General features: G+C 36.7%; 1 protein-coding gene, 1 long non-coding RNA gene and 1 other non-coding gene across 4 annotated transcripts; 2 read left to right on the top strand and 1 right to left on the bottom strand.

Moving 5' to 3' along the window:
- Positions 1-30,699: 30,699 nt before the first annotated feature.
- On the top strand, positions 30,700-30,805 carry LOC118491031. The gene has a single exon (XR_004890256.1). It is a non-coding gene; the product is annotated as a small nucleolar RNA R71 (small nucleolar RNA).
- A 16,486-nt stretch (positions 30,806-47,291) lies between these two features.
- On the bottom strand, positions 47,292-48,272 carry LOC110931199. Its single transcript, XM_022174604.1, has one exon. The coding sequence runs from the start codon at positions 48,270-48,272 to the stop codon at positions 47,292-47,294; it is 981 nt and encodes a 326-aa protein (XP_022030296.1).
- A 7,327-nt stretch (positions 48,273-55,599) lies between these two features.
- LOC110927529 lies at positions 55,600-57,517 on the top strand. 2 transcript variants are annotated; one of them, XR_004888224.1, is made up of 4 exons: positions 55,600-55,720; positions 55,848-55,960; positions 56,463-56,523; positions 56,615-57,517. It is a non-coding gene; the product is annotated as an uncharacterized LOC110927529 (long non-coding RNA). The 2 variants fall into 2 exon arrangements; XR_004888225.1 differs by having other exon boundaries at positions 55,601-55,625; positions 55,801-55,960.
- Positions 57,518-72,089: the final 14,572 nt, after the last annotated feature.

Below are 72,089 nucleotides of genomic sequence, written 5' to 3'. Positions count from 1 at the left end.
TTTAAGAAAAAATTCATGCTTAATAAAAAACCTTGTTGGTTGAAGGAGTTTGAAACTTTTAGATTAGGAGCTTGAAGCTTTTGTTGAACTCTCATACAGCGTCTAGAAGGAGCTACAAGCTTTTAGGGAAAAAATGAACTATTTTAACCTCTAAAGATAATGAACTTTTTAATGCACAACTTTTTAATTTTTTTTCTAAAGATAAAAAAAATCAAATTCTTAGTTATCTTTTAAACAAATTCTATTCTTTGATTATATATACACGATCTTCGTATACTCTTGTTCCCATACGTTCTTCTTTGATCGTCCCCTTCATCACCAATTTTCTGGTACATTATCTCTTCCCTTACACGTGAAAATTTTGACTTTATCCGTTACTGGAACTTGTTGTGTGTATAAAGAATATCTTGGTTGATAATATACAATGTTTATTTGATTAGTTTCTATCCACACCGTTTCATATATATTGCATAAAGTGAATTTCAATTAATTGTTTGATTTGCATTTAATTCATCTTTAGTTTATTAGTAATAATATAATGAAACACAAATTGACCTATCTAGATTAGATTGTTTGAAATTAATTTAACTACTATATTAAATTGTAAACAATATTCAAGTTGCTAGATGGACTCTAAAAAGGATAAAGAGAAAAGAGAAAGTTGGACAAAAGAAATGGTATTAGAATTATGTCGGTTCTTAAACAAATATATCACGAAACATGGTCGAACTTCCCCATTCAAATGGGTTTCTCTTCAGCCAGAGTTTGAAAAGATTATAAATCATAAATTCGTTAGTGATAAAGCTATGAAGAACAAGTATGGCAGTATGAGAAAAGAGTACAACATTTGGAAGTCACTTAAGAACGGAGAGACTGGTCTAGGTTGGAATGAAAGTACCAAGCAACTTAATTGTCCAGATGAATGGTGGAAAAGAAAAATTCAGGTGACATAATATAACTCATTTAAAATTTAAATACTTCATAATTAATAAATAATGATAACTAAAGATTCACCATTTTGTTGTGTAGGAAAACTCAAAAGTTCTAGCAATTCAAAATAATCAACCATCTATATAACTACAAGAGGAGTGAGATCAGTTATTTGGAGATGCAGTTGCTAGTGGGGAAAATTGTGTGGCACCCTCTATGGATCCAACTACATTCAATGAGGTGCATGTTGAGAATTTTGAGGATGACAACATTGAGCGAGGTGATAATTTCTTCGGTGATACACTTCTAATCTAGAAAACTTGAAAACTCAAGAAAATAATTTCTTTGGTGAATGGTTGAATGAAGTAAGAGAACATGTTGGATCGACACCAAGCCCAAGTGAGGTTGCAAAAAATTTTGAGAAGTCTACTAAACTAAACACTAAGTCTAAACCAGTTAAAATGAAACGTAAAGGGAGAGACTCATTGGGAGCTTCAATGTTTAATAAGAATATTTAACTCAAAGTAATATGAATCAACAACGTGCTCTAGAAATATTAGAATCAGATTCTTCCAAACTCAGTCAAAGTACTAAGTTTAGTATTGAAGCTGCTATGGGTGTGCTTAACCGGATGATAGATGCATGATTAATGAGAGAAGATGAGGAGTTGTGGTTCTTTGCAATGGATTTATTTGAAGACCCTGTGAAAAGAGAAATGTTTATAAATGTGCGACATGATCATAGTAGGTTAGCGTGGCTGCAACGAAAGCAAAGGCTCACCGACTAAAGTTTTATTTGAGGACATGTTACGAAGGCATTATTGTTTCTATTTGTTTGAACTTTTATTGCTTTTGGATTGATTTATTGTTTTTTACAATGTTTAGTGACATGACTATATTGGAAGTTATTTGATTTCTTTTTATTTTAATTTTTTTTTATTCAAGAATATTATTTACGTCTTTATATGTTAAGCTATTTATCCGTTTATATTTTAGCTATTTACGTGTTTATATGTTAAGCTGATATTGAGTTTATTACTAGGGTTATTGTGAATAATGAAACAAACAAGAAGAAGCACAAATTTCATTGTTATAATTTTTTGTTGGATTCAACCTATACATGTGATCTAGCTGCATACTATTATAAGCATATATACAAGGAACCATGTTTGACATCACCTCAAACGGGGTTTTTATGGTGCAATTTTTATAAAAAATAATGTCGTATGAAAGAGTTATTAACATTTAAAAAACGGAGGAGAATTGGAGGACGGAGGAACGTCATTCGACGTCGGTCATGAACGAGCGGTTGTGAACGAACGGTCGCGTTCGACAACGGTCGGAACTGAACCGACACCAGCGACATAAAAATAATGCATCAAGACATATGTAAACATCTTTGTATTGTATTGTACACATTAAATCACATCAATATGAGGGTACGACAATAATATATTGGGGTGCATGTAGCTGATGCCTTTAAGTATATATAAAAATTAAAACTTATATACAATATTTTCAAAACCACACCCACAAATATGGAACTGACCATCTAATTGGCCACCTCATCACACCAATATTAAAAACCATGCTATCATAAATTATTATGTTTGTAAATAAAGTGTTTGTGTTTGTATATATACATAAAACTAAACAAAAATAAAGAGTAAATTGCCATTTTAGTCGGGGAGTTTTGGTCCAAATTGCCATTTTAGTCCAAATAGTTTTTTTCTCCTTTGGGTCCCTGACTTTTCTATTTTCTTGCCATTTTGATCACATTGCCTAACTCAGTCTAAAAATCTGGTTATCACCAGGGGTATTTTTGGCATAACTGTTGTGTAGTGATAACCAGGGGTAGTTTACAACATAATTTATATACCTCATAATAATTTAATGCCAAAAATACACCTGATCATAACCTGGTTTTTAGACTAACTTAGACAATGTGATCAAAATGACAAGAAAATGGAAAAGTCAGGGACCCATAGAAGAAAAAAAAACTATTTAGACTAAAATAACAATTTGGACAAAAACTCAAGGACTAAAATGGCAATTTACTCAAAAATAAATAAAGAGACTTAAGTAGTAAATGTGTATAAGATTTTGAAAGAAAAAGTTTTACAAAATAAAATAAGAGTAAACTGCCATTTTGGTCCCTGTGGTTTGGGCACTTTTGCCATTTTAGTCCAAATCTCAAACTTTTTACATCTGGGTCCCTGTGGTTTTACTTTTGTTGCCATTTCAGTCCAAAATCCAAAAACCCTCTATTTTGACTGTTGAAAGCTGATTATTTTATCCTTTAGTGCAGTGGCATTTTGGTCATTCTGATTTACTCTACTAATAATTTAAAACAAAATTAATTATATATTATATATTAAATACATAACTCTCTCTCTCTCTCTCTAAAATATAGATAAACTCCCATCTTCTTCTCTGCAAACCACATACACCACACCCTTTGCCACTCTCCTTCTCCGATAACCACACACCCACACCCAAATCAGACCAGTAGCGGCGACATGGTAACGAAATCGGGGGAGGAGAAAGAGAGAGAGAGAACCGGCGGAGCAGGTGAAGGAGGTGGTGGTTCTCCGATAACCACACACCCACACCCAAATCAGACCTAGCACCAAGGAGGAACTACGACGGCGACATAGATCTCCGACAGCGGTGGAATGTTGTTTGAAGAGACAGATGAGCGAATTTATGAGGATAGCGGTAGGGTCTATAGTGTTTGCCCAGTCTTTTTTGGGTGGAGGTGCTCACCGGATTGAGTTGCAGGTTCATCGGAAACCATTTTGGTCACCGGTTGGTGTGGCAGTTGTGGAGGTGGAGGAGATGGTGTTGTGATGTAAGAGAGAGAGAGAGAGAAAGGGGGCGGTGGTTGCATGGGGCGCGAGAGGGTGGTGGTCGGTGGTGGTGTGGTGCTTGGCGGCGAGAGGGGGGTGGTGGTGGTGCTTGGCAAGATGGTGATGACGTGTCGTTTGTTGATTTTGTTAAGAAATCGAATCGGATTCAAGTTACATTAGGTAATTTATCTTGTGTTTTTTGTCTATTTGTTTTTGTTTTTACTGCATCTGCTATGATTTATGCAAGGTTACTTGAATATGTGTTGGATTGATTTTTGTTACTGAACTAGGGTTTTCAAAGTTTAAACTGTGCATTATCTGATTTGTGTCTTTGTAATGCCTTAAAATCTTTGTGAATTTTGATTAAGATCTTGAGGTTTTTCTGTGGAATCTGGGTCGAGGATGAAAGAGAGAGAGAGAGAGAGGAGATAGACAAATCACATTATTTATGTTTAATTATAAATAGAAAAAGATTTAATTAATATTTAGTTACAATAATTCTAAAATGACCAAAATACCCCTGAGGGTAAGGACAAAACAGGGGGTTTTAATTTGGGGATTCTGGTCAAATTTCACTTTTGGACCAAAATGACAACAAAATGCAAACCACAAGAACCCAGATGTAAAAAGTTTGAGATTTGAACTAAAATGGCAAAAATACCAAACCACAAGGACCAAAATGGCAGTTTACTCATAAAATAAACTTCTATCTGGTTCACCTATTCAAATGGAGGCCGTTCAAACAAACTAAAACATGTTACATGCTAGGCTGGTTGTGTAGTAGGTTCCTTGTCTACCAAATTTGTTTTTGAAAAAAGGTGCTTATAGCATGTGTAGTGGAGAGCATGAATAATGCTCTCACCTATGAGCATTGGGCGACATGTGTTATCCCAGTCAGCAAATGAGTATTATGAGGCGTTTTTCATAAATGAGTGTAGTGGGAATGTTGGCATTGTAGCAATGTTTTCAAAACCGGACCGGGGTCGACCCGGTCGCCTTACGGGGTCAAAGGTCGGACCTGTTACTTTTTGGTTTCGATATGGTCTCTAATATATTAGATTTAACACGAAATAAACTTTAACAACTTTAAGCAGGAAATAGTACATGTGCCATATATCGATACACAAGTAAAATACAATGCTATTATATTACATATGCCCTCAAATATTCACGTAAGTGATACGAACGTCAATGTGGGGCTACCTCACTTGGTAGAGGAGTATATTATGATTTAGTTGGTGTAATTTAGGAGGAGTTTGTAAGTGTTACCATTCAAAAAGAAAATGATACAAACATGTCAAGTGGTGAAACAAAAAAGACAATTTAAATGCTAAATTCGGGTAAAGTCGTGTTATGTACTAAACATGTTAACCATACAATAGATATGAACGTTTATATACAAATAGGTCATGTCGTATTATGATTTATATATATAACATTAATGTTTAAAAAAAAGATAAACATGTTCCATTAAAACAATATAGGAGTGAATGTACAACTGCTTTTTTTACAGGTTTATGAACTATGAAAGGTTTCAAACTTGAGGTTTACCTTATCATCTAATAAGACTGTTTATTAGAAGCAGAAAGTAAGTTTTTTAACATAATCAAATGCTCATCATTTGATATATGGAGTGATATACGAAGGTTTGTCACCATTGTTTCTTTCTCCCAGTTTAAGGGTCCTGACGCATGTAATGACACCATGGTGTTACGGTAGGCATGCAACTCCAGTCTATGAATTTCATCTTCCACTGCCTTGTTATCACCTGATTCATCTGTTTCTTGACTTTGACTTTCTTCATTATATCCACACTGACAAACAGACTCTGCATCACTTTCATGATCTTCAACACAAAAGCCAGATCCATGATACGGTTTATAGCTATTAATGCTACAACTACCACTTGAGGATTCAACATCATCCACCTTTTCAGGTGATATTCCCTGCACCAATGCACGCCTGCCCTCTTTTCCACACATTGTTAACTTCCGTGCACGTTTTTTATTCGTTTCATCTTGTGAATCACAGCAGGGTGAAGCTCGTTTTTGGGTTTTAGAGGAAACAATACGTGACTCCATTAACCGATGGTTGTCTTGAGTACCATACTTCAAAAGCTCGGGGCCGTTTGCCTCTTTATGATCACTAGGAACCTTGCCAGTCACAATCCATTGACCATTTTGATACGATTGCCTCACACGGAGTTCTGATTTTGTTACTTCAAACTCTTGTAATGATAAAACTAATCTGACAGTAAACTGGTCCAGACCAAAATCCTTCAAAACGATTGCCATCTTCCATGAAAGATTGTGAAACACTTCCGCCACATCACCAGGAACCCAACATTCTGAACTTTCTAACAAAGGAGGGCAAGGTCTTATAGATTTTACAGATATGTGTTCCACATCATCTTTGCTAGTAAAACCAGGATACACATCGTAACTGACGGTGTAGTTGTGTCCATTGCTTGAAACTATTCGAGCACAACGCCAAGATTGGTCGCAAAATACCTCCACTGTACTTCCTTTCTTATACTTCATGATATGGTTTTGTCTTCTTTCCGAAATTAAAGTAGTTAAAACCTGTTCATAAATCATATTATTGTATGATTAATCAAAACTGACTGGAATTAAATCCCTAATTTACCAAACAAATGTATCTTAATTTTAACTAGATCATAACACACAAACAAAAATGATCAAGCAAATTCTTACAACACAAATTACGAGTATTAATTCCAAGGTCTTAACAACAATCAATCGACATTGTATATTAAGAGATGCTCCTACGGATAACTAATAGACCGTTTAAATACTTTAAAAAACGGCCATTAAACATCATCAGAACACAGGCGATGTATATAGGCAAATTTCAAATACAGAACTGGACAAAGAACATAATCGAAATCTCAGAAGAAACTAATCAAAATCAATAAAATCAATGCAAGTATTAGATTTTTGTATGATTAATCAAAACTTACTGTATTAAACTAAAGTAAAGTATCATAACTTTATCTAAATCGGTGCATGCAAGCAGAATATTATATATCTAATCCTACGCTAATGATCAAGCAAATCACTGAATTTTATAACAAAACAAGATGCAACTATCGATCAACCGCCATAATACATAATCAAGAGATTCTAATACAGATAAGTAGATAACTAATAAATTGTTTCAAAATGGCCGCTAAATATCATTCGCATCGAAATCTCAAAGTAACTAATCAGAATCAATTAAATCTACATCCGCATCGATAATCTGATTAACTCAACACAAAACAAAAGCATCACCAATAATGCATCAATCAAACAACATTATAGATGTCAAGAGATACTAATCCATAACTAACAGCACATTCAAAATTCAACATAAACATCACCAATAATTATAAAACATATGCGTTGCAGCGTTGGCATCGGTACAGCTCATATATCAATACCATGAAAATCTGGAGATAAAATAATAAGAATCGATGAAACATAGAGCAAAATGCTGAAGAATGAGAGTAATACCTGTCGATATTGCTTATAAGAGTAGTGTTGTTGTTCTTGTGTGATTTGTTGTTGGAGAAAACAGGAATTGCATGTGGATGAAGTTCGTGTATGTAGTAGTAGCACTTATATATAGGATTAGTTTTAATTCTCTACTCCGCATCTTTCTCCCTTTTATCCTCTTTTTTTATGTATTTATCTCTTAATTAATTGCCCCTTAAGTTAAGTTTTAATTTATTATAAAATCCAACCTCTCTATTATATAATCCTGTGTAGTAGCACCGATATAGGAATTGTTATAATTTATTTATCTTTTAATTAATTGTCCCCCAAGTTTTAAACTAGATTTGCCATAATATATAGGAATTGTTATAATTTATTTATCTTTTACACTTGTATAGTATTGTATACTAGGTTATAATCCCGTGTAAAAACACGGTTGAGTAAAATAATTAAATAGTTAGTAATGAATATTTAAATTATAAAACGATAATTTTAGACGTTTTTCAAATGCCCAAATAAATTTTGTATGGTATATGATCAATATGTATGATGCTTACCAAGTTTATAAATATGAAAGCTTTAATTCATTGATTAAAGAAACTGCATCATCAACTTTCTCATAAGTTTCAGCAGTCACAACACAACCATTGTTTGTATGTTTTTATTAAAATTGAATGAGTTATATATATACACACAATCTTAGAATCTCGTGCATTACATTACTCAAATTAAGTAAATGTAATGTCCAGTACTTAATAACAAAAAAAAAAAAAAAAAACTGTTATGTTTTTTAAAATCCCGTGTATTGTTCGAGTTGAATACACATGCTTGTTACACCAACATGAGTATTAAATAATATTACAAATATAATTTGATACTTTATTTATATAATATGCTACCAATTTTAGTATCTTAAGTTATACTACTAATAAAATTATAAGTACGCTTACATGTTATATGGTTCTTCTTTTTTTTACTATTTTAATAATATGTATAAAGAAAATATTATTATTAAATATAAAGAAAATATTATTATTAAATACTATTATATAGCATATACAATAAAAAGGGTGTTGCTAAATGCACCCCCATTTTTTAAATTTTACTGGTTGCACTGCCCCATTAAGTTTGTAATAAACAGTAAAAAATTCAAAAAAAAGAACCTTTATTCAAAGTGAGGTAAATGAAATTTAGTTGTCAAACACATCATATTTTTATATAAACAATATACAAAAACAATGTAATATATGAAAGGTGAAGTAGAGGTGTATAAAAAAATTGGTTTTAGAACCGAGAGTGGGGATCCTACGGAAAATGTGTTTTCCTCGAAAGTCTAGGAATCGATCTGGGCCATCCAATGGGTATGTTTAATGGTTGAGATCATCTTGGTGGCATTTTGGTAATATGTGTTTCCTAAAAATAGGATTATTTAAATAATCAGGGGTAGATATGCCATTTAGCTTGTTTTAAATATGGAAATAATTGTCATTCCATAACCACCTCACATTTCATGCGATTTTCTCTCTCTCTCTCTCTCTCTCTCTCTTTCCCTTTCTCTCTCTCTCTCTCTCTTCCTTCTATCCTTGATAAAGAAACACATCACGAAAACACATCGTATTAATTTGCTTCGCTTGCTGTTAAAACACAACGTCAAGAAATCCTCCAGCATTACCAGCATGGATGGTAAAACACAGCGTATGAATCTGCTTGCTGTTAAAACACAACTGTATGAATCTGAATGCTAAAACACAACTGTATGAATTTGCTTGCTGTTAAAACACAACTGTATGAATCTGAATGCTAAAACACAATTGTATGAATCCGCTTGCTGTTAAAACACAACTGTATGAATCTGCTTGCTGTTAAAACACAATTGTATGAATCTGAATGCTAAAACACAATTGTATGAATCTGCTTGCTGTTAAAACACAACTGTATGAATCTGAATGCTAAAACACAACTGTATGAATCTGCTTGCTGTTAAAACACAACTGTATGAATCTGCTTGTTGTTAAAACACAATTGTATGAATCTGCTTGCTGTTAAAACACAACTGTATGAATCTGAATGCTAAAACACAACTGTATGAATCTGCTTGCTGTTAAAACACAACTGTATGAATCTGAATGCTAAAACACAAATGTATGAATCTGCTTGCTGCTAAAACACAACTGTATTAATTTGCTTGTTGTTAAAACAAATCATCAAGAAAACGAAGATGATACAAACAGTATATGAATGGTGATGATGAACTCGAAGATGGTGGAGATAGAGAAGTGTTTGATGATGACGAAGACGAAGAAGGAGAAGGTTGCGAAATACAAAAAATCCTGGAGAAACAGTTTCTATAATTATAGGCATTGTTAGTTAATGAGAGGTAAAATTCCAAAAATAAAATAAAATGTCAAATTACACAAGTGCCCTTTTAGTTAAAATCCCTCCATGCCACGTGTCACATTCTTATTGCTTCCTAGACTTTCTAGGAAAATCCCACTTTCCACCAAACTCCTCCTCATAAACCTGGAAAAAAACCGAAACCATTTTTTAACCGGTTTTAGAACCAAAACGAACCGCCGGTTTGTAGGATCGTTTTCGGACCCGAACGAGTCAATTAGAGGTGTTCTACACAATATGAAAGGCGGAAACAGACATATTGTGTGTGATCCAGCTAGAATATCACTTTAAACTGTCTTTCAATTGATCTGGTAACAATTACAAATCTGTAGACACTTCGACAGAGCTTCGCCATCAGAAACACTCTTCTTAATTTCGTACCAACTGACACGGAATCACAGCTATATATAGACATGACTAATTCCGCACGAAACACTCTCAAACGAAATTATACAGAAACGAAATTACAGACTCATGCGATATTAACTAGTTCCGTACGAAATTATCAGACAGTAATTTCGTGCGGAATTACTTCTTTCATGCGAAATTATCTTTGTGTCTTGATTTCTCGATCTTCGTGTCATAAGCAATGCAAGACTCGATACAAGACGAAGTCGACAGACGCATGCACTAACAGACTCCCCCTCGAATGTTGACGAGTCTTCAACATCTTCAGTCTTCGGGCTCTTCTTTGAAGTATCTAACATTGTAAAGTATCCTCGAATCTCTCTCTTCTCTATTAACACCAACAGACTCCTCTCGAATTCTTTAACCATGATCTGTACTTGGCTCTTGCTTCTTTCTAATTCTCTTGATCAGATCTCTTGATTCCTTAAGTTCATCAGCATCAGCATCTTGCTTTAGTTTTATCTTCCAGAATCGTAACCTAGTTCTTTAGCATCTACAGACTCCCCCTTTCAATAAGCTGGAATTGCAATCTGGCTTTCACAAGTTCAAGATTGTAACCTGGCTCATACCTTGCTCATGATCGAAACCTGGCTTTCTCTATTCAGGAATCCTCATTAATCATAACCTGGCTTTCTCTAAACTCAAGCTCTTCAGGATCGAAAAAACAGCTCTTACTTAAGCCTGCATACACTCTACCTGACAATAAATTTCACAGATTTTAAAATTTTACAAATTTTTATAATCAAACTCCCCTTCAAATCAATCGAGAATGATTTTTCATTTTAAAGCTTCTGATGACCACTTGCAGGAACACATACACAAACTTTCCAAATTTTACTCATTTTAAACAAACTCCCCCTCATATTAAGAATCATCATGTTCAGCACTTCGAATTTTGAAAATCAGCTCTTCAACACCAGTTGTCAAAAATCTTTTTGACTTTTTCAAAATTTATACTAAAACACACTTAAAATCTTTTTGGAATTTTGAATAAAATGAAATGCAGTAAAGAGATATTTACAGACAATCTTTTTGTGAGTTTGTGCAAGAGGATCATATCAGTATAGGAGACAAATCACCAACACCGTTAAGCTTTAGATATTTTAAGCTCTAAATGATTTACCTAGATTATCAGTTAAATCTTTACACAAAGTTCAATTGTTTCAAGATACGTATTAGATGTTTTAAGCACTTAAACTTATTCGCGTGTCCCCCCACTTGAATATACTCCCATATCCAGATCCCAATATTCAGTCTTACATGTGAGTATACCTAGATGATATCTGTAAAGGGTTAGATGCGAAACCGTGAGAGCTCAGGTCACAATAGGAACCTTGCCAGTCACAATCCATTTACCATTTTGATACGATTGCCTCACATGGAGTTCTGATTTAGTTACTTCAAACTCTTGTAATGATCCAACTAACCTGACTATAAACTGGTCTAAACCGATATCCTTCAAAACGATTTCCATCTTCCATGAAAGATTGTGAAACACTTCCGCCACATCACCAGGAACCCAACATTCTGAACTTTCTAACAAAGGAGGACAAGGTCTTATAGATTTTACAGATATGTGTTCCACATCATCTTTGCTAGTAAAACCAGGATACACATCGTAACTGACGGTGTAGTTGTGTCCTTTGCTAGAAACTATTCGAGCACAACGCCAAGATTGGTCGCAAAATACCTCCACTGTACTTCCTCTCTTATACTTCATGATTCGGTTTTTTGTCTTCTTTCCTGAATTTAAGTCCCTAAAACCGTTCATAAATCAGATTATAGATGATCAAGAGATACTCATCCGTAACTAACAGATAATATCAAACTCGAACATAAACATCACCAGAATACAGTTCATATATTGATTGAAAACAAAGAATACGATAAAAATATGGAAATAGAGTAATAAGAATCGACGAAATCGTAGAGCAAAATGTTGATCGATGAGAGTAATACCTGTCGAGTTTGCTAAGAGTAGCGTTATACTGTTGTTGTGTGATTTGTTGTTGGAGAAAACAAAAACAGGAATTCTGGAACAAGTTCATTGGTGTAGTAGCATTTATATAGGATTTGTTATGATTCTTTACTCCGCATATTACTCACTTTTTATCTTTTTTTTAATGTATTTATCTCTTAATGAATTGTCCTCCAAGTTTTAAACTAGGGTTTGTGATAATACCCTACTCGTTTTCTATTTTATAGTAGCACGTATTTTCTATTTTATAGTAGCATGTATATATGTAATCTTCTAGTATACTATGAGCCATGAGGGTAAAACAAGCATATATATATCGGGTAGATGCACTACTAGAAAAGTTGTCATTTTCCTACGGAAATTTCCTACGCAAAAAATGTGTTGCAAATTCTGACACGTTTACTACGCATTTCCTACGAAAAAAAACCTTGATTTTTTTAGCTAATTTGTGACACAATAGCGACAAAAATACTAATTCTAAGTATTGTGTCGGAAATGCGTAGCAAATTGCTACGCATTTACGACGGATGAATTATATTTGTATTTAAATTGTATTTAAATGTTTAATTATTATTATTATTATTATTATTATTATTATTATTATTATTATTATTATTATTATTAAGAGATTTTTGCATATTTTGCCACTCCTAAGCCTTCTTATTACGTATTTTCCCAAACCATAAAATCAATTACATATTTCCCCTTCCTAACTCATATATATTACATATTTCCCCTTTTCATTTAAATGACTCTTATTTATAACTATTTTACCCATACTGAACTATTTAAAGAATATTTACATATTTCCTCATTCTAATATATAAAATCAATTAAATATTTACCCAGATTATGTAGTATCACCCTAATTCTTCTACTTGTTACTCTTGTCAAACAATACATACAAAACCATAATACTCATAATAAAAACATATATTCTGTTCATAATAGATTCCGTTCAAAATACATAAATTTCGTTCATAATAAAAACATAAATTCCGTTCAAACCCCAATTCTTCTACTTTCACATATTTTCTGTACTCTTTCCTCGTCCCCTTTTACTTGTTGACGCTTGATGTTGAGTAGGATCTTCAGGTGCTGAGTTTTTGCATGTCTTTTCACGGTGTCCATACTCACCACATCGTGGACATTTTTGTCATTTTTTAGGCTCGTCACCAGGTCTAATTCTATTCTTTCTTGGTCTCCTAGGTGGATGTTTGATTACAGATGGGTATATCTTCTCCTCATTATCTATATGCACCCATTGATCCTTTGTTGGCATTGGAGCAACTTCTAAAGTATAAGCTAATTTAAACTTCTCAATAGTATAAAATGGATCAACATATACGTGTCCCAGTTAACATCCCTTGTGAAAATAATAAAAGTTGTTGCACGCACACACGGAACACCTTTTACCTGCTAAACCCAAGAAGTACATTTTCTATCATCAAGTGAAACCTCCCAATGCTTGTCCTCATATTTCACCTCAGCTCGATTTTCACCACTTCTACAAATTTCATATGCAGCCAATTTCTACATAAAACATTCAAAATATTAAAAATTCGTTCACCTAAAATATATTATAAATATATGTAAAAAAAGGAACATTATACAAACCTTAGAGATTTTGTCAAGATAAGTCTTAGTTTTAGGTACTAATGTACCCTTCCATTTTTTTTAAAGCCTCCCTTTTTTTGTCAAATCGTACCATTATCTTCTCTCTAATTGAATCAAGCAATTCAAGAACCGGTTTATATCGCACCTCACCTATCCACGCATTAAATGACTCTGAAATATTATTTGTAACATAGTTACACTTTGATGTCTCCCCAAACCTACAACGACTCCATATCTTATTGTGATTCTCATTAAGATAAGTAAGTGCATTGTAGGTCCACTAGCGGAGGATCTAGTCGCCTAATCCTTGTGATACGAACAAACCCGGTTGTGCGGAATCCAACCGGGAAAGCAAACCGAGATCAAGAACACAAAGACACAAAGATTCAACTTTAAAGCTCACTTATATAACATTCAGAACAGTTACAGTACAACAACTACAACACAACTCTTAAACTTTCTAAATACCCTCTCAGTGTGTGTTCTCTCGTGTGTCTCTGTTTTCTTCAGCGTGTTCTGTGTCTTCTGTCTTCAGTTTGCAGTGCATATATATAGGCTGCAGATCGGCGAATGATCTGCAGCGACGAATAACCTCGACGAACAACCTGCAGCGACGAAAGACTCCCACGAAAAACAAACACGACGAAAAACTGATGTTTATGAGTTTTTTCGTCATACATGAGTGATCAGGTTCTTCGTCAGGAGCATGTGCAGGTTTTTCGTCAACAACATGCATAGGTTCTTCGTCATGTGGCTGCAATATGCCGACTAGCAAATAGAACAGCAAACAAATATATCTGCAACATGTAGATCAGCAACATGATTGAACCGAAACTTGATGGAGGATATCAGCTTTGGTCTTCATTCTGTAACACGGGCGAACCGAGTCGAGCCGCATCCACAAGAGATGCATCAACAAACTCCCCCTTGGATGCTGCTCGTGATGGTTCGTTCTTCACATAGTTGTCGGATCTTGAGATGTCTTCACTTGACGTAAGAAGAAAGGGTATCAACAAACACCCCCTTTCATTTAGGAAGTGTGTTAACAAACTCCCCCTTAAAATAAACTCTCCCTTGAGTTATGCTCGTGAATCTTTGATCTTCAATTCTTTAGATCCTTGTGGTGTTGATGATAGGTCAGCGACAACTCGATCATCTTCATCCTTTGAGTGCCTCCACGTCGTGTCTTCATTCCGAAGCTAGTTATCGAGCACGTTCTCTTCGCCTTTAGCTGGTTTGAATCTTGCATCTGCACATACAAGAAAGCTAAACACGTAATGAGAACAAATGCTTGGAATATAATTAACATAAACAAATGACACACATGTGACCAATTTTCAATCAACTACCGCCCAACTGTTTGAAAGTTCTAACAAATTGTTCAATTTTGGTTTTTAACTTTCAAAACTTGCATATTTCGACCGTTTATGAAGATTTAGTTGTTTTGGTTTTCGTTCAGATTTCAGGTGTCGAAGACTCGAGATCCAACATCGGGCAATCAAAAGAAATTAGAAATAAAATCTTTTCGGCTTTTATAAAGTTTATATTAAAACACACCTAAAATATTTTTGGAATTTTGAATATGTGAAATGTAAAGACGGAAAGCAGTAAATAAATATATACAAAGATGCAGAAACTGAAAGCAGTAAATAAATATTTACAGACATTCTTTTTGCGAGTTTCGAGGGTAAAAGAATCATATCAGTGTACGGTCACGCCAAAACGGTCTTGTTGTTCAATTAGTTAACATTTAGATAAGCATCCTATGACGATTATCGGTATTGTTGTCCACTTAAAACTCAACTTATCAGATGTAATCATGGCGAGGGGATACGATTAGTGTATGATTTATATTTACCGACTGGTGTTCATCCACACACGACACATTCCCATATCAAGGTATGCTCGAGAGTTCATCATACTGGTGAGTATACCATTTATCATCTGTTTTGACGTATAAAAAGATGTGAGATACTCACTTATTTTTTTATTGAAAATAAGCCCTATGTGATAGAATCACTTATTGATGAGGAACTTGATTTTCAGATGCATGAGGGCACAACAACAAGTCCGTGAATAGGTCAGTACAAACGTACAGCAAAGAGACGAACTTGACTCCCGGATAAATGTGATATATTATCACTTATTTTGTTTGGACATGTGATTGTTGATCACTTATTGAGGTCGTATGCAATATATACACGTATGTATGGTATCATAGAAGATCTAGACTTCGTCTCTGTTGTATTTCGGTAAAAGAAACAACCATGATACCTAGATGATAAACAGCATAAACACCACGTATCTCAGAACCTCGGCAATCTCTCAAACGAAATTTCGATACTAAGACCATATGCCAATGAGCGGTTCCCACCTGGTCTTCAGTCGATTAAAGTTTATATCACCCTGCTCACTTTAAAATGATTGTGAGCCTACCGATACATCTTATATAGAGCTGCTTATCGTTTTTCATTTTAGGTTTAAAGGGGTTTCGACAGACCACTGATGTACTATCATTTTCTCTTTTGCTCGCCAGGAAACTCATTTTTGTTTTTCTATTGTTTTTGAGTTTTTGAAATTTTTCGATGTTTTTGGATTTTTAAAATTTTTCAATGTTTTTTTTTGTATTTTTCGTTTTTACTCCCCCTAAAATGCAAAAGGTACGAGAAATTAAGAAAACACAAACAAATATTTACAAAAATGATTTTCCGATGTTGGTTTTACTCTTGCTTGACCTTAATGCCGTTTACCATTAATAAAAATTCAAATCGTGATTTGTCAAATGCTTTGGTAAAAAGGTCGGCACGTTGGCCATCGGTGTATACCTTAACAACATCGATAAGCCTTTTATCAAAGCAATCACGTATGAAGTGATACTTAATTTCGATGTGTTTGGTCTTTGAATGCTGCACAGGATTTCTAGTGATCTGTAAGGCAGCAAGATTATCAACGAAAATAGGAGTAGTTAGGAATTCAAAACCGTAGTCGTGCATTTGTTGTTGAATCCATAGGACTTGGGAGCAACAACTTGAGGCGACAATGTATTCAGCTTCGCATGTTGATGTAGCGACACAAGTCTGATTCTTACACTGCCATGTGACTAGGCGACTTCCTAAAAACTGACATCCAGTCGTTGTGGATTTGCCGTCAATTTTGCATCCGCCAAAATCAGAATCACTGAAAGCGATCAAGTCAAAGCTACCATCCCTAGGGTACCATAGACCGGTGTCCGGGCATCCCTTCAAATAGCGAAAAATCCTTTTCACAGCTGCAAGATGTGAGGCCTTCGGGTTGACTTGATAGCGAGCGAGCAGGCACGTAGGATACATTATGTCTGGTCTCGAGGCTGTGAGATACATAAGAGATCCGATCATTGCATGATAAAATGAAGAGTTAACGCTTTCACCCTTCAAGTACGGAGTAATCCCGTGATTCTGCGGAGGTGAGGTACCAATGGGCGTCGCTTCTGTAGGATCGTGAAACAACCTAACGAGTCAATCAGAAGAGTGCTCAGACTGAATCAGAGGCAGAATTCATTGATTCAGTCTTTGTTTAGCTTGAATTCACTATTAATTGTCTCTTGAATTGATCAGAATGCAATTACAGACACGGAGACACTTTGACGGAGCTTCGCCGTCGGAAATCACAACTGAACTAACTAATTTGAGATTTCGCATGAATAGCCTACATATAGGCAGGCTAATTTCGTTTGAACACAGTTCAAGCGGAATCACTATCAACACTTCAAGCGGAATCAGACATGAACATTTGGAGCGGAATCAGAAGCTTATGTGATTTTGCTTGAACATGACCTAGTGTCATTTCAAGCGGAATCACCTCTAATTTCCACTTTCTCATTTTTCGTGCACTATACAATCAGTTTTAATCTAAGACTCGAACGAAGATGAAGTCGACAGACAACTGCACCAACAGACTCCCCCTGGAATGTTGACGGAATCTTCAGTGAGAGTCTTCAACAAGACGACTTTTCAATCTTGATCGGTCTTTCTTTCTTTCTTTGCAAGTACCAGGGTCTTCTCTTTGGTTCTAACCTCGTCAGACTCCCCCTTTCACCATGCTGGGATCGCTGTCTGGAATTAGCTATCACCTCGAGATCAATTCATGGCTTTATCTCTGATTAAGCTCTCCACAGGTTCTGAATTGAATCCTGGCTTTCCGTAGCAACTGGATCAGAAACCTTTCTTTCACCTACACACATCTCATCCATTCATAAACAAATTTTCTCATTTAAAAACTTATCAAAAATTTGAAACATTCTAAATTCTTATTCAAATTAATGAATCATCTAAACATTTCAAAATTTTCAATTTAAACACTCTTATCCAAACCATCAGTTCGTCATGTTTAACCTTTGAATTTTGAAAATCAGCTCTTCATCATTAGTTGTCGAAAATCTTTTTGAAATTTTCCAAAACATGTAAACTGAACAGAAATTTAAATGTAGAAATGAAATATGTACAAACATTATTTTTGTGAGTTTGTGAAAGAGGATCATATTAGTTTTGAGACATATCACTAGCACCGTTAAGCTTTTGATCATTTTAAGTTTTAAACGATTCACATAGATTGACAATATTGTTGTCCACTTAAACTCAATCTAAAAACTTTCGAAATGCTTACCGATACGTTAAGATATTTTAATTATGCACTAAGTTCTTATGGACCCCACGATCTCATCATATCCCCTCATCATGCAATACACTGACTCAAGTAATGCCTTTAAACTTTGATCAACTGTGATTTGTGTGGAAAACAAAGCAGAACGTTTAAACATTAACAATCAGGTCAATACTTCCGTATACGCAGAGAAAGTCCAATGTTTAAACAAAATAAAGAAACTAAAAACAAGTTGAAATTGTTTAGGCTTTAACCACCAGGTCGATACTTCCGTATACGCAGAGGTGGTCCAAAGCTTAAACGAAACACCAAAGAAAATAAAGCAGAACGATTAAGCAATAACATCCAGGTCGATACTCACGTATACGCAGAGGATGTCCAATGCTTAAACAAAAATAAAGAAATAAAACAAGTTTAAATCTTTGCAAAAGAAATACACAATCACAGTGTTATTTTTAGCAAAGTTGTGAAAGCTCACAAACTTAACCAGTTTTTATGCTTTTTAGCATTCAGCGATTACTGATCAGGCACACAATCAACAAGGACAAAACTAAGTACTATGCTTTCAATCATGTTTTCCACTAGAACTAGGCTTTTCCATTTATGTTTGTATCGTTATCGCAAATCTACTAGTCTAGCTGAGCCTATCGTCACATTATTTAGTGAGATCATTTATCACTTTTGGCATTACATTTCTTTAACATGCTGTGATAGTCTACTGATTTTCTATCATTTCCTCTTGTATCAACAAAAACTCATTTTGAATTTTTCAATGTTTTTGGCTTTTTTTTTAAATTTTCTAATTTTTTTTTTAAATTTTTACTCCCCTAAAAATCAAAATATATCTCAATTTTGATTTTTTGGGAAAATTTGAAACAACCTGTACAAATTTGACAACATGATGAGAATCGCATCAATTCTCCATCCACTTGGCGTAAACAATCAGAACTCCCCTTACAACAAACTATTTTCCCATTATGATTTCAAAACACTTATGTTTGTTTTAATCAAAATGGTTTTTCTGGAAAACTTAGTTTGTTTACTAACCACTTGTAGGTGCGGGGTCATTTCATCACATTGTTCTCTTCTAACACATGTAAGATTTATCATTTTTCTGGTTTTAAATCTCAACACCACTTGTAGAAAATCAAGTACAATTTAATGTCCTTGATTAACCACTTGTCAATTGAAATATCACCAGAGTGAATTTCTCAAGAAATGTGCCGATTCATGTTCCACGCTTACCAACCTGGGAACTCCGGCAAGTCAGGTTTTTCATTTAAACAGATTCACCCAAGCCTGACGGTCCTTGGGTGATTTTGAATTCTTGTTTAACAATGGTGGAAAATTTTTATCATCTATTGTTAAACCAGAATCCTCAACTTTTACCTCAACAGATGGCTCCTCTGGCTTTGATGAACCAGATGCCTGAATGTAGCTTGTCTGACTTTGATGAGCCAGATTCATCGCCGACATGTGGCTCCTTTGTTTTCGAAGAAACAGATTCATCGCCAGGAAGTGAAAATTTCACTTTGTTTGTTTTGTTAATCTTCTGATTAACAACTTTTTCTTTCTTCAAAATCCCTTTTTCTTCTGTCATCAGATTTGTAGATTTGTATCTGATGAATCCATTATGCAAGACTTGTCATTCTTTGTAGAGCAAGATGATTTATCAGAACTGCTATTTGGTTTTCCTGATGTACCCGAGGACAAAATCCTTTCTATATACTCTCTCGCTTTCTTCCTCTTCTTCCTCAGTCTGTCTTTTTGCCCTTGTGAAAGCTTAACTTTCCTTTCTTGAACTTTCTGTTCTTGAACTTTTGGTTCTTGAACTTTCTGTTCTTTGGGCTTGACACAGACTGGTTTCATTGCCATTTTCTGAGACTCAGCCCTCGATCTTCCCTTTAATCCCATCGGGCAATCTCTGGCAATGTGACCTATGATATTGCAGTTAAGGCATCTCCTTGTCTCAAAACTCCAACTCTGGCAGTTAACAGCAATGTGACCTTGATAACCGCATCGGTAACACACTCTGTTATCGTACCAATCACCATTTTCAGTCCAAACATTCAGATCATAGCACTGTTTGGCTTGGTGATAGTCATTTCTCCTCCTGAAAACTGGATTTGGCTTTGAAGCACTGACGTGATGTCGTAGGTACACGCAAATTTAATCCCAAAAACAACTATAGATAGTGGTAAGAGGGTATCGACTCAGGGAGTATGTGGAAAGTATGTCGATTATATAGCTTCGCAATTAAACTACAATTAAACTACAATTAACCTAATTTGCAGAAAATAAAGATCAGTGATTTAGATTGTTGTTTTAGAAAACTAAATTAATAACTAAGTGCAAATCAAAATTGGTTGTTTAACAGATTAGGAAAACAATGACCATCTTAGGATTCAGTTTCTTTAAACAATTGTGTGTAATTCCAACTAGAAAGAATTACATAGACATAACTCGTGTATATATAATTGAAGTGACAAAAGGGAACAAAGTACTCGGATTATATAAACGCGAGGTTGTTTCCCGATGACCAATTAATCAATAACCAACCCTAACCCTTCCCGTGATATCTCGATTGCCAACGACACCAAGAACGTACGATTGAGACTAGAAATTGCACTATCAATTAACTCGCTACAAACAATTATGCATACACCATGATAAACAAGCAAACACAAGTTATCATTCTATAAATTCAGGAATAAACACACAAAGTTCAAGAGAAACCTGCACCTAAGATGATCACCGAAAGTTTTAGCCACACATAGCTTGGTGAATCATCATAACAAGCAATTCAATGTTCATACAAATCGAAAACACAAACCGAATGTTAGAAATTGTCTAAAACCAAGCCAATATAGCCAAAATCGCCCCCAAAGTGTTCTCTAACCGACCAATGATGATGATAGCTAAAAAGACACCCCTAAACCGACTTAATGATGGCAGTTAGACAATTGATCGCAGACTCCACCGTAACTTACGGCTCCACCGTAAGTTACGGTGGACATGAAATTGCTACGGTACAAGTAAACTGTTTTACGGTTGGAATCAAGCTAAGATCAGGTCCACCGTAAATTACGGTGGGACCGTAAATTACGGTGGACAGCTGATTTGTCTTCTTCGTTTCATCTTTTGCTTCAAACTCAACCCGTTCAACTCCGAACCTTCCAAAGCTGCATTTTTCTTCACTTTAAGCCGCTAAACTGCACCTGAGACATGAGCAACAGTAGTTATCTAATTCGAGATAATTACACACTTAAATGAGGGATAAACTTGTCTTTTAACATCATAAAGGGTTGTCCAATGGACCATCCGTCACATCCCCACACTTAACCGTTGCTTGTCTCAAGCAACTCATCAAATCAATTTCTCAACAAGTGATCAATGTAAACCAAGCAAAACAAGCAATCTTTTTACTAACCCCTTTTTAACACCCAACCAATGCACCCCTCACTATGTCTCTCCTCTCGGTTACAAGTAAGCACTAGCAATATGAGCTAGACACACAAAAGCTAACGGGCGGTTGCACAATCATAAGCTTGTACCTAAATCAATCCTTCTCCTAACGAGTGCCAAACATGAATGCAAATCAAAGGGACTTTCTAGGTTGTAACGTGGCTAGGTGTATGGGTAGGAAATGGAATATATATGAAGTAGCGAAAATTTAACCCGGTCTTTTTATTACACAATAAAACAAACTAACAACTACCAATCTCAACTACTATGTACAGGACAACTAAACAACCTTTCTTTTTTTTTTTTCATTTTTCATTGCTTTTTCTTTTTTTTTTTAACTTTTTTAAGCAAACAACCATGCAATAAAGCATCAACATATCTACATCATATTACTACAACTACTACTACTACTACTAATACTAAAAGACCGGGTCAACTTGGGCAAATTTTTTAGGTAAGTAGCTAGGGGTAACAAATGATAGACTTTTAGGCACAAAATTGGGCAAATAAATGTCCAAACCCCCGCCCTTCTCACTACCATGCTCATATATATAACTTATGAGGTCCAACCCCCCAAATCCCACACTCGCTCACACCAACGAGGCTACCTAAATGCCCTTATCCTTTTCACATTCATGTTCAACTAAGGCCTCGAACCGCATTCAAGCACAAGTTCTAATGCACCCCCACCCGTAGCCACTCTCATCAAAGATAAGCATTATTTATATACAAATGTGGCTTCAACTCTCACCAAGAATGAAAGGGTATCAAAGGTTGCCGGTGCATCAATTTAGGGTTAATCTAGGGTGTTCAAATTTTCACATTGTTTCGCTTGGCTCAAAATTTTTTAAAATCTTCAAAAATTCCCCCCATCCCCACACTTGGGATACATTGACCCCAATGTATGGTTTTAGGAGGCTTTGATCACTAAAATCATTCAACATCAACAAAAAGCTTCTTCACTCAAACCACAAATTTCTTTTTGTATTTTTTTCATTTTATATTTTTTTTATGTTTTTTTTTTAACACATGACACCACCAACAAGCACCATCTCGCACTCAACATAACAATCATACACCACCCAACCGCCCAACCGTAAACAAAACAAAACAAACTAACACATATGCACAAAATATACAAAGGAGAAACACAACCTGACTAATAGTAACGCGGTCCCAGAGGTTCAAAGATGGAAGACATCATGTCGTTCCATTCTCCAAATGCAAATGAGGCGCTACTACTACTTCCTCCTTGTTGTTGTTGGGCTCCCTCTTGTTGCCTCGGGTCAATCCATTGTGAGTGGTGAAGTTGTGGAGTCGGATATGATACACTACCATCATAAGGCGGTAGCGAAGCATAATCCACATGTTGTGGATCCGCAACCACCGGCCTTCCGGCATGCCAATCTGCATGCATCCTCCTCTCTTGATCGTCATAATACCGATTATTCGTTTCCACCTCTTGGGAATACGCAAAGGTGCGGTTCCATGCCTCATTACGATCAAAGTTTTGCTTCAAAGAACGCTCAATACTTGCACTCATCATGGTATTTTGGTCATACAACGTCCGCTCCGGACCCGACCAAGTTTCAAAAACGGAAGCCGGAGGACGTTGGTTTGCTATCACTTCTTGCATGGTACCTTCATACGCCCACCCGGGCACATAAGATCGCTCCGTATAATCATAGAACATGCCACCATAACCTCTACCATAACCCCCTTGACCAACATTTTCACCACCATGCGGCTCGTCCGCATAGTCCTCATCTCAACTTGGAACTATTTCTTCATCACTTTCTGACTCGTCCGGCTCACCCGGTAACAAATCTCGGGTACCCAACTTTAGTGCCCTCCACCTTTGCCCTTCCGACTTTAACTTGTGATAACGCTCCGATTGTGTATATGACCACCCAATCCCCAACTTATCCAACGTAAAAGGCTGATGCCTTTTTGTTGCTCCTCGATCTTCAGATGTTATCGCCTTTTGTTGTTTCATTAACCCCGTAATTATTCGACAATACGGGATGATGTCTCTTCCAAACTTATTCCGGCAGATCCAGAAATGGTTCATGATCAGATAGCGTATCGGAAAACGCGGAGACCCATGCATTAGCGTGTAAAGAACGGGTACTTCGGGAAACCTCACCTGCTCCTTGTCTCTCCTTCGTGGAATAACATTGAGAACACATATGGCTAACAACAATTTAGCTTCTATTTTTAAATTCTTCCGGTATAGAATACCACTGTATTTACCGGGTAAAAATATTGCTGCCAACATATCATTCCATCGAACATGTTTCTCCGGTTTAATCAGGAGGTCATCAAGAGTCGGTATCCTATAATCACTAGCCGGTAGACTGTCATATTTTCCCAATTTCTTCAATGTGGTAAAAGACATCTCCACTGGAATTCCATTCACAATACCCGTTAGCTTCATTTGCGGTGGCCTGTCATATTGGTTAACCTTAAGAGTTGCCATCCACTCTTGAATTTCGGTCATAAACAGGTTGCTTTTATCTTTATCATAACAACTAAGCGCCCCCTCCCAACCTAGAGCGCGAAATTTATCAAACACCCCGAACTGACCAAATTGAAACTCATTAACTTCTCTTTCACAAATGAATGCAGCAGCCTTGTTCTACAACTTATTCATGCTGTCATGGTAGAGTGTCGGTTGCCACTCCTCGGCTTGATCATCTAATGGACCCGAATTCCATATCGGCTTTTCAGTCGGGTCCAACTCCATCTCTTCCTCGCTTTCACTTTCAGCCACTCGGCCCAAATATTGTCTTTTTCGCGGTTGTTGTTCCACTTGTTTGCCTTTCCCTTTCGATGATGACGAACTAGATCCCGCTTTTTCTTTCATCTTAACCATTTTCCTACACACATTAGAACAAACAACACAAACGACCGAAACAAAATTAGGCTCCTTTCTCCAAAACATCCCCACACTTGCTTGTTACTATGGTTGTAGATGTTAGTGAACTATAAGTGTATAAATTTTTCAAAAATTTGGGCATAGTGTCTCTACAATGTAGAAATCCCCACAAGTTCACTACTTTACTAACCATCCTACATCTACAACAATACTCATGTTCCAGAACAAGTAACAAGTAACACTATGAACAAGCAAGTGGGTATGAACAAACATCAACAATAACCTCAATCTTCACAATGTATCATCAAAATACAACAATTAAACTTTCATACCTTGTGTGAAGATGTAAGAAACACAAATGAGGCAAAAACTTCAAAAAGCCCCAAAATGTTTGAAGCTAGGGTTTGAAGTTCGGACCCAAAAACTGCGTTTTCTTGTAAATCTCTTGTCAAAATCAGAAACTACGTGAAAAATTAGTCAAGATAGACTCCGATTTCACTTAGTTTGGACAAGAATTGATGAAGTTATGGAGGGTTGAAGGTTGGAGAAGAAGAAGAAATTGTGGGTCTTTTGAAAGAGATGGAGATGGATGGTGATAGATGGAGTGGAATTGTGTGGTTAGGGAAGACTTCACGTGACCAGATATCTTTATTTTTTTTATATATATAAATGCGGAACCCAACCGACACGTTAACATCTGCTGCGTACCGTAACTTACGGTCAGACCGTAAGTTACGGTGGAACCTGAACAAAAAATTCCACCGTAAACCAGTAGCCAAATGCCGTAAAGCCCCAACTTTTTTTCATTTCCACCGTAAATTACGGTGAGACCGTAAATTACGGTGGCTTCTGGGCGTTTATGATTTCACAAAAGTTGAATTTTTGAAGTGAATTTTTTTATAGTTTTTCAGTTTTTTTTTCAGTTTTTTTTATGTTTTTAATTTTTTTTCAAAAATGTGTAAAAAAAAAAATTGTAAAAATCACCCTACCCCCTCAAAAGTCCCGTGTTGTCCTCAACACAATGTTAGAGTAATTCGTGACCCGAACGTCCCCAAACTTGTTTCAAACACGGATTCGAGGAAATACGGTAATTGTACAAACTATACAAAACAAAACAAAATACTACTATTTACACTACCAAACCTGGGCCTCTCATGGTTGTTCCTCATCGACCAGGCGCAAGATGTAGCCCGCTTTGTCAAGCTCCAAGTTGTTGATGTCGTTCCCCTCCAAGTATGGCTTCAACTGGTGACCGTTCACCGTTTGTTGCTTAAGTGTTTGCTCATCTTGGATGTCTACATCACCAAACCTTCCAACTCTCCGAATGACGTACGGACCCATCCATTTGCTTTTAAGCTTAGCCGCGAACATCTTGAGTCTTGAGTTATACAACCAAACTTTTTGACCCACTTCAAAAGTTTTCTTCCACAGTTTTGCATCATGCACCTTCTTGAGTTTATCTTTATAAGCCGATGCACATTCATACGCCTCATCCCGAATCTCTTCTATCTCGCTCAATTGCAACTTTCTCAACTTCCCCGCCTCATCATAATCTGCATTTACCGTCTTAATTGCCCAATGTGCCCGATGCGCTAGCTCCATTGGCAAATGACAACCCTTTCCATACACCATCCGGTAAGGCGTTGTGCCAATAGGAGTCTTGTAGGCCGTTCGGTATGCCCACAATGCATCGTCTAATTTACTCGACCAATCCTTTCTATCCGTTCTTACCATCTTCATGAGAATCTCTTTGATTTGACGGTTGGACACTTCGACTTGTCCATTTGTTTGCGGATGGTAAGGTGTGGCAATTCGGTGATTCACGCTATACCTCTTCAATAGTTTCCCAAAGTTGAAGTTCTTGAAATGCGAACCACCATCACTTATAATGACCCGCGGGATTCCAAAACGAGAGAAAATGTTGGATTGAACAAATTTACAAACAACCGAATGGTCGTTTGTTCGTGTTGCAATAGCTTCAATCCACTTCGAGACATAATCCACCGCTACCAAAATGTATAGGAAGCCATTCGAATTCGGAAAAGGACCCAAAGTCTATACCCCATACATCAAATATCTCTACAACCAAGATTGGTTGTAAAGGCATCTCATCCCTCTTCGATATGCTTCCCATCTTTTGACAATTTATGCAATTTCTAGCGAATTCACATGCATCCTTGAAAATGGTGGGCCAATAAAACCCACATGAAAGAACCCGATAACCTGTTTTGTGCCCACTAAAATGACCCCCACATGCGGACGAATGGGCATGGGTCCAAATTTCCAACACTTCTGTCTCGGGCACACACCTTCGTATAACTTGATCCGGTCCAATCTTGAAGAGATCCGGTTCATCCCAAATATATTGTTTTACTTGAACCATGAATTGTTGTCGACGCGTCTTGGTCCAATGACTTGGGATGGCACCCGTGGCTAAGTAGTTAACATAATGAGCATACCACGGTGCAACGAAGGTGGAAACGGCTAAAAGTTGCTCGTCGGGAAAACTTTCATTGATTTCACTCACATCATCAATCCCTTCCACCGGAATCCGAGACAAATGATCCGCTACTACATTCTCACTTCCCTTTTTGTCTCGGATTTCTAAATCAAACTCTTGTAGCAATAATACCCACCGGATCAAACGAGGCTTCACGTCCTTTTTCTCCATCAAATATCAGACCGCACTATGATCCGAATAAACCACCACTTTGCTTCCCCAAATATACGAGCGAAACTTATCCAAAGCGTATACCACCGCTAATAATTCCTTCTCGGTTGTGGTATAATTAAGTTGTGCTTCGGATAAAGTCTTACTCGCATAATATATAACCACCGGCTTTCTATCAACCCGTTGACCCAAAACTGCACCAATAGTGGTGTCGCTTGCATCACACATTATCTCGAACGGCTTTGACCAATCTGGTGGTTGCAAGATAGGAGCCTTGATCAAGTGTTCCTTCAAAACAGTGAAAGCTTGCATACACTCGTTAGTAAAATCAAATGGCACATCTTTTAATAACAAGTTGCATAAGGGTTTGGTGATAACACTAAAACCCTTTATGAAACGTCTATAAAATCCCGCGTGTCCCAAGAATGACCTTACACCCTTGACATTTTTAGGAGGTGGCAAAGATGATATTACCCGTATTTTTGCCTTATCCACCTCCATCCCCCTTTCAGAAATTACATGACCCAACACAATGCCCTCTTGCACCATGAAATGACTTTTCTCCCAACTTAGCACTAAGTTTTTCTCAACACATCTTTTAACACTTTTTGTAATTTGTTGAGACAAGCATCAAAACTAGTGCCAAAAATGGAGAAGTCATCCATGAATACTTCGAGCGACTCTCCAACCATGTCCGAGAAAATACTCATCATACATCATTGGAAAGTTGCCGGAGCATTGCACAAGCCAAATGGCATTCGCCTAAAGGCAAAGGTGCCATATGGACAAGTGAATGTGGTCTTGTGTTGGTCATCCGGGTGTATTGCAATTTGATTGTAACCCGAATACCCATCCAAAAAACAGTAGTATTTTTGACCCGATAGTTTTTCAATAATTTGATCAATGAATGGTAGCGGGAAATGATCCTTAGAAGTGGCGGCATTCAATTTCCGGTAGTCAATACATACACGCCACCCGGTAACTGGTCGGGTGGCAATTTGTTCACCACTTTCATCTTTGACTACTTGAATGCCGGCCTTCTTAGGCACAACTTGGGTGGGACTCACCCAAGCACTATCCGAAATCGGATAAATAATTCCCGCATCCAACCATTTAATTACCTCTTTTTTAACTACCTCTCGTAGGTTCGGATTCAATCGCCTTTGAGCTTCTCGTGTCGGCTTTGCATCTTCGGTGGTAATGATCTTACGCATGACAATGGATGGACTAATTCCTTTGAGATCGGCAATCGTCCATCCGATAGCTCCCTTGTTTGCTTTCAAAACTTCCAACAATGCTTGCTCTTGTTGCAACTCCAAATTAGAGGCAATAATGACCGGTAAAGTGTCATTATCCCCTAAAAATACATACTTCAAATGGCTCGGCAAGTCTTTAAGCTCCAACTTTGGCGGTTCCTCTAATGATGGTTTCGTACCCGAATCAATCTCCGCCGGTAGACCTTCGAACTGGTGGGTCTATGGCGGTCGACCTTCTTTCAACGCTATCGCATCTTGATTTTCCTCTTCAACCCGGAGTGCATAAGCATGTACCTGTTCAGAAAAATCACACAGACAAACATCCAAACCATCCTCCTCATACTCATGCGGGTTGCATCCGTCAACTATATCTGCCATGAAACACTCATCAACACCATTAGCATTAGAATTGTTAGTAAAAACATTTAAACGCATTTTTCTATTCCCAAAAGTCATATCGACTGTACCAAATCTACAATCGATTACTGCATGTGCGGTGCTCAAAAATGGCCGACCCAAAATTACGTTTTGTTGTTGTTTTGGGTCTGCAGATGAGTAGTCCAAGACTAGAAAGTCAACCGGGTAATAGAACTCATCAATTTTTACAATTACATTTTGGACCATACCCCGAGGTAACTTATGAGACAAATCGGCCAAAACAATCGTTGTCTCCACCCTTGCTAACGGACCAAAATCATATTGGTCATATAAGCCCCCCGGTAAAATGCTCACCCCGGCTCCAAGATCTAGTAACGCCTTAGCCATTTGAAAATTACCAACTTGTATGTTAATCAATGGCGTGCCCGGATCTTGGAGCTTAGGAGGAAGCTCCCCATTTAAAACTGCACTTACTTGCCCGGTTAAATCGACCCGCTTAGGCACTTTTTTCTTATTTTGCCTTTTTTGCGTACATAACTCTTTTAAAAATTTGGCATAGGCAGGTACTTGTTTTATTGCATCGAGAAGTGAGAGATTTATTTTAACTTGTTTAAACATATCCCAGATTTCTTCTTTTTGGGGACCTCTCGATACAATAAAGTTTTTCTTTCCCGGGTCAAGTAAAGCCGATGGAAAAGGGACTTGACTTGGTTCACCCTCAACTTTTTCATTCTTTTCATGTTCTTTATTTTCACCCACACCCGGTTGGTTAACATTTAATTCTTTTGGTTTTATCGGTGAAACATCATCATCACTATCATTACCCGTGATGTCCTCAACTACCCCCTCAACCAATTCGGGTGACAAATTGGCTTTAAACTCTTTCCCACTACTTAAAACACTAACATGATGAACATTAACATTACCTCATGACGTACCATGCAAAGGGTTTACCTTAGTGTTGCTAGGAAGTTGACCCTTGTTTTTCTTCAATTCAGCAACGTCGGTTGCTAATTGACCCATTTGGGTTGTTAGTGATTGGATGCTTTTGTCGCGAACCTCATCCTTTTGCATTCGAACTTCATCGAGTTGGTTCCGTTTTTGCATCTCCATTTGCATGCTCTTTAGCATCTCCATCATCTCGTTTCCACCCGAAGACCCCCCTTGTTCTTGACCCGTTTGATATTGTCTTTGATAGCCTTGGTTGTTCCCGCCTCGGTATCCACCTTGGTTATTGTAAGGTTGGCGTGAACCAAAGTTACCTTGGCTACCTTGAAAGTTCGGGTTGGCTTGATTTGAAGGGTTCCCATACCGAAAATTTGGGTGGTTCCTCAACTCGGGGTGGTTGGTATTAGAGTTCATGTTGTTGTAATTTCTACCACCTCCTCCTTGACCTTGACCTTGAACCGCATGGACTTCTTCATATTGCCCTTCCAACATCCCTTGGCAATTTTCAGCCGCATGACCTATTTCATTACACAAAGCACAAACATCATAAATCTGGTTAGTAGTTTGAACATTACCATCATCTATGGCGTGCACTTGAGGTCGGGCAATGGCTGGTCGCGCTCTCCTTGATGTTTGAGCTTTTCTCTTTGATGTAGTTGCCATGCTCTCCAAGAACTCCCAATCATCATTCTCATAATTTGTACCAAAAGTCCCACCGGTAATGGACATCAAATCACGTGCATCTTCGGCACTCAACCCTTCGTGAAAGGCATTCATCAACTCCCACAATTCGATTCCATGGTTAAGGCAATTTTTAATCATCATATTGAAACGCTCAAATGCCTCGTGAAACATCTCACCATGTTGTTGTTGGAAACTTCTCAACCCCTTTCTTGCGTCGTTGGTCTTTTGGGCGGTGTAAAACTCATCCAAGAAAGTTTGTTGCATCTCCCCCCATGTATATATGGATGCCGAAGGCAAAGTGTAGAACCATTTTTTCGCCTTATCTTCCAAAGAAAATTGGAATAATACCAATTTAATATCATCGGCCGAGAACCCTTGACTCCCAAGAGTGTTACAAATCGAGTCATAAGCCTCTAAATGAAAGTAAGGCTCCTCCGTTGCTAATCCATTATACTTTGGTAAACTTTGTAAAGAGTTGGTCCTCGCTTCAAATGTTCGCCCTTGATCATTATGAGGAATGACTACCGGTGAAGGGTTTTGAGTGATTACCGGCCTAAAATGTGCTTCGATGCCCCTCACATTTTCTCTAAGGTGTCTCCTTGGTACACCGAATCTACCTCTTGGAGGAATAGGACCCATTGGCCTAGGTACTTGCCCTTGTGGTGCAATTGGTTGTTGAAACTGTTGTTGTCGCATCGGTGGGCGTTGAGGTGGTCTTTGAAATTGTGGTTGTACATTTTGTGGCCGAATTTGTTGTAATGGAATAGGATGTTGCATTGGTGGCCCTTGTGGTCTTGGCCGAATGTGTTGTGGTACGAGTTGTTGTTGTTGTGGCATTCCACCGACACTTGCCATCCCTTGAGATTGACTTTGCACATATCCGAATTCTCCTTGATCACCATAACCCCCGTAAGCATACCCATCCTCATCATAACCTTCAAACTCCTCAAATCCTTCATGATCGGAGTGTCGCACTCCGGTCAAAGATAATATTTATAAGCCCAAATTACCCTTAACAATGTGTTAGTGGTAGTAAGGGGTCAATCCACGAAGAGTATGTGGTTTGTGTATGGATTCGAATGAATTATAAACAATTGTCACAATTATGAAGCTTGCCAAATATTTTTGTATTTTTGTTTAGAAGAAAGATGTGAATTTGGACTACTAAAATTGAATTACTTAATTAACAATTACTACTTAACGATTGCAAGAAAAACGGTTGCTAGAACAATAATAATAAAAGGAATCACGCCCAGTTTCGGTAATTATTAACCTAGGATTTCTACAAGTTCTAGTTTCAACTCAAATGCATTTGATTAACGGATTTAGTGTACCGTGACTTAGGTGCTACTAACTATCAACGCTCCGAAGAACGGACAAAAAGACACTTTGTAATCAACACAAGTAAATCCTAACAATGACAATGTACAATTACATATCACCGTTTCGCAAAGTCATAACTTTTAACATCGCTCGACAATTCACGAATTCGTAACAAATGTAATACTATTGTCAAAAGTTTCAAAAACCAAATACAAATTGTCACTAAGTTAAAACAAGAACAATTCGAAACCCTAGAATTAACAACTACCTACACCGGGGTGAAACCGAGATGATTAGCCGCTCATGGTTGAAGAAGCTTGATCACCGGATGTTTGGAACACGGAAGGATTCATCTTTGAAGCTTGATTGGATGGAGCAATGATGGATGTTGAAGGTTTGGTGAAGAATAATGGGTGGAAGGATTGATGGTGATGATTAGGGTTTGTATCGATTCGTGATTGTGGATGATTCGGATTGATGATAATGATGATGATGATATGGGTAGGTGATAGATGGTGAATTAGGCTCCAAGAACAAGTTCAAAACTCTTCCAAAAGTGTAACTCCCGAATTGATGACCAACCACCCCCTTTCATTCGATTATTTGACCCAAATCATGCAATGGCCGCGCAATGATATCCGAGGGCCGTCGCCGACGGACTTCGTCACTGTCGGCGACGGTGTGTGATTTCTTGGAAATAGCCGACGGGCTATGTTGCTGCCTACGGACCAATATTGGTGACGGTCATATGTGCAAACCGTCGGCGACGGCCCCTATGGGCGTCGGCGACGGTGCCCAGATGTTGGGTTTTCTGTTTTTCGCGTTCCTTGCTTCCGGTTGACCCGTGTCGCTTCCCGGTGGTCCCGTTTTCGCTCCGATGACTCGTAAAGCTCCCGAAAAGCTCCTTAAACTCCGGTAGACCTGCAAAACACAATTCTAATCAAGAGTAGGCAATTCGAAACTAAAACTTGTGTAAAAACATCAAATTAAACAATTACAAGCACCGGTTTTCATCCACGTATCACATCCCCACACTTGTCTTTTGCTTGCCCTCAAGCAAATCTGTTTTTCACTTTCACGTGGGTCGCACAACGAATATACATCCCATTCCCGAGACAAAGGTTAAGGTCTAATGTCATGCTAAAGTTCAAACGCTTTGCCATATTCAATGTATTTAATGGTAACATGCTTTTAGATACACAAATGGTTACCCAAGATTAACCCGCCCGTAAAACTAACAACTCCTGCATATCCCTCACAATGTGCTCTCCACTCGGCTTAAAATTTGCTAACATGTATAATGTAGTAGCATTTCAACAATTAATTGCTCAAAACCAATTAGAACACGTACCCGCATAGGCTTGCAACTCAATCATTCTCCACTATCGAACACAAATACTAAGCACAAGTCAAAAGGTCTTTGAGGGGTTGTAACGGGGCTAGGCGAAGGGTAGGAAATAGGATATTTTTTAAAGTGGCTAAAGTGGTGAAAAATCGACTTTTTATTACAAAAGACTATCCTAAACAAAAGCAAACTATAAACATCCACTATGGGCAATAATCTTTCACCCTTAACGCTTCTTTTTGTGTTTTTCTTCAACAATTTTCAATTCTTTTTCACACATTTTTTTTTCGTAACAACTATACAAACTTAAGCTCCTATAATCGAATTTTCATCACACGGGTTTAAAAAGAAAAGGTTTAAGGTTTATGGGCTATAGGGTGGTCAAACGAAAGGTTTAGGCTCAAAATGGGCAACTAAGGAGTTTGTTCGGGTAAGGATAGAAAAATGGTTTAAAGAGAAAAAGGTTTACCTAATGCCTCAATCATTCTCGTGCTTGTATTTCGTCTATAGTCTCAAACGTATCAAAAGTTGCAAGTTCTACAATACGCGACTAACGGCCCACTCAAACAAAGAAACATGTAAATGTGAATCTATGATATATAAGTGGCTCAAACCTCACGTATAAGGGTATGATATGTGATATGCATTCATTTTTAGTTCCTTAGGCGAATTATTCCCAAAAAAACCACCCGCTAAATACCTGTTATGCTTATTAATTTGAACTTGACCATGACAAAAGACCAAATGGGTTGTGACATCCCTCGTTGACTTGGTTACTTGTGCTTTTGAGATTGCTTTGAAAACAAGACATTTTTGAAAATTTTTTTTGAAATTTTCCCCCATCCCCACACTTGAGGTAAACATTGTCCTCAATGTGTAGTGTTTAAATGAACGGGTCAAAATCGAAAATTTTTATTACTCCCCCATCCCCACACTTGAAGTACATATTGTCCTCAATGTGTAAGAACTAGAGTTTTAGCAACGCACAAGGGATGTGACACGACTAACCTTCCCAACTTTTCACCCCGGAAATTAAAATACAAATTACAATCCACTTATTCTAAACTACCAATCAAAGTAAAAAGAAACACATGCACCTGATTGTTATCGCTTGATGCTCATATCCTTCGTCTCTTCATAAAAGTGGTTGTCCCTTGAACCCGTTATACCTACAAATTCTAATCCTTGTGTAGAAGCACGCTTCTCACAACCATCAAAATTTGTTAGTTACTTAGTTCTACCATTTTTATGAACACATTACCAAGCCATGCATTATCTCACTTCGATTTTATGTGGAAAATATTTTACAACAACAATAAACCTAACTCACTTTCGTAGGAATCACGGTTGCATTTAGCTTATGCAACAAGCCCTTTTAAACCTCCCAATAGCTTGGGAGGACGAGAGGTCTCGTGAGGGTTATATAGGGAACACACCCACAAAGTTCATTTAACTAGGCAATAATTTAAATAATCAAAACGAGAAAAAAAAAGAAAATAAACTAATAATATACAACAACAACAACCAAAAACGTACCTCGCCTCTACCGCTGATATCTCTCATTAGGGTTCACTGGCGGGTTCGGCTGGTACGGATAACCAGTAAGGGCCTCAAACATATCCCTATAGTTATCCAGCGGGCTTGACTCTTGTTGGGGTGACGGCTGGTACGGCATCGGAACAAAACTCGAGCCGACTGCTTCGGGCCAGTGAGGGATTGGATCGGAGGGCCCTCGCGGATGAGGAAGGTTGGGGTAATCGGTCCACCCCGAATGTTCAGCATATGGAAGCCCGGCTTGATAATCTCGTTGATGGCGTTCTTGGTCATGGAGTACCTTGAAATTATTAATCGCCATCTGGTTGGAGAAAGCCATTGCCCCCCATCGGCGTTGGTCCAACTCTGCCTGTGCATTCCGGCGCCAAGCATCCTCTTCCTCCTACGCTTGTCTGCGGGCCCTTTCCTCTTGTTGCAGCTGTATCATGCGTTCCATTTGTGATTGTTGCATCGCATATTGCAGCTGCTGTTCCTCCAACTGTTTTTCCACCCTCTCTCGAAAGGATGATTGAAAACCCCATTGTTGTTGTGAGTACGCCCCTTGCGCCTCTTCCCATTCTTTCCGACTAGCATGGTACTCTCTTGCTTCACCAATACCCGCCGACACATTGTCGTAGATCGCTTGATCCCCACGGTTCCACAACCGATACGACGGTATTTGTCTTTGATTCACAAAATCTGCCACATTGGCAGAGATTTCCCTATGCTTTTTCCGGTACCTACGCCTCGGTCCCCGTGGACCGGAAGGATCAATGTCCTCCTCAACATCGGGCATCTCCTCATCGCCCCCTTCTTCCTCACCTTCTTCATCACCCTCTTTGTCGTTGAACCGATAACTATCCCCTTGCTCATCTTCAACCGTGTGCAAATGCCCAAAAGATTTCACGGTTATGTTCCAATGTCGCCTCATAGAGGCGAAGTTGAATTGATCAATGGGTTTGGATAACCATAGTGAGTCTTGAGGTAATGCATTTTGTTGGAGAATCATGGCGCTGATCAATCTTGGGTAAGGAATCATTTTGCGTTTAAACGATTCCCGTGTATCCCATGTGTTAATCATAACAATTTGACGCCACGAGAGCTTGGGCGTCCCATATAACAATGCATGCACCACCCGACAGTCGGGTGCCTTCACCGTTCCACGGTCTCCAAACCGTACCATAATGTTCTCCAAAGAGATACCTTGAAATATCTTTCCCATCAGAGACATAACTGCCCTTGCGTTACCTGCACCCCCAGAACCGGGTAATGTATCCTCCAAGAGAGTCACTGGGTCAGCATCATTTCTCTTGTTGTCCAAAAACTGATCATACCCATAATAATCATACGCGTCGACCCCAAGCGAGTCAAACCTCGCTATAGCATTCATGTGCTCGAAGGACATAACCATTTGATTTTTCCCAATGTTCCCAATCAACTTCCATCTATGAGCTGGTCTATCGGAGTGTTCAAAACGAAGAGTGGATAGCCACTCACAAACTGCCCCCAAGTATACCCGATTGGTGATGTCATCACACCAATCAATCACTCGCTCCCAACCGAGTTTCTCGAACCTTTGCACTATACCAATCTTCCTAAACTCTTCAACATCCACCGTACGTTCACAAACCGCCCTGTCGGGTACGGGTTTTGAAATGCCCGTAACCATTTTCATCTTCTACATCTTGGCTTCCAACCTCTTATTATTGTATCTAGAAAGAGCCTTTGTTTTCTCTTCCTTCCATTCCGAAGCCGACCCACTGTTCTTAGCCTCTTCCCAAGCCCAATCTCGTCTTTCAAGTTGACCATCGCCTTCTTCTACATTACTAAGTTGTTCCCAACGTCTTTGATATACCCCGGAGCCCGAACCGGCTCCCGAAGATGACCCTTGACCGGAGGTCTTTGCCTTCTTGCTCCCACGAAACATGGCTACAATCACAAGACAAAGATAACAACAATTAGTACATTCCAACCTTCAACAATCTCAAACTTTGAACATGATATGTAATGTTGAACTTTAATTCAATTTTAGATGTAAAATCGCCTTTTTAAACTTCCAAAGTCGCTCATTTTATCGTCTATATTGACTAACACGTTTAATCCTAAGATTTTTCAATAAAAAATCATGGTTCAACAATGTTCAACATCACTACTATGTTCAATCATGCCAAAATCTTAGTGTAATCACATCACTAAAACTAAGCATGCTCAAACCCCACCCAAATCAAGCAAACACCCTTGAATTCATGCTCAAACATCCTACATTATGATAAACAACCTACTCTTAAACAATAAGTCTAAAATTTCGGAAGAAATCACAACACATATGAAAATCATGCACAAATTGAGTGGAAATTCATACCTTTAGTGAAGATTGACAAGAATAACCAAAGAAAAGTGTAAAAACAAGAAGTTGGATGAACACTCTTTCAAACCCTAGAACACACGTCCAGAAATCTTGCAATCGAGCAAGAATTGGTGAATTTGGTTATGGGGGTTTTGTTCTTCTCTGAAAATCACTCAAGATAGACTCAAGAATCAAGCGATTTGGTTGCGATTTGAAGAAGTTATGAGAAGTAGAAGAATTAGGGTTCTTAGAGAGAAGTTGGGGAAGAAGATGAAGATGCAAGAGAGAGAATATGAAGTGGTTACTGATTTTGTGATGTTGTGAGATGTTTGATAAAGTTTTCCGGTCAATTATGTGGTGAAAAAGGGTTTCGGGTCAAGTTTATGTACCAATTAAGAGTTTGGGTGCAAATGTAAGCCACCAATAACGATTCAGCGTCGGCACGATATTGGGGCACCGTCGGCGACGGTGAAGGAGTCCGTCGCCGACGGTATGTGGATTCTCAACCTGAGCCGACGGCTTAACTTGCTGTCTACGGACAAAACCAGGCGACGGACAGTTTGGAGCACCGTGGCCGACGCCAGGGTCTACCGTCGGCGACGGTTCCCCTAAAGGCCACTTTTTATTTTTATTTTATTATTTTTTTTTATTTTATTTTTTTTTTGAAAAGAAAATTTTCGTTAACTTTTATTAAAGGGCTATGTACACTAGAAAATCCTAAAAATCATTAAAAATATTTTTGTGAATTTTTATAAGTTAAAATTTTTTCAAGACGGACATCGTTAATGGCCCTACCACCCCCCAAAAATTCGTGTATTGTCCTCAATACACATAAACAAGTCTAAAAAACATACTTTGTATCTTCATGACCCGTTCGTAATGTCTGGACTTCACACAATCAAGAAGGATTAGTAGGAATTGAAAACGATAATCCTCGAAACACCCAAACAATTAAACAAATATACATAACTTTACACAAAGTGTTACCGGTCCTTTTCATTCGACCTCGTAAACCGGGAAACTTACTACGAAGCTTACCGATTCCCCGGCAACGGCGCCAAAATTTGATCGGAGTGTCGCGCTCCGGTCAAAGATAATATTTATAAGCCCAAATTACCCTTAACAATGTGTTAGTGGTAGTAAGGGGTCGATCCACGAAGAGTATGTGGTTTGTGTATGGATTCGAATGAATTATAAACAATTGTCACAATTATGAAGCTTACCAAATATTTTTGTATTTTTGTTTAGAAGAAAGATGTGAATTTGGACTACTAAAATTGAATTACTTAATTAACAATTACTACTTAACGATTGCAAGAAAAACGGTTGCTAGAACAATAATAATAAAAGGAATCACGCCCGGTTTCGGTAATTATTAACCTAGGATTTCTACAAGTTCTAGTTTCAACTCAAATGCATTTGATTAACGGATTTAGTGTACCGTGACTTAGGTGCTACTAACTATCAACGCTCCGAAGAACGGACAAAAAGACACTTTGTAATCAACACAAGTAAATCCGAACAATGACAATGTACAATTACATATCACCGTTTCGCAAAGTCATAACTTTTAACATCGCTCGACAATTCACGAATTCGTAACAAATGTAATACTATTGTCAAAAGTTTCAAAAACCAAATACAAATTGTCACTAAGTTAAAACAAGAACAATTCGAAACCCTAGAATTAACAACTACCTACACCGGGGTGAAACCGAGATGATTAGCCACTCATGGTTGAAGAAGCTTGATCACCGGATGTTTGGAACACGGAAGGATTCATCTTTGAAGCTTGATTGGATGGAGCAATGATGGATGTTGAAGGTTTGGTGAAGAATAATGGGTGGAAGGATTGATGGTGATGATTAGGGTTTGTATCGATTCGTGATTGTGGATGATTCAGATTGATGATAATGATGATGATGATATGGGTAGGTGATAGATGGTGAATTAGGCTCCAAGAACAAGTTCAAAACTCTTCCAAAAGTGTAACTCCCGGATTGATGACCAACCACCCCCTTTCATTCGATTATTTGACCCAAATCATGCAACGGCCGCGCAGCGATATCCGAGGGCCGTCGCCGACGGACTTCATCACCGTCGGCGACGGTGTGTGATTTCTTGGAAATAGTCGACGGGCTATGTTGCTGCCTACGGACCAATATTGGCGACGGTCATATGTGCAAACCGTCGGCGACGGCCCCTATGGGCGTCGGCGACGGTGCCCAGATGTTGGGTTTTCTGTTTTTCGCGTTCCTTGCTTCCGGTTGACCCGTGTCGCTTCCCGGTGGTCCCGTTTTCGCTCCGATGACTCGTAAAGCTCCCGAAAAGCTCCTTAAACTCCGGTAGACCTGCAAAACACAATTCTAATCAAGAGTAGGCAATTCGAAACTAAAACTTGTGTAAAAACATCAAATTAAACAATTACAAGCACCAGTTTTCAACCACGTATCACTTCATCATACCCATCTCCTTGAACTCCCGACGATTGCCCAAATGGAAGGTTTGAATATTGAAAACCCGCTTGGTTCGATGGTCTAAATGTTGAAGTAGCATGGACAATGGTCGAAATTGGTGCTATGGTATGGCTTGAATATGACGGACCCGCACCCGGGAAGAAATGGGACAATGGTGGTATGGTAGTGGATGGGTTAAAGGTAATGGTTGGTTCTTCTTGGGTAGTAATGGGTTGTGTGGTGTTGGTTGGTGTAGTGTCATGAGGTGGAGTAGGAATTGTAGTGGAATTTGGTATAGTTGTGTTTGGTGATGGTTCTCGTAATAAAACCCTGTTTTGCCTTAGCGTTCTTTCGATTTCCGGATCAAATGACAATGGTGACGCTTTGTGAGAGCCTCTAGTATGCATGCACCTGTAGAACCTGCACACTAAACACACCAGTATAAACCCGAAAATAACAACGCAAAACTAACAAACTGACACACGTTGCGCACTACTCCCCGGCAACGGCGCCAATATTTGACGTGATGTCGTAGGTACACGCAAATTTAATCCCAAAAACAACTATAGATAGTGGTAAGAGGGTATCGAACTCAGGGAGTATGTGGAAAGTATGTCGATTATATAGCTTCGCAATTAAACTACAATTAAACTACAATTAACCTAATTTGCAGAAAATAAAGATCAGTGATTTAGATTGTTGTTTTAGAAAACTAAATTAATAACTAAGTGCAAATCAAAATTGGTTGTTTAACAGATTAGGAAAACAATGACCATCTTAGGATTCAGTTTCTTTAAACAATTGTGTGTAATTCCAACTAGAAAGAGTTACATAGACATAACTCGTGTATAGATAATTGAAGTGATAAAAGGAACAAAGTACTCGGATTATATAAACGCGAGGTTGTTTCCCGATGACCAATTAATCAATAACCAACCCTAACCCTTCCCGTGATATCTCGATTGCCAACGGCACCAAGAACGTATGATTGAGACTAGAAATTGCACTATCAATTAACACGCTACAAACAATTATGCATACACCATGATAAACAAGCAAACACAAGTTATCATTCTAGAAATTCAGGAATAAACACACAAAAGTTCAAGAGAAACCTGCACCTAAGATGATCACCGAAAGTTTTAGCCACACATAGCTTGGTGAATCATCATAACAAGCAATTCAATGTTCATACAAATCGAAAACACAAACCGAATGTTAGAAATTGTCTAAAACCAAGCCAAGATAGCCAAAATCGCCCCCAAAGTGTTCTCTAACCGACCAATGATGATGATAGCTGAAAAGACACCCCTAAACCGACTTAATGATGGCAGTTACACAATTGATCGCAGACTGCACCGTAACTTACGGCTCCACCGTAAGTTACGGTGGACATGAAATTGCTGCGGTACAAGTAAACTGTTTTACAGTGGGAATCAGGCTAAGATCAGGTCCACCGTAAATTATGGTGGGACCGTAAATTACGGTGGACAGCTGATTTGTCTTCTTCGTTTCATCTTTTGCTTCAAACTCAACCCGTTCAACTCCGAACCTTCCAAAGCTGCATTTTTCTTCACTTTAAGCCGCTAAACTGCACCTGAGACATGAGCAACAGTAGTTATCTAATTCGAGATAATTACACACTTAAATGAGGGATAAACTTGTCTTTTAACATCATAAAGTGTTGTCTAATGGACCACCCGTCAAGCACTGTGGTCAAACCTGCACCACTCATTACCAACTATTTTTGAGTTTTGATTTTTTATTTTTTGTGGTTTTTGATTGCGAGTCTTGTAATAGAATTGTTAGATCGAGTCACGTAGTATGAGAAAACGGAAAACAGTCATGAAATGGCCAGTCCACACGAACTGACCAGTTCATACGAACTGGGTGTACAAGTTCGTGCGAAGTGGACAGTGGCAGTTTCATGGGGACTGGATCTAGTATAAATAGGTGACTTGAGATTTCATTTGTAACACTCCTGATTCTGGTAGCGAAGCTCTGCCAAAGTATCTCCAGTCTGCAAAACGTTCTGAAATCAATACAAGAGATAGTTAAAGTGATTCTAGTGTGTATCCAGCTGAAATAACTCCGATACGTCTGATTCCGCCTTTCGTATTGGACGAGATCTCTTCTGAACGACTCATTTGGTCATCACAACGATCCTACACGTATATTTGTATTGATGCGTATAATCATATAAGCTTTGTAACATAAGTTATTTTCAGTAAGCTAAGCTGATTATCTGTTTCTGCGTATAATCATAAGCTGTGTAAATAGGAAATCCCAAACGCCATTTAGGTAACCAAATTCTAAGGGTATGTTTGGCATGGAGCTTTTAGGAGCTTCTATCTTTAAGCTTTTAAGAAAAAATTCATGCTCAATAAAAAACCTTGTTGGTTGAAGGAGTTTGAAACTTTTAGATTAGGAGCTTGAAGCTTTTGTTGAACTCTCATACAGCGTTTAGAAGGAGCTACAAGCTTTTAGGGAAAAAATGAACTATTTTAACCTCTAAAGATAATGAACTTTTTACTGCACAACTTTTTAATTTTTTTTCTAAAGATAAAAAAAATCAAATTCTTTGTTATCTTTTAAACAAATTCTATTCTTTTATTATATATACACGATCTTCGTATACTCTTGTTCCCATACCTTCTTCTTTGATCGTCCCCTTCATCATCAATTTTCTGGTACATTATCTCTTCCCTTACACGTGAAAATTTTGACTTTATCCGTTACTGGAACTTGTTGTGTGTATAAAGAATATCTTGGTTGATAATATACAATGTTTATTTGATTAGTTTCTATCCACACCGTTTCATATATATTGCATAAAGTGAATTTCAATTAGTTGTTTGATTTGCATTTAATTCATCTTTAGTTTATTAGTAATAATATAATGAAACACAAATTGACCTATCTAGATTAGATTGTTTGAAATTAATTTAACTACTATATTAAATTGTAAACAATATTCAAGTTGCAAGATGGACTCTAAAAAGGATAAAGAGAAAAGAGAAAGTTGGACAAAAGAAACGGTATTAGAATTATGTCGGTTCTTAAACAAATATATCACCAAACATGGTCGAACTTCCCCATTCAAATGGGTTTCTCTTCAGCCAGAGTTTGAAAAGATTATAAATCATAAATTCGTTAGTGACAAAGCTATGAAGAACAAGTATGGCAGTATGAGAAAAGAGTACAACATTTGGAAGTCACTTAAGAACGGAGAGACTGGTCTAGGTTGGAATGAAAGTACCAAGCAACTTAATTGTCCAGATGAATGGTGGAAAAGAAAAATTCAGATGACATAATATAACTCATTTAAAATTTAAATACTTCATAATTAATAAATAATGATAACTAAAGATTCACCATTTTGTTGTGTAGGAAAACTCAAAAGTTCTAGCAGTTCAAAATAATCAACCATCTATATAACTACAAGAGGAGTGAGATCAGTTATTTGGAGATGCAGTTGCTAGTGGGGAAAATTGTGTGGCACCCTCTATGGATCCAACTACATTCATGAGGTACATGTTGAGAATTTTGAGGATGACAACATTGAGCGAGGTGATAATTTCTTCGGTGATACACTTCTAATCTAGAAAACTTGGAAACTCAAGAAAATAATTTCTTCGGTGAATGGTTGAATGAAGTAAGAGAACATGTTGGATCTACACCAAGCCCAAGTGAGGTTGCAAAAAATTTTGAGAAGTCTACTAAAGTAAACACTAAGTCTAAACCAGTTAAAATGAAACGCAAAGGGAGAGACTCATTGGGAGCTTCAATGTTTAAAGAATATTTAACTCAAAGTAATATGAATCAACAACGTGCTCTAGAAATATTAGAATCAGATTCTTCCAAACTCAGTCAAAGTACTAAGTTTAGTATTGAAGCTGCTATGGGTGTGCTTAACCGGATGATAGATGCATGATTAATGAGAGAAGATGAGGAGTTGTGGTTCTTTGCAATGGATTTATTTGAAGACCCTGTGAAAAGAGAAATGTTTATAAATGTGCAACATGATCATATTAGGTTAGCGTGGCTGCAACGAAAGCAAAGGCTCATCGACTAAAGTTTTATTTGAGGACATGTTACGAAGGCATTATTGTTTCTATTTGTTTGAACTTTTATTGCTTTTGGATTGATTTATTGTTTTTTACAATGTTTAGTGACATGACTATATTGGAAGTTATTTGATTTCTTTTTATTTTAACTTTTATTTATTCAAGAATATTATTTACGTCTTTATATGTTAAGCTATTTATCCGTTTATATTTTAGCTATTTGCGTGTTTATATGTTAAGCTGATATTGAGTTTATTACTAGGGTTATTGTGAATAATGAAACAAACAAGAAGAAGCACAAATTGCATTGTTATAATTTTTTGTTGGATTCAACCTATACATGTGATCTAGCTGCATACTATTATAAGCATATATACAAGGAACCATGTTTGACATCACCTCAAATGGGGTTTTTATGGTACAATTTTTATAGAAAATAATGTCGTATGAAAGAGTTATTAACATTTAAAAAACGGAGGAGAATTGGAGGACGGAGGAACGTCATTCGACGTCGGTCATGAACGAGCGGTTGTGAACGAACGGTCGCGTTCGACAACGGTCGGAACTGAACCGACACCAGCGACATAAAAATAATGCATCAAGACATATGTAAACATCTTTGTATTGTATTGTACACATTAAATCACATCAATATGAGGGTACGACAAATATATTGGGGTGCATGTAGCTGATGCCTTTAAGTATATATAAAAATTAAAACTTATATACAATATTTTCAAAACCACACCCACAAATATGGAACTGACCATCTAATTGGCCACCTCATCACACCAATTTTAAAAACCATGCTATCATAAATTATTATGTTTGTAAATAAAGTGTTTGTGTTTGTATATATACATAAAACTAAACAAAAATAAAGAGTAAATTGCCATTTTAGTCGGGGAGTTTTGGTCCAAATTGCCATTTTAGTCCAAATAGTTTTTTTCTCCTTTGGGTCCCTGACTTTTCTATTTTCTTGCCATTTTGATCACATTGCCTAACTCAGTCTAAAGATCTGGTTATCACCAGGGGTATTTTTGGCATAACTGTTGTGTAGTGATAACCAGGGGTAGTTTACAACATAATTTATATACCTCATAATAATTTAATGCCAAAAATACCCCTGATCATAACCTGGTTTTTAGACTAAGTTAGACAATGTGATCAAAATGACAAGAAAATGGAAAAGTCAGGGACCCATAGAAGAAAAAAAACTATTTAGACTAAAATAACAATTTGGACAAAAACTCAAGGACTAAAATGGCAATTTACTCAAAAATAAATAAAGAGACTTAAGTAGTAAATGTGTATAAGATTTTGAAAGAAAAAGTTTTACAAAATAAAATAAGAGTAAACTGCCATTTTGGTCCCTGTGGTTTGGGCACTTTTGCCATTTTAGTCCAAATATCAAACTTTTTACATCTGGGTCCCGGTGGTTTCACTTTTGTTGCCATTTCAGTCCAAAATCCAAAAACCCTCTATTTTGACTGTTGAAAGCTGATTATTTTATCCTTTAGTGCAGGGGCATTTTGGTCATTCTGATTTACTCTTCTAATAATTTAAAACAAAATTAATTATATATTATATATTAAATATATAACTCTCTCTCTCTCTAAAATATAGATAAACTCCCATCTTCTTCTCTGCAAACCACATACACCACACCCTTTGCCACTCTCCTTCTCCGATAACTACACACCCACACCCAAATCAGACCAGTAGGGGCGGCATGGTAACGAAATCGGGGGAGGAGAAAGAGAGAGAGAGAACCGGCGGAGCAGGTGAAGGAGGTGGTGGTTCTCCGATAACCACACACCCACACCCAAATCAGACCTAGCACCAAGGAGGAACTACGACGGCGACATAGATCTCCGACAGTGGTGGAATGTTGTTTGAAGAGACAGATGAGCGAATTTATGAGGATAGCGGTAGGGTCTATAGTGTTTGCCCAGTCTTTTTTGGGTGGAGGTGCTCACCGGATTGAGTTGCAGGTTCATCGGAAACCATTTTGGTCACCGGTTGGTGTGGCAGTTGTGGAGGTGGAGGAGATGGTGTTGTGATGTAAGAGAGAGAGAGAGAAAGGGGGCGGTGGTTGCAGGGGGCGCGAGAGGGTGGTGGTCGGTGGTGGTGTGGTGCTTGGCGGCGAGAGGGGGGTGGTGGTGGTGCTTGGCGAGATGGTGATGACGTGTCGTTTGTTGATTTTGTTAAGAAATCGAATCGGATTCAAGTTACATTAGGTAATTTATCTTGTGTTTTTTGTCTATTTGTTTTTGTTTTTACTACATCTGCTATGATTTATGCAAGGTTACTTGAATCTGTGTTGGATTGGTTTTTGTTACTGAACTAGGGTTTTCAAAGTTTAAACTGTGCATTATCTGATTTGTGTCTTTGTAATGCCTTAAAATCTTTGTGAATTTTGATTAAGATCTTGAGGTTTTTCTGTGGAATCTGGGTCGAGGATGAAAGAGAGAGAGAGAGAGAGAGAGAGAGAGGAGATAGACAAATCACATTATTTATGTTTAATTATAAATAGAAAAAGATTTAATTAATATTTAGTTATAATAATTCTAAAATGACCAAAATACCCCTGAGGGTAAGGACAAAACAGGGGGTTTTAATTTGGGGATTCTGGTCAAATTTCACTTTTGGACCAAAATGACAACAAAATGCAAACCACAAGGACGCAGATGTAAAAAGTTTGAGATTTGAACTAAAATGGCAAAAGTGCCCAAACCACAAGGACCAAAATGGCAGTTTACTCATAAAATAAACTTCTATCTGGTTCACCTATTCAAATGGAGGCCGTTCAAACAAACTAAAACATGTTACATGCTAGGCTGGTTGTGTAGTAGGTTCCTTGTCTACCAAATTTGTTTTTGAAAAAAGGTGCTTATAGCATGTGTAGTGGAGAGCATGAATAATGCTCTCACCTATGAGCATTGGGCGACATGTGTTATCCCAGTCAGCAAATGGGTATTATGAGGCGTTTTTCATAAATGAGTGTAGTGGGAATGTTGGCATTGTAGCAATGTTTTCAAAACCGGACCGGGGTCGACCCGGTCGCCTTACGGGGTCAAAGGTCGGACCTGTTACTTTTTGGTTTCGATATGGTCTCTAATATATTAGATTTAACACGAAATAAACTTTAACAACTTTAAGCAGGAAATAGTACATGTGCCATATATCGATACACAAGTAAAATACAATGCTATTATATTACATATGCCCTCAAATATTCACGTAAATGATACGAACGTCAATGTGGGGCTACCTCACTTGGTAGAGGAGTATATTATGATTTAGTTGGTGTAATTTAGGAGGAGTTTGTAAGTGTTACCATTCAAAAAGAAAATGATACAAACATGTCAAGTGGTGAAACAAAAAAGACAATTTAAATGCTAAATTCGGGTAAAGTCGTGTTATGTACTAAACATGTTAACCATACAATAGATATGAACGTTTATATACAAATAGGTCATGTCGTATTATGATTTATATATATAACATTAATGTTTAAAAAAAAGATAAACATGTTCCATTAAAACAATATAGGAGTGAATGTACAACTGCTTTTTTTACAGGTTTATGAACTATGAAAGGTTTCAAACTTGAGGTTTACCTTATCATCTAATAAGACTGTTTATTAGAAGCAGAAAGTAAGTTTTTTAACATAATCAAATGCTCATCATTTGATATATGGAGTGATATACGAAGGTTTGTCACCATTGTTTCTTTCTCCCAGTTTAAGGGTCCTGACGCATGTAATGACACCATGGTGTTACGGTAGGCATGCAACTCCAGTCTATGAATTTCATCTTCCACTGCCTTGTTATCACCTGATTCATCTGTTTCTTGACTTTGACTTTCTTCATTATATCCACACTGACAAACAGACTCTGCATCACTTTCATGATCTTCAACACAAAAGCCAGATCCATGATACGGTTTATAGCTATTAATGCTACAACTACCACTTGAGGATTCAACATCATCCACCTTTTCAGGTGATATTCCCTGCACCAATGCACGCCTGCCCTCTTTTCCACACATTGTTAACTTCCGTGCACGTTTTTTATTCGTTTCATCTTGTGAATCACAGCAGGGTGAAGCTCGTTTTTGGGTTTTAGAGGAAACAATACGTGACTCCATTAACCGATGGTTGTCTTGAGTACCATACTTCAAAAGCTCGGGGCCGTTTGCCTCTTTATGATCACTAGGAACCTTGCCAGTCACAATCCATTGACCATTTTGATACGATTGCCTCACACGGAGTTCTGATTTTGTTACTTCAAACTCTTGTAATGATAAAACTAATCTGACAGTAAACTGGTCCAGACCAAAATCCTTCAAAACGATTGCCATCTTCCATGAAAGATTGTGAAACACTTCCGCCACATCACCAGGAACCCAACATTCTGAACTTTCTAACAAAGGAGGGCAAGGTCTTATAGATTTTACAGATATGTGTTCCACATCATCTTTGCTAGTAAAACCAGGATACACATCGTAACTGACGGTGTAGTTGTGTCCATTGCTTGAAACTATTCGAGCACAACGCCAAGATTGGTCGCAAAATACCTCCACTGTACTTCCTTTCTTATACTTCATGATATGGTTTTGTCTTCTTTCCGAAATTAAAGTAGTTAAAACCTGTTCATAAATCATATTATTGTATGATTAATCAAAACTGACTGGAATTAAATCCCTAATTTACCAAACAAATGTATCTTAATTTTAACTAGATCATAACACACAAACAAAAATGATCAAGCAAATTCTTACAACACAAATTACGAGTATTAATTCCAAGGTCTTAACAACAATCAATCGACATTGTATATTAAGAGATGCTCCTACGGATAACTAATAGACCGTTTAAATACTTTAAAAAACGGCCATTAAACATCATCAGAACACAGGCGATGTATATAGGCAAATTTCAAATACAGAACTGGACAAAGAACATAATCGAAATCTCAGAAGAAACTAATCAAAATCAATAAAATCAATGCAAGTATTAGATTTTTGTATGATTAATCAAAACTTACTGTATTAAACTAAAGTAAAGTATCATAACTTTACCTAAATCGGTGCATGCAAGCAGAATATTATATATCTAATCCTACGCTAATGATCAAGCAAATCACTGAATTTTATAACAAAACAAGATGCAACTATCGATCAACCGCCATAATACATAATCAAGAGATTCTAATACAGATAAGTAGATAACTAATAAATTGTTTCAAAATGGCCGCTAAATATCATTCGCATCGAAATCTCAAAGTAACTAATCAGAATCAATTAAATCTACATCCGCATCGATAATCTGATTAACTCAACACAAAACAAAAGCATCACCAATAATGCATCAATCAAACAACATTATAGATGTCAAGAGATACTAATCCATAACTAACAGCACATTCAAAATTCAACATAAACATCACCAATAATTATAAAACATATGCGTTGCAGCGTTGGCATCGGTACAGCTCATATATCAATACCATGAAAATCTGGAGATAAAATAATAAGAATCGATGAAACATAGAGCAAAATGCTGAAGAATGAGAGTAATACCTGTCGATATTGCTTATAAGAGTAGTGTTGTTGTTCTTGTGTGATTTGTTGTTGGAGAAAACAGGAATTGCATGTGGATGAAGTTCGTGTATGTAGTAGTAGCACTTATATATAGGATTAGTTTTAATTCTCTACTCCGCATCTTTCTCCCTTTTATCCTCTTTTTTTATGTATTTATCTCTTAATTAATTGCCCCTTAAGTTAAGTTTTAATTTATTATAAAATCCAACCTCTCTATTATATAAGCCTGTGTAGTAGCACCGATATAGGAATTGTTATAATTTATTTATCTTTTAATTAATTGTCCCCCAAGTTTTAAACTAGATTTGCCATAATATATAGGAATTGTTATAATTTATTTATCTTTTACACTTGTATAGTATTGTATACTAGGTTATAATCCCGTGTAAAAACACGGTTGAGTAAAATAATTAAATAGTTAGTAATGAATATTTAAATTATAAAACGATAATTTTAGACGTTTTTCAAATGCCCAAATAAATTTTGTATGGTATATGATCAATATGTATGATGCTTACCAAGTTTATAAATATGAAAGCTTTAATTCATTGATTAAAGAAACTGCATCATCAACTTTCTCATAAGTTTCAGCAGTCACAACACAACCATTGTTTGTATGTTTTTATTAAAATTGAATGAGTTATATATATACACACAACCTTAGAATCTCGTGCATTACACTACTCAAATTAAGTAAATGTAATGTCAAGTACTTAATAACAAAAAAAAAAAAAAAACTGTTATGTTTTTTAAAATCCCGTGTATTGTTCGAGTTGAATACACATGCTTGTTACACCAACATGAGTATTAAATAATATTACAAATATAATTTGATACTTTATTTATATAATATGCTACCAATTTTAGTATCTTAAGTTATACTACTAATAAAATTATAAGTACGCTTACATGTTATATGGTTCTTCTTTTTTTTTTTACTATTTTAATAATATGTATAAAGAAAATATTATTATTAAATATAAAGAAAATATTATTATTAAATATTATTTTTATAACATATACAATAAAAAGCGTGTTGCTAAATGCACCCCCATTTTTTAAATTTTACTGGTTGCACTGTCCCATTAAGTTTGTAATAAACAGTAAAAAATTCAAAAAAAAGAACCTTTATTCAAAGTGAGGTAAATGAAATTTAGTTGTCAAACACATCATATTTTTATATAAACAATATACAAAAACAATGTAATATATGAAAGGTGAAGTAGAGGTGTATAAAAAAATTGGTTTTAGAACCGAGATTGGGGATCCTACGGAAAGTGTGTTTTTCCTCGAAAGTCTAGGAATCGATCTGGGCCATCCAATGGGTATGTTTAATGGTTGAGATCATCTTGGTGGCATTTTGGTAATATGTGTTTCCTAAAAATAGGATTATTTAAATAATCAGGGGTAGATATGCCATTTAGCTTGTTTTAAATATGGAAATAATTGTCATTCCATAACCACCTCACATTTCATGCGATTTTTTTCTCTCTCTCTCTCTCTCTCTCTCTTTCCCTTTCTCTCTCTCTCTCTCTCTCTCTCTTCCTTCTATCCTTCATAAAGAAACACATCAAGAAAACACATCGTATTAATTTGCTTCGCTTGCTGTTAAAACACAACGTTAAGAAATCCTCCAGCATTACCAGCATGGATGGTAAAACACAACGTATGAATCTGCTTGCTGTTAAAACACAATTTTATGAATCTGAATGCTAAAACACAATTGTATGAATCTGCTTGCTGTTAAAACACAACTGTATGAATCTGAATGCAAAAACACAACTGTATGAATCTGCTTGCTGTTAAAACACAACTGTATGAATCTGCTTGTTGTTAAAACACAATTGTATGAATCTGCTTGCTGTTAAAACACAACTGTATGAATCTGAATGCTAAAACACAACTGTATGAATCTGCTTGCTGTTAAAACACAACTGTATGAGTCTGAATGCTAAAACACAAATGTATGAATCTGCTTGCTGCTAAAACACAACTGTATTAATTTTCTTGTTGTTAAAACACATTGTCAAGAAAACGAAGATGATACAAACAATATTTGAATGGTGATGATGAACTCGAAGATGGTGGAGATGGAGAAGTGTTTGATGATGACGAAGACGAAGAAGGAGAAGGTTGCGAAATACAAAAAATCCTGGAGAAACAGTTTATATAATTATAGGCATTGTTAGTTAATGAGAGGTAAAATTCCAAAAATAAAATAAAATGTCAAATTACACAAGTGCCCTTTTAGTTAAAATCCCTCCATGCCACGTGTCACATTCTTATTGCTTCCTAGACATTCTAGGAAAATCCCACTTTCCACCAAACTCCTCCTCATAAACCTGGAAAAAAACCGAAACCATTTTTTAATCGGTTTTAGAACCAAAACGAACCGCCGGTTTGTAGGATCGTTTTCGGACCCGAACGAGTCAATTAGAGGTGTTCTACACAATATGAAAGGCGGAAACAGACATATTGTGTGTGATCCAGCTAGAATATCACTTTAAACTGTCTTTCTATTGATCTGGTAACAATTACAAATCTGTAGACACTTCGACAGAGCTTCGCCATCGGAAACACTCTTCTTAATTTCGTACCAACTGACACGGAATCACAGCTATATATAGACATGAGTAATTCCGCACGAAACACTCTCAAACGAAATTATACAGAAACGAAATTACAGACTCATGCGATATTAACTAGTTCCGTACGAAATTATCAGACAGTAATTTCGTGCGGAATTACTTCTTTCATGCGAAATTATCTTTGTGTCTTGATTTCTCGATCTTCGTGTCATAAGCAATGCAAGACTCGATACAAGACGAAGTCGACAAACGCATGCACTAACAGACTCCCCCTCGAATGTTGACGAGTCTTAAGTATCGAGTCTTCAACATCTTCAGTCTTCGGGCTCTTCTTTGAAGTATCTTACATTCAAATCTCTCTCTTCTCTATTAACACCAACAGACTCCTCTCGAATTCTTTAACCATGATCTGTACTTGGCTCTTGCTTCTTTCTAATTCTCTTGATCAGATCTCTTGATTCCTTAAGTTCATCAGCATCAGCATCTTGCTTTAGTTTTATCTTCCAGAATCGTAACCTAGTTCTTTAGCATCTACAGACTCCCCCTTTCAATAAGCTGGAATTGCAATCTGGCTTTCACAAGTTCAAGATTGTAACCTGGCTCATACCTTGCTCATGATCGAAACCTGGCTTTCTCTATTCAGGAATCCTCATTAATCATAACCTGGCTTTCTCTAAACTCAAGCTCTTCAGGATCGAAAAAACAGCTCTTACTCAAGCCTGCATACACTCTGCCTGACAATAAATTTCACAGATTTTAAAATTTTACAAATTTTTATAATCAAACTCCCCTTCAAATCAATCGAGAATGATTTTTCATTTTAAAGCTTCTGATGACCACTTGCAGGAACACATACACAAACTTTCCAAATTTTACTCATTTTAAACAAACTCCCCCTCATATTACACTACAACAAAAATGGCTTTTTAGGACCTTTTCTGTGGAACGCTTGTTAAAGAGGGTCCTAAAAAACTATTTAATAGGACTACTGAACTTTTGAGGTCCTTTTATAATATACTCTACTAAACCGGTGTCCTAAAAAACTATTTAATAGGATGGATGATTTTTTTGGGTCCTATTATCATATAATTTAATAGGACACTTAAAACGTAGATCCTAATAAAGTACTATATAAGACATTTAGTTGTTAGCGTCCCATTATGTGGTATTGTATTAGGACACTTGATCATCTGGGGTCCTATTATAACATAACCTAATAGGACACGTTGTAGTTAAGTCATAAATGTTCAGTGTTATAGGACACTTGACACTTGGGTCTTATAACTTTAAACTTTATATGACGCTTAATCATTGTGGTGTTATTATAATACACCGTAATAGGACACTTGATATTTGAGTCATAAAACATTAGTTTTATAGGAAGCTTATTCGCTAGAGTTTTATTATAATATAACTTAAAAAGACACATGACACTTGGGTCTTATAAATTTAACCTTTATAGGACGCTTAATCATTGTGGTGTTATTAACTTATTATAACACACTGTAATAGGACACTTGATATTTGAGTCATAAAACATCAGTTTTATATGACGCTTATTCGCTAGAGTTATATTATAACATAACTTAATAGGACACTTGACACTAGGATCTTATAACTTTAACCTTTATAGGACGCTTAATCATTATGGTGTTATTATAATACACCGTATTAGGACACTTGATATTTACTAATGTGGCTAAAATTTTATACATATGGTTATGTATATTATTTTATGTGACCAAAGGTTATACAATATCTACACTTAAAATTTAAAAAAATCATGGGCCTTTACATAACATTCATCACATCATTGTCACTTTGTTTATTTTCGTGTGATGAAATATTATCAAATGTTATGAAAACATATGAGATTAAATGTTAAACTTACAACATATTAAAAAATTTCCCAAAATTATTTCATTCTAAAACTTCCCACCAAAATATTTATCCTAAAATTTAAATTTCCCTCAAAATATTTAGTCCTAAAACTTCCCACCAATATATTTCATCCTAAAACTTCCCACCAAAATATTCATTCTAAAAGTTAACCTTACCCCAAAATAACTTCCCCCAGAAATATTTCATTCTAAAACTTCCCACCAAGTATTCATTCAAAACTCCCCTCTCAATTAATATTCTCATTTGAAAAATTTATATTAGTTAATATTATAAAACAAAAAAAAATATTACTACATATTTAAAATTTTATGCTATTATTAATGTTATATATTCTAACCATATGTGTTTTCTTCTTAATAATATGTAAGAGTATGTATATTAGTTACGTTTATATACGTTTTTAATGTATGCAAAATTAGTACTAGTGCCAAATTTCTCGTACCGAATTATTTTCGGTACCCACTTTTTGGCGTTTTCGGTACGCTACCAATATTATACCGAGTTTAATTTTCAAATACCGGTAACGTAGAGTATCGTACCGAACATTTTCAGTACCGGTACCTGTACCCATAGTTGACGATTTTCGGTAGCGGTATTTTCGTATCGATACTGAGCTCATCCATAATCATATATGTATTAATAGACCATATTGGGACTTAATCGATCACAATGGTCAATAGTGGGTCATATATGTGTGTTAATGGACCATATTGGGCCTTAGTGACGTGTCCGTGGGGTATGGTGGGACGGGGGTTTGGGGCATGGATTGACATGTGGAGTTCAACCCCCCCTGCTGGTGAGTGACGTATCCGTGGAGTATGGCGGGGCGTGGCTAGCCCGCGTGGCTTGGCCAGGTTTATTAAAATAAAAAAAACCTAAAATTAAAAAATACACACAAGATTTAAAAAAAAAGCCTAAAATTTTATTAAAATTTCCTAAAAGTTACAAAATTCTACAAAAAAAAGGATTACAAAAAAAACCTAAAGCGTTAGGTAGATTTCGAAAAGGGCGAACTTGTCAAACAGCTTCCGCTCCTTGCCCTGGAACTCGATGTTGGCCACCGCCATCCGGTCTTCGTGACTTATCTCACCGCCCGGGATGTTGTCATAGTAGGCTTTAAAACGATCGAGCTTCAGTCGTAGCTCGCGCCACTTGTGTTGGCACACGTTTAAATTGTGCCGGTCATTTACCACGTTGTGCCGATAGCTAGCGAAAACTTCCGGCCAGTAACGGGTTTCACCGGGTTGGCGGTCCTTCATCGCGTCCACGACGCTCGTGACAAGGGCTAGCTCTTCCTCGTGCGTCCAAGAGGCCATCGATCAAGTGTTTATGGGTAGCGGTTCGGGTAGGTGACTTGGGTTGGGGTAGCGATGTGGACGACCGGTGGGGTTGGGGGTTATATAGCGATGTGGACAGGTGGGTGGGTGAACCGTTTGGCTTGGCCAAACGGTTATATTTTAAAATTTAAATATGGCTTGCTATGCCCTAGCCAACAAGCCAATAAGAGCCGGCCACATAGGACCGCTAGGCATGCCCAATGCCCGGGCTAAATCTCTGCCCAAGGGGCCACGCCGAAACTCAAACCCACCCAGAGTGATGACTTAGGGATTTTCACCCAACCCACACCCCAACCCCTGCCCCATACCCCATAGACTCTAAAGCTACGAGCTTAAAAGATGGCGGTCGAATTCAAAATTAAAAATTTCAATGGGCGGTCAACTCCAACAGAAATCAAAATGAAAAATGAAGAATCTTTCTTATCGCAAGATTGATTGTGTTTCACTTTCTCTTTCTCCCATAACTTGAAGCTCATGGCTTATGTGTGAAGAAATTCAGTCTAAGAATCATTCTTAGGGTTCAAAACCTGGTAAAAATCATTAATCACCCTGATCAATCTTTTGAACGGTCGTTTGTGTTTACTTCTTCATGGTTTATTCGTCCTCTGTTCTACTTCACAACCTTGTAAGAAAATCTAAACCTAATGGTGTTTGATTCGTTTTTTTTTTTTTTTTTTTTTTTTTTTTTTTTTTTATCTTTTATAGCTAATCTTCTGCTATCTCAAAAAACGCTATGGGATTTTTACAATTAGAACATGAAGCGTCAAGACGAAAGTCCTCAGTGAAAATTAGATCTGATTTGTTACAATCAATCAAACTTGGTGTAGTTTCCTACCTAAGTTTCAAGCGGGTTCTATTTCTAAAGGTATAGATCTCTAATCTTGCACCAATTACTGTGATTTCTGAGCCCTAATTTGTGTTTTAATTTAAAGTTTTATTTACATTTGCTTGTTTTTCTCAAATTATTTATGAATGAACCGAAAGCCCAAAGTTTGTGATTCAAAACTGGAAGATTGCTGGTTTAATTTGATGGGTTTGTTTTTGAACTTGTAGTTTTTATGTACTGCTGATCTTGTTTGTATCTCCAAAAGTGCAGATTTCACTGGCTCAGCGTATTTATGCTTGTTACTCCTGGTAACCATAAATGTTTTTCTTCTAAAAGTTCTTTTTACTCTTTCAAAAGTTATAAAATTAATATATGTATCTGTATATATACGGTTGATCCATATACATTGTGTTCTACTGAATAAATTTAGAACAAAAGTCTATAGTGTTAAAGCAAGAACTTTTAACTCTATTATTTTTGTTGGTGAGTGTGTCAAAATATATATTTTCCTCATATATGAAGAATTTTCCCAACATTTCAGGTGAATGAAAAAACAACCCGATAAAATCAGAAATTCTTGGAATCTCCAAGTCAATATTAAGGTCAGCATAAGTTTCATTTTATCATTCAATCCCAATTTATCTATCGACTCTAATCTCTGTTATGACATTTTACTAACATAGTATATCACAGGGGAAAAAAGTATGAGATCAAAGGGTGGGTTTGCACAAGTATACAAGGCCTTTATCAATAGTAGTGGAGACGACGTCGTCACTTTGAAGGTAAATAATACGTTAATTAATCTATGTGTTTTTACAACCATGGTTTATGAGGAATGGTTTCTAACATTTAAGACTCTGGCAGATACAAAAGCCTACATAATAATCATGTTTGCTAGAAAGTGTGATTTTAGCTTAAAGATGCCAAATACAATCATGTGTTATTAGTTCAGTTAATGGTTGATTCCACTTTTACTTGAGGAGCTTATTTTTTCATAGGCTGATAAAATAACAATAAAGAATCAGAAATGGAGTGAGTTGAGTCGGGATAGTAATAGTACTAAGTTACAAATTACCATTGGAGACTTTATTTAATAATTCTTATCTTCAATTAAACTCCCAGAAAATAAAATATTCTTGTCTTCAATTGATTACCCAATTTGCCAAATTTTTTCTTATAAAGTTCTCAGTGTGGTTCTTGCATCTTCATAAATCATTATTAACTCATATATTTGCAGGTAAAAGTTGGTTTGTATCATGTTCTCAATCTGCACACATTATTTAACATGATGCTGATATCAAGCAATTAATCTTTTATGTTAGTATTTCATTATACTTAATCAACAATCTGAATTTCTGAATAGAATTGATTTAGAATGCATTGGTGCATCCATCGCATAGCCCTATCCATTCATCTCGGTATGTATTTGTTAAACTTCTGATACAAATAATGTTAATATCACGAACTTAATGCTTATTCATGGATGGTTTATTTGTAGGTAGTCCATGAGGATTGAGGACGCATGATGACACAAAATTTTATGCTTTCTTGTTTCTTTAATTACTTTTAATTTCTTTGTTAAGTGTTAAGACTTTATGTTAGATAATGTTAAATATAATGAAGTTTTATTTCTTTCATTAGTTGATGTTATACAATAACTATTAGGATGTTATATGTTGATGGTCAATTTATAAAATTGGTTTTATAATCTTATTTGGGATATTAGGACCATTTTCTTGATATTAAAGTAGTTATAAAGTTGCATCATAATGGTCATATAAATTAATTTTTAAGGACGCTTGTATGTGTATTAAAAGATTAAAAGTAGGTAATCACATATTAGAACATTGTAAAAGTGTCCTAAATTGTTTTTTTTAGGACGCTATTTAAGTTGTCTATAGACATATTATGCGACCATAAAATTGGTTTCATAATCTTATTTGGTATATTAGGACCCTTTTCTTGGTACTAAATTAGCTATAATGTTACATCATAAGGGTCCTATCAATTAATTTCTAAGGACGCTTGTAAGTGTATCAAAAGATTAAAAGAATGTAAGCCCATGTTAGAACATCGTAAAAGTGTCCTAATATGTTTTTATTAAGACACTATTTTGGTTGTTCAAAGACATATTATGCGACCATAAAATTGGTTTCATAATCTTATTTGAGATGTTAGGACGCTTTTTTAGTTCCGAGACTTATTACGACCCCTTTACATGAAACGCTTTTACCGTTGGTCCTATTAAATGAAAGGTCCTATAAAATAGCATTTTAGGACGCTTTTGCACGTACTAAAAGCCCATTTTTCTTGTAGTGTTAAGAATCATCATGTTCAGCACTTCGAACTTTGAAAATCAGCTCTTCAACACCAGTTGTCAAAAATCTTTTTGACTTTTTCAAAATTTATGCTAAAACACACTTAAAATCTTTTTGGAATTTTGAATAAAATGAAATGCAGTAAAGAGATATTTACAGACAATCTTTTTGTGAGTTTGTGCAAGAGGATCATATCAGTATAGGAGACAAATCACCAACACTGTTAAGCTTTAGATATTTTAAGCTCTAAATGATTTACCTAGATTATCAGTTAAATCTTTACACAAAGTTCAATTGTTTCAAGATACGTATTAGATGTTTTAAGCACTTAAACTTATTCGCGTGTCCCCCCACTTGAATATACTCCCATATCCAGATCCCAATATTCAGTCTTACTTGTGAGTATACCTAGATGATATCTGTAAAGGGTTAGATGCGAAACCGTGAGAGCTCAGGTCACAATAGGAACCTTGCCAGTCACAATCCATTTACCATTTTGATACGATTGCCTCACATGGAGTTCTGATTTAGTTACTTCAAACTCTTGTAATGATCCAACTAACCTGACTATAAACTGGTCTAAACCGATATCCTTTAAAACGATTTCCATCTTCCATGAAAGATTCTGAAACACTTCCGCCACATCACCAGGAACCCAACATTCTGAACTTTCTAACAAAGGAGGACAAGGTCTTATAGATTTTACAGATATGTGTTCCACATCATCTTTGCTAGTAAAACCAGGATACACATCGTAACTGACGGTGTAGTTGTGTCCTTTGCTAGAAACTATTCGAGCACAACGCCAAGATTGGTCGCAAAATACCTCCACTGTACTTCCTCTCTTATACTTCATGATTCGGTTTTTTGTCTTCTTTCCTGAATTTAAGTCCCTAAAACCGTTCATAAATCAGATTATAGATGATCAAGAGATACTCATCCGTAACTAACAGATAATATCAAACTCGAACATAAACATCACCAGAATACAGTTCATATATTGACTGAAAACAAAGAATACGATAAAAATCTGGAAATAGAGTAATAAGAATCGACGAAATCGTAGAGCAAAATGTTGATCGATGAGAGTAATACCTGTCGAGTTTGCTAAGAGTAGCGTTATACTGTTGTTGTGTGATTTGTTGTTGGAGAAAACAAAAACAGGAATTCTTCTGGAACAAGTTCATTGGTGTAGTAGCATTTATATAGGATTTGTTATGATTCTTTACTCCGCATATTACTCACTTTTTATCTTTTTTTTAATGTATTTATCTCTTAATTAATTGTCCTCCAAGTTTTAAACTAGGGTTTGTGATAATACCCCACTCGTTTTCTATTTTATAGTAGCACGTATTTTCTATTTTATAGTAGCATGTATATATGTAATCTTCTAGTATACAATGAGCCATGAGGGTAAAACAAGCATATATATATCGGGTAGATGCACTACTAGAAAAGTTGTCATTTTCCTACGGAAATTTCCTACGCAAAAAATGTGTTGCAAATTCTGACACGTTTACTACGCATTTCCTACGAAAAAAAAACCTTGATTTTTTTAGCTAATTTGTGACACAATAGCGACAAAAATACTAATTCTAAGTATTGTGTCGGAAATGCATAGCAAATTGCTACGCATTTACGACGGATGAATTATATTTGTATTTAAATTGTATTTAAATCTTTAATTATTATTATTATTATTATTATTATTATTATTATTATTATTATTATTATTATTATTATTAAGAGATTTTTGCATATTTTGCCACTCCTAAGCCTTCTTATTACGTATTTTCCCAAACCATAAAATCAATTACATATTTCCCCTTCCTAACTCATATATATTACATATTTCCCCTTTTCATTTAAATGACTCTTATTTATAACTATTTTACCCTTACTGAACTATTTAAAGAATATTTACATATTTCCTCATTCTAATATATAAAATCAATTAAATATTTACCCAGATTATGTAGTATCACCCTAATTCTTCTACGTGTTACTCTTGTCAAACAATACATACAAAACCATAATACTCATAATAAAAACATATATTCCGTTCATAATAGATTCCGTTCAAAATACATAAATTTCGTTCATAATAAAAACATAAATTCCGTTCAAACCCCAATTCTTCTACTTTCACATATTTTCTGTACTCTTTCCTCGTCCCCTTTTACTTGTTGACGCTTGATGTTGAGTAGGATCTTCAGGTGCTGAGTTTTTGCATGTCTTTTCACGGTGTCCATACTCACCACATCGTGGACATTTTTGTCATTTTTTAGGCTCGTCACCATGTCTAATTCTATTCTTTCTTGGTCTCCTAGGTGGATGTTTGATTACAGATAGGTATATCTTCTCCTCATTATCTATATGCACCCATTGATCCTTTGTTGGCATTGGAGCAACTTCTAAAGTATAAGCTAATTTAAACTTCTCAATAGTATAAAATGGATCAACATATACGTGTCCCAGTTAACATCCCTTGTGAAAATAATAAAAGTTGTTGCACGCACACACGGAACACCTTTTACCTGCTAAACCCAAGAAGTACATTTTCTATCATCAAGTGAAACCTCCCAATGCTTGTCCTCATATTTCACCTCAGCTCGATTTTCACCACTTCTACAAATTTCATATGCAGCCAATTTCTACATAAAACATTCAAAATATTAAAAATTCGTTCACCTAAAATATATTATAAATATATGTAAAAAAGGAACATTATACAAACCTTAGAGATTTTGTCAAGATAAGTCTTAGTTTTAGGTACTAATGTACCCTTCCATTTTTTTAAAGCCTCCCTTTTTTTGTCAAATCGTACCATTATCTTCTCTCTAATTGAATCAAGCAATTCAAGAACCGGTTTATATCGCACCTCACCTATCCACGCATTAAATGACTCCGAAATATTATTTGTAACATAGTTACACTTTGATGTCTCCCCAAACCTACAACGACTCCATATCTTATTGTGATTCTCATTAAGATAAGTAAGTGCATTGTAGGTCCACTAGCGGAGGATCTAGTCGCCTAATCCTTGTGATACGAACAAACCCGGTTGTGCGGAATCCAACCGGGAAAGCAAACCGAGATCAAGAACACAAAGACACAAAGATTCAACTTTAAAGCTCACTTATATAACATTCAGAACAGTTACAGTACAACAATTACAACACAACTCTTAAACTTTCTAAATACCCTCTCAGTGTGTGTTCTCTCGTGTGTCTCTGTTTTCTTCAGTGTGTTCTGTGTCTTCTGTCTTCAGTTTGCAGTGCATATATATAGGCTGCAGATCGGCGAATGATCTGCAGCGACGAATAACCTCGTCGAACGACCTGCAGCGACGAAAGACTCCCACGAAAAACAAACACGATGAAAAACTGATATTTATGAGTTTTTTCGTCATACATGAGTGATCAGGTTCTTCGTCAGGAGCATGTGCAGGTTTTTCGTCAACAACATGCATAGGTTCTTCGTCATGTGGCTGCAATATGCCGACTAGCAAATAGAACAGCAAACAAATATATCTGCAACATGTAGATCAGCAACATGATTGAACCGAAACTCGATGGAGGATATCAGCTTTGGTCTTCATTCTGTAACACGGGCGAACCGAGTCTAGCCGCATCCATAAGAGATGCATCAACAAACTCCCCCTTGGATGCTGCTCGTGATGGTTCGTTCTTCACATAGTTGTCGGATCTTGAGATGTCTTCACTTGACGTAAGAAGAAAGGGTATCAACAAACTCCCCCTTTCATTTAGGAAGTGTGTTAACAAACTCCCCCTTAAAATAAACTCTCCCTTGAGTTATGCTCGTGAATCTTTTGATCTTCAATTCTTTAGATCCTTGTGGTGTTGATGATAGGTCAGCGGCAACTCGATCATCTTCATCCTTTGAGTGCCTCCACGTCGTGTCTTCATTCCGAAGCTAGTTATCGAGCACGTTCTCTTCGCCTTTAGCTGGTTTGAATCTTGCATCTGCACATACAAGAAAGCTAAACACGTAATGAGAACAAATGCTTGGAATATAATTAACATAAACAAATGACACACATGTGACCAATTTTCAATCAACTACCGCCCAACTGTGTGAAAGTTTTAACAAATTGTTCAATTTTGGTTTTTAACTTTCAAAACTTGCAAATTTCGACCGTTTATGAAGATTTAGTTGTTTTGGTTTTCGTTCAGATTTCAGGTGTCGAAGACTCGAGATCCAACATCGGGCAATCAAAAGAAATTAGAAATAAAATCTTTTCGGCTTTTATAAAGTTTATATTAAAACACACCTAAAATATTTTTGGAATTTTGAATATGTGAAATGTAAAGACGGAAAGCAGTAAATAAATATATACAAAGACGCAGAAATTGAAAGCAGTAAATAAATATTTACAGACATTCTTTTTGCGAGTTTCGAGGGTAAAAGAATCATATCAGTGTACGGTCACGCCAAAACGATCTTGTTGTTCAATTAGTTAACATTTAGATAAGCATCCTATAACGATTATCGGTATTGTTTTCCACTTAAAACTCAACTTATCAGATGTAATCATGGCGAGGGGATACGATTAGTGTATGATTTATACTTACCGACTGGTGTTCATCCACACACGACACATTCCCATATCAAGGTATGCTCGAGAGTTCATCTTACTGGTGAGTATACCATTTATCATCTGTTTTGACGTATAAAAAGATGTGAGATGCTCACTTATTTTTTTTATTTAAAATAAGCCCTATGTGATAGAATCACTTATTGATGAGGAACTTGATTTTCAGATGCATGAGGGCACAGCAACAAGTCCGTGAATAGGTCAGTACAAACGTACAGCAAAGAGACGAACTTGACTCCCGGATAAATGTGATATATTATCACTTATTTTGTTTGGACATGTGATTGTTGATCACTTATTGAGGTCGTATGCAATATATTCACGTATGTATGGTATCATAGAAGATCTAGACTTCGTCTCCGTTGTATTTTGGTAAAAGAAACAACCATGATACCTAGATGATAAACAGCATAAACACCACATATCTCAGAACCTCGGCAATCTCTCAAACGAAATTTCGATACTAAGACCATATGCCAATGAGCGGTTCCCACCTGGTCTTCAGTCGATTAAAGTTTATATCACCCTACTCACTTTAAAATGATTGTGAGCCTACCGATACATCTTATATAGAGCTGCTTATCGTTTTTCATTTTAGGTTTAAAGAGGTTTCGACAGACCACTGATGTACTATCATTTTCTCTTTTGCTCGCCAGGAAACTCATTTTTGTTTTTCTATTGTTTTTGAGTTTTTGAAATTTTTCGATGTTTTTGGATTTTTAAAAATTTTCAATGTTTTTTTTTTTTTGTATTTTTCGTTTTTACTCCCCCTAAAATGCAAAAGGTACGAGAAATTAAGAAAACACAAACAAATATTTACAGAAATGATTTTCCGATGTTGGTTTTACTCTGGCTTGACCTTAATGCCGTTTACCATTAATAAAAAGTCAAATCGTGATTTGTCAAATGCTTTGGTAAAAAGGTCGGCACGTTGGCCATCGGTGTATACCTTAACAACATCGATAAGCCTTTTATCAAAGCAATCACGTATGAAGTGATACTTAATTTCGATGTGTTTGGTCTTTGAATGCTGCACAGGATTTCTAGTGATCTGTAAGGCAGCAAGATTATCAACGAAAATAGGAGTAGTTAGGAATTCAAAACCGTAGTCGCGCATTTGTTGTTGAATCCATAGGACTTGGGAGCAACAACTTGAGGCGACAATATATTCAGCTTCGCATGTTGATGTAGCGACACAAGTCTGATTCTTGCACTGCCATGTGACTAGGCGACTTCCTAAAAACTGACATCCAGCCATTGTGGATTTGCCGTCAATTTTGCATCCGCCAAAATCAGAATCCCTGAAAGCGATCAAGTCAAAGCTACCATCCCTAGGGTACCATAGACCGGTGTCCGGGCATCCCTTCAAATAGCGAAAAATCTTTTTCACAGCTGCAAGATATGAGGCCTTCGGGTTGACTTGATAGCGAGCGAGCAGGCACGTAGGATACATTATGTCTGGTCTCGAGGCTGTGAGATACATAAGAGATCCGATCATTGCACGATAAAATGAAGAGATAACGCTTTCACCCTTCAAGTACGGAGTAATCCCGTGATTCTGCGGAGGTGAGGTACCAATGGGCGTCGCTTCTGTAGGATCGTGAAACAACCTAACGAGTCAATCAGAAGAGTGCTAAGACTGAATCAGAGGCGGAATTCATTGATTTAGTCTTTGTTTAGCTTGAATTCACTATTAATTGTCTCTTGAATTGATCAGAATGCAATTACAGACACGGAGACACTTTGACGGAGCTTCGCCGTCGGAAATCACAACTGAACTAACTAATTTGAGATTTCGCATGAATAGCCTACATATAGGCGGGCTGATTTCGTTTGAACACAGTTCAAGCGGAATCACTATCAACACTTCAAGCGGAATCAGACATGAACATTTGGAGCGGAATCAGAAGCTTATGTAATTTTGCTTGAACATGACCTAGTGTCATTTCAAGCGGAATCACCTCTAATTTCCACTTTCTCATTTTTCGTGCACTATACAATCAGTTTTAATCTAAGACTCGAACGAAGATGAAGTCGACAGACAACTGCACCAACAGACTCCCCCTGGAATGTTGACGGAATCTTCAGTGAGAGTCTTCAACAAGACGACTTTTCAATCTTGATCGGTCTTTCTTTCTTTCTTTGCAAGTACCAGGGTCTTCTCTTTGGTTCTAACCTCGTCAGATTCCCCCTTTCACCATGCTGGGATCGCTGTCTGGAATTAGCTATCACCTCGAGATCAATTCATGGCTTTATCTCTGATTAAGCTCTCCACAGGTTCTGAATTGAATCCTGGCTTTCCGTAGCAACAGGATCAGAAACCTTTCTTTCACCTACACACATCTCATCCATTCATAAACAAATTTTCTCATTTAAAAACTTATCAAAAATTTGAAACATTCTAAATTCTTATTCAAATTAATGAATCATCTAAACATTTCAAAATTTTCAATTCAAACACTCTTATCCAAACCATCAGTTCGTCATGTGTAACCTTTGAATTTTGAAAATCAGCTCTTCATCATTAGTTGCCGAAAATCTTTTTGAAATTTTCCAAAACATGTAAACTGAACAGAAATTTAAATGTAGAAATGAAATATGTACAAACATTATTTTTGTGAGTTTGTGAAAGAGGATCATATCAGTTTTGAGACATATCACTAGCACCGTTAAGCTTTTGATCATTTTAAGTTTTAAACGATTCACATAGATTGACAATATTGTTGTCCACTTAAACTCAATCTAAAAACTTTCGAAATGCTTACCGATACGTTAAGATATTTTAATTATGCACTAAGTTCTTATGGACCCCACGATCTCATCATATCCCCTCATCATGCAATACACTGACTCAAGTAATGCCTTTAAACTTTGATCAACTGTGATTTGTGCGGAAAACAAAGCAGAACGTTTAAACATTAACAATCAGGTCAATACTTCCGTATACGCAGAGAAAGTCCAATGTTTAAACAACATAAAGAAACTAAAAACAAGTTGAAATTGTTTAGGCTTTAACCACCAGGTCGATACTTCCGTATACGCAGAGGTGGTCCAAAGCTTAAACGAAACACCAAAGAAAATAAAGGAGAATGATTAAGCAATAACATCCAGGTCGATACTCACGTATACGCAGAGGATGTCCAATGCTTAAACAAAAATAAAGAAATAAAACAAGTTTAAATCTTTGCAAAAGAAATACACAATCACAGTGTTATTTTTAGCAAAGTTGTGAAAGCTCACAAACTTAACCAGTTTTTATGCTTTTTAGCATTCAGCGATTACTGATCAGGCACACAATCAAGAAGGACAAAACTAAGTACTATGCTTTCAATCATGTTTTGCACTAGAACTAGGCTTTTCCATTTATGTTTGTATCGTTATCGCAAATCTACTAGTCTAGCTGAGCCTATCTTCACATTATTTACTGAGATCATTTATCACTTTTGGCATTACATTTCTTTAGCTTGCTGTGATAGTCTACTGATTTTCTATCATTTCCTCTTGTATCAACAAAAACTCATTTTGAATTTTTCAATGTTTTTGGCTTTTTCAAATTTTCTAATTTTTTTTTAAATTTTTACTCCCCTAAAAATCAAAATATATCTCAATTTTGATTTTCTGGGAAAATTTGAAACAACCTGTACAAATTTGACAACATGATGAGAATCGCATCAATTCTCCATCCACTTGGCGTAAACAATCAGAACTCCCCCTTACAACAAACTATTTTCCCATTATGATTTCAAAACACTTATGTTTGTTTTAATCAAAATGGTTTTTCTGGAAAACTTAGTTTGTTTACTAACCACTTGTAGGTGCGGGGTCATTTCATCACATTGTTCTCTTCTAACACATGTAAGATTTATCATTTTTCTGGTTTTAAATCTCAACACCACTTGTAGAAAATCAAGTACAATTTAATGTCCTTGATTAACCACTTGTCAATTGAAATATCACCAGAGTGAATTTCTCAAGAAATGTGCCGATTCATGTTCCACGCTTACCAACCCGGGAACTCCGGCAAGTCAGGTTTTTCATTTAAACAGATTCACCCAAGCCTGACGGTCCTTGGGTGATTTTGAATTCTTGTTTAACAATGGTGGAAAATTTTCATCATCTATTGTTAAACCAGAATCCTCAACTTTTACCTCAACAGATGGCTCCTCTGCTTTGATGAACCAGATGCCTGAATGTAGCTTGTCTGACTTTGATGAGCCAGATTCATCGCCGACATGTGGCTCCTTTGTTTTCGAAGAAACAGATTCATCGCCAGGAAGTGAAAATTTCACTTTGTTTGTTTTGTTAATCTTCTGATTAACAACTTTTTCTTTCTTCAAAATCCCTTTTTCTTCTGTCATCAGATTTGTATCTGATGAATCCATTATGCAAGACTTGTCATTCTTTGTAGAGCAAGATGATTTATCAGAACTGCTATTTGGTTTTCCTGATGTACCCGAGGACAAAATCCTTTCTAGATACTCTCTCGCTTTCTTCCTCTTCTTCCTCAGTCTGTCTTTTTGCCCTTGTGAAAGCTTAACTTTCCTTTCTTGAACTTTCTGTTCTTGAACTTTTTGTTCTTGAACTTTCTGTTCTTTGGGCTTGACACAGACTGGTTTCGTTGCCATTTTCTGAGACTCAGCCCTCGATCTTCCCTTTAATCCCATCGGGCAATCTCTGGCAATGTGACCTATGATATTGCAGTTAAAGCATCTCCTTGTCTCAAAACTCCAACTCTGGCAGTTAACAGCAATGTGACCTTGATAACCGCATCGGTAACACACTCTGTTATCGTACCAATCACCATTTTCAGTCCAAACATTCAGATCATAGCACTGTTTAGCTTGGTGATAGTCATTTCTCCTCCTGAAAACTGGATTTGGCTTTGAAGCACTGACGTGATGTCGTAGGTACACGCAAATTTAATCCCAAAAACAACTATAGATAGTGGTAAGAGGGTATCGACTCAGGGAGTATGTGGAAAGTATGTCGATTATATAGCTTCGCAATTAAACTACAATTAACCTAATTTGCAGAAAATAAAGATTAGTGATTTAGATTGTTGTTTTAGAAAACTAAATTAATAACTAAGTGCAAATCAAAATTGGTTGTTTAACAGATTAGGAAAATAATGACCATCTTAGGATTCAGTTTCTTTAAACAATTGTGTGTAATTCCAACTAGAAAGAGTTACATAGACATAACTCGTGTATAGATAATTGAAGTGATAAAAGGGAACAAAGTACTCGGATTATATAAACGCGAGGTTGTTTCCCGATGACCAATTAATCAATAACCAACCCTAACCCTTCCCGTGATATCTCGATTGCCAACGGCACCAAGAACGTACGATTGAGACTAGAAATTGCACTATCAATTAACACGCTACAAACAATTATGCATACACCATGATAAACAAGCAAACACAAGTTATCATTCTAGAAATTCAGGAATAAACACACAAAAGTTCAAGAGAAACCTGCACCTAAGATGATCACCGAAAGTTTTAGCCACACATAGCTTGGTGAATCATCATAACAAGCAATTCAATGTTCATACAAATCGAAAACACAAACCGAATGTTAGAAATTGTCTAAAACCAAGCCAAGATAGCCAAAATCGCCCCCAAAGTGTTCTCTAACCGACCAATGATGATGATAGCTGAAAAGACACCCCTAAACCGACTTAATGATGGCAGTTACACAATTGATCGCAGACTCCACCGTAACTTACGGCTCCACCGTAAGTTACGGTGGACATGAAATTGCTACGGTACAAGTAAACTGTTTTACGGTGGGAATCAGGCTAAGATCAGGTCCACCATAAATTACGTTGGGACCGTAAATTACGGTGGACAGCTGATTTGTCTTCTTTGTTTCATCTTTTGCTTCAAACTCAACCCGTTCAACTCCGAACCTTCCAAAGCTGCATTTTTCTTCACTTTAAGCCGCTAAACTGCACCTGAGACATGAGCAACAGTAGTTATCTAATTCGAGATAATTACACACTTAAATGAGGGATAAACTTGTCTTTTAACATCATAAAGGGTTGTCCAATGGACCACCCGTCACATCCCCACACTTAACCGTTGCTTGTCTCAAGCAACTCATCAAATCAATTTCTCAACAAGTGATCAATGTAAACCAAGCAAAACAAGCAATCTTTTTACTAACCCCTTTTTAACACCCAACCAATGCACCCCTCACTATGTCTCTCCTCTCGATTACAAGTAAGCACTAGCAATATGAGCTAGACACACAAAAGCTAACGGGCGGTTGCACAATCATAAGCTTGTACCTAAATCAATCCTTCTCCTAACGAGTGCCAAACATGAATGCAAATCAAAGGGACTTTCAAGGTTGTAACGTGGCTAGGTGTATGGGTAGGAAATGGAATATATATGAAGTAGCGAAAATTTAACCCGGTCTTTTTATTACACAATAAAACAAACTAACAACTACCAATCTCAACTACTATGTACACGACAACTAAACAACCTTTCTTTTTTTTTCATTTTTCATTGCTTTTTCTTTTTTTCTTTTTTTTTTAACTTTTTTAAGCAAATAACCATGCAATAAAGCATCAACATATCTACATCATATTACTACAACTACTACTACTACTACTACTACTACTACTACTACTACTACTACTACTACTACTACTACTACTACTACTACTACTACTACTACTACTACTACTACTACTACTACTACTACTACTACTACTACTACTACTACTACTACTACTACTAATACTAAAAGACCGGGTCAACTTGGGCAAATTTTTTAGGTAAGTAGCTAGGGGTAACAAATGATAGGCTTTTAGGCACAAAATTGGGCCACTAAATGTCGAAACCCCGCCCCTCTCACTACCATGCTCATATATATAACTTATGAGGTCCAACCCCCCAAATCACACACTCGCTCACACCAACGAGGCTACCTAAATGACCTTATCCTTTTCACATTCATGTTCAACTAAGGCCTCGAACCACATTCAAGCACAAGTTCTAATGCACCCCCACCCGTAGCCACTCTCATCAAAGATAAGCATTATTTATATACAAATGTGGCTTCAACTCTCACCAAGAATGAAAGGGTATCAAAGGTTGCCGGTGCATCAATTTAGGGTTAATCTAGGGTGTTCAAATTTTCACATTGTTTCGCTTGGCTCAAAATTTTTTAAAATCTTCAAAAATTCCCCCCATCCCCACACTTGGGATACATTGACCCCAATGTATGGTTTTAGGAGGCTTTGATCACTAAAATCATTCAACATCAACAAAAAGCTTCTTCACTCAAACCACAAATTTCTTTTTGTATTTTTTTCATTTTATATTTTTTTTTATGTTTTTTTGTTGGTGCACTTTGTGTCTATACTTTGTCTGTATTTTGTAATGTATAAAACGATGTCTTTTGTCTGTTGTGTTTACGTCTTTGTTATGTTGTTTATGTGTTGGAATGTGTGTTTGACCAAGTCAACCATCCTCCTGGTTTGACTTGGCCAAACATCCACACTTAGTGTTTGAATGATAATGTGTTTCGAAGGATGTCATCGAAGGATGTTATGTATCCTTCGATGACTTCGAAAGATGTCTTTCGATGGATCTTTATGGACCTCGAAGGATATACAATCCTTCGAAGTATGTTTGGATCCTTCGATATCCTTCGATGGTATTTCTGGTCGATAGATGATCCTTCGACCAGAATACCTGATCCTTCGTGCATGGTTGTCTGTTATGGGTATATATATCCCATGAGGGTTTCACTTCAAGCAGAAGTTCTGTGTAAGTGTGTGTAAGTTGTTGAGAGCTTTTGTGTGTGAACCCAAGTCTTGTAAGAGAGCATTTCAGCTTGGTCAAGGTCTGTAACCGTGTCCACTGAAATACAAGAGAAAACTTTGATACTTTGCTTGTCTACTCTTTCTCTTTGTAATCTTTGCTTTCATCTAAACTACGGTTTGCACTCTAGCTTGGATTCCGCACTTGCTAGAGTGTTGAACATAACAAGGAATAGGTTTATCCTCAACCTCCGAGGGACCTACAAGTGGTATCAGAGCCGTGGCTCTTTTCCTTGTTAAAACCGGGTTTGTGCAAGACTTTGGTTGTGTTTGGACAAAAACTTTCTTGGTTTAGCACCCGTTTTTTGTGTGTTTCTTGCATTTTTAACCATAAAAACGTGTTCTAAACTAACCGGGTGTGTTACGGGAAGGTTTGGGTAACTTAAAAATCTTGTTTGAAAAGGTTTGTGTTTTCCGGCCAATATTCCGGTCAAACTCCGGTTGCTTGGTGTGGATAAGAAGCTTCCTTTTTGGGCATTATTTTCAAAGTCAAATCTGACTTGGTGAAAAGTTGTTGTCAGATCATCCTCTTTGCCGAAAGTTGGTCACCAACCACATCACCTTTTCACCAACCTGTCGTCCTTTCTGTCAGTGTGTCAGACCGTCGAAAGATACCTTTCGAGCTCGAAAGATCATCCTTCGATCAAGGAGATTCGAAAGATAACCATCCTTCGAACATCCTTCGAAGTCAGTGAGTTATCCTTCGAGTCAAGGAATCTTTTCGAAAGATACATCCTTCGAGTTACTGTTCATTTCGAAAGATAAGGATCCTTCGTGTAGGTGAATCTTTCAAAGTTATCTTTCGAGGTTATTGTTCGAATCTCAACAGTGATCCTTCGAACACTGTTGATCCTTCGAACAAGTGTCATCTTTCGTGCATCCTTCGAGTCTTATTTGTTTAGACTTAACAGTTGTGAATTTCAGGTCTTTCGATCCTACATCCTTCGGCTGTTTGTTATCCTTCGAAATTTTTAACATAGTTTGTGAAAATCAATTTTTCTAAAGTTAATTTTCACCTAATATATTAAATATAAAATGGGAACAAACGGTCAATGGGATCCATCTGCGTGGACTACAACAACTTTGACTCCACAGTCATCATCTACGCAATCATCAACCACGCAATCTGCGCCAGAGTTCAACAAAATTGCATGGATGCAGGCTATTGCCCCAACTCAAGCTGCAATGATAACTGCAAATCAATGGGCATTGGTCACTAATCAAAGCAACAGCATTCAAGCAATGATGCAGAACGATAGTGAAACTGGTACAAGCACGAAACCGCCAAAGCTTAATCACATCAATGATTGGGGATGGTGGAAAGAAAGGCTGAGAACTTGTGTTCAGGGGCAAGGTCAAGACTTATGGATGTGTTTCTTCACTTCATTTGAAA

The sequence above is a fragment of the Helianthus annuus genome, chromosome 3 (genome assembly GCF_002127325.2).
Source record: "Helianthus annuus cultivar XRQ/B chromosome 3, HanXRQr2.0-SUNRISE, whole genome shotgun sequence".
NCBI classification, from domain to species: Eukaryota; Viridiplantae; Streptophyta; class Magnoliopsida; order Asterales; family Asteraceae; genus Helianthus; species Helianthus annuus.
The sequence above is the reverse complement of the archived record's forward strand: the minus strand, read 5'-3'. Positions and strand labels throughout refer to the sequence as shown.

What these genes read in the sequence shown, in the direction of transcription:
- LOC110931199 (XM_022174604.1), bottom strand. Translation starts at nt 48,272, where the DNA reads ATGAAGTATAAGAAAGGAAGTACAGTGGAGGTATTTTGCGACCAATCT.